General features: G+C 47.1%; 1 protein-coding gene across 1 annotated transcript; it reads left to right on the top strand.

The window, feature by feature from the left end:
• The first annotated feature begins 58,729 nt into the window (after positions 1–58,729).
• On the top strand, positions 58,730–65,939 carry LOC123055619 (uncharacterized). Its single transcript, XM_044479558.1, has 6 exons — positions 58,730–58,843; positions 58,959–59,267; positions 59,359–59,417; positions 65,256–65,343; positions 65,396–65,455; positions 65,913–65,939. Exons 1-6 carry the CDS (start codon positions 58,730–58,732, stop codon positions 65,937–65,939), a joined length of 657 nt encoding a protein of 218 aa, XP_044335493.1.
• The last annotated feature ends 6,150 nt before the right edge of the window (positions 65,940–72,089 follow it).

Here is a 72,089-nt window from a genome sequence, read left to right as displayed (position 1 = left end):
CTAGGATCGGTCGATCGTGAAGACGTACGACTACATCAATCGCGTTGTCATAACGCTTCCACTTACGGTCTACGAGGGTATGTAGACAACACTCTCCCCTCTCGTTGCTATGCATCACCATGATCTTGCGTGTGCGTAGGAAATTTTTGAAATTTCTACGTTTCCCGACAGGAGGGGGTTATAGCACGCGAGCAGCCTGGGAGAGGAAGGAAGAGGGTGCACGGGGCCATACCCGAGCGGGAGGGGGTCGGGGTCGATGGCCGGCGTCGGGGTCGGGGCCGAGGTCGAGTCCGGCATCGGCGGCGGCGTGGGTTGTGCGGCGTCGGCAGCGGCGTGGGTGGTGCGGCATCGGCGGTGGCGTCAGAGAAAAGGGGATCAACGAGCGCGCGACGAGAGTGAGACAGAGGAAAGAGATAGGAGCTAGCGGACCGGTGTTGTAGGCAACTTAGCTATAGCGCGTCGTGGCTATAGCGCTGCCCAAGCCAAAACGCGCTACCGCTAACTTTTTCTTTTTCTTTTTCTTTTTCTTTTGCTTAGCTATAGCGCGTCCTGGCAGAACGCGCTATAGCTAAGTTAGCTATAGCGCACACCAAGCCAAAACGCGCTACTGCTAACTTTTTATTTTTATTTTTTTATTTTTATTTTTGTTTTTGTTTTTATTTTTATTTTTATTTTTATTTTTATTTTTATTTTTCTTTATCTTTTTATTTTTATTTTTATTTTTCATATTCCACAAACTTCCTTCCTTTTTATTTTATTTTTATTTCTCTTTTTATTTTTCTTTTTCTTTTTCTTTTTCATATTCCACAAACTTCCTTTCTTTTTATTTTTATTTTTCTTTCATTTCATTTTCCACAACTTATTAGTTCCTTTTTCTTTTTCTTTCATTTCATTTTGCAAAACTTCCACGTTGGCGACTCCATCCATTTCGGCAATGCTCCTTTTGCTTCTCCTCACGACAACACGGCTGGGATTGATCGAATCAGTTATGAAGAAACATTGTGTCACGTGTTTAGTGTGTATCCATGGCTCATTTTTGGCAATGGCGTTGACGGTACCGCTATCGGAGTCGGGTATACACATGGTAGTGAAATGTCGGTTTTCTCTCTGTACATTCTTAGCCCATCTGACACGGAAGATCGTCGCACTATGCAATCCAGAGTAGTTAAGCTCCCATATCTCTTCGACGCTTCTGTAATATCTTCCAATTACATTCCCGGTCATGGCTTCCATCGTCACCCCTGAGTTTTGGTCATCACTGTTTATATCTTTCTCCTCCGTGTAGAACGTGTATCCGTTGATATTGTATGCTTGATAATTCACGAGGTTGGTCAACATGCCATGTGCTAAGGCGTATATGGGCGTTCTGTTCGGACAACCCTCTTCCGGGGGATTAGCCAGAACTCGCTCTTTGAACCAACGTAAGAAAGTGGAGTTGTGATCTCTAATAACTTCAGCGTCCATCCTGTGCACCCCACGGTCACGGTACTTCTTTGCGATGGTCTCTTTGTGCAGTGTCAAGAAATCTTCTAGCACATCTAGGTGTTGTAGCACTACTAAGTTTGCCCTGTCAAGGTCGTTTTGTCGGCCCGAGCATAACACATTCACATCCCTATGACCGTTTGTTTGACCTTCGCCTTCGAGCCTTCCACAGTGCTTATTGACGGGCAAACCAACAACAGGGTCTCCGGTGCCTACTAGATAACTCTCACAGAAAGAGATGCACTATTTGGTTAGATATCCCTGGGCTATGCTTCCATCTGGACGGGACATGTTACGGACGAATCCTTTGATGACCCCATTCATCCTCTCGAACGGCATCATGCTGTGCAGGAATGTCGGCCCTAGGTCGATGATGTCGTCCACGATGTGGACACATAGATGCACCATGACATCAAAGAACGCGGGCGGGAAGTACATCTCTAGCTCATTCAGTATGACAACGATCTCTTCCTGTAGCCTATGGAGTTGCTTCACACTGATCGACTTTCGAGAGATAGCATCAAAAAAGTGTCATGGGTCAGTAAGCGTCTCACGCACATGTGTGTCCATAATCCCTCTAAGTGCAACCGGGAGTAACTGCGTCATCATCACATGAAAGTCATGAGACTTCATCCCACTGAACCTTTTTTTCTTAGTGTCGAGATATCTTCTTATCTTCCCACAGTATCCGGAACTAACTTTGATTCCGGCAAGGCACTTGAACAATTGATCGACCTCCTTCGGATCTAAGGTGAAGCAAGAGGGGGGGGGCAATATTGTTCTTCCTTCTTGTTTACTTTTTTCCCCTATCTTCCGTCTTTGTCTCGGTCTCCTCTGACGAACTTTTACCGGGCATTTGGAGATCTTTCCTGATATAAAAAAAAATTCCAAGTCTTTTCTTGCCTTCGGCCCATCCTTGGTCCTCTCCGGCATGTTCATCAATGTTCCAAGAAAACTCTCAAGGATATTTTTTGTGATATGCATTTGATCAAGGCTATGAGGCGTGCCGAGTTTGGGCCAGTATTCCAAGTCCCAGAAAACAAATCTCGTCTTCCATACCTTTAGCAGGGGCTCCGGCGCCTTTTTCTTCGTCTTTCCCGGCGAGGGGCACTCTTCCCAGTTCTTCAATAACTCATATATGTCTGCACCGCTACGCTTACGTGGAGGACCTCGATGCTCAGCCTTACCATTGAATAGATCTCCACGCTTTCTCCACGGGTCATCCTTCTCAAGCCATCTTCGATGCCCCATGTACACGATTTTCGAAGACCCGCCATCTTTCGATAGCTGCAGAGAAGTTGTATCATCCATGCACCTCATGCATCCGCAATATCCGTGGCACACCTGGCCAGAGAGATAGCCGTAACCGAGATAGTCCTGCACCGTCGTGATCAGTGCATCTCTCATGTAGAAATACTCTCCTTTGCTTGCATCCCAAGTCTTGGCTGGCGTTGTCCATAAGGTCTGTAGCTCCTCTTTCAGTAACCCGAGATACAAATTTATATAATTTCCCGGTTGTCTCGGCCCTTGAATAAGCATAGCCATGTGTATGTATTTTTCCTTCATGCACAACCAGGGGGGAGGTTGTACATCCATACAAACACGGGCCATGTGCTATGATTGGTGTTCTGGTTGCCAAGCGGATTCATGCCATCACTACTAGCGCCAAGCACGATGTTCCTTGGATCATTTGCGAAAAAATCAAATTCAGCATTTAATGCTCTCCACTGGCTAGCATCTGCGAGGTGTCTCAACTTCGGATCATCTCCGTCATCTGGCTTCACCCTCTCCGCGTGCCAGCGCATAAGCTTTGCTTCCTTAGGATCTACGAAATACCACTGTAGACGCGGAGTGATCGGAAAGTACCATACAACTTTCTGTGGAGCTTTCTTTCCGGCCTTTTTATATCGTGAAGCATTGCACTTTGGAAAGATGGTTTTTGTCGCGTGCTCGTTCCGATATATGATGCAATCATTGATGCATGTGTGATATCTAATGTGTGGCAGATCAAGAGGGCACACGATTTTCTTTGCCTCCTCGACACTAGTAGGACACAGGCTTCCCACGGGAAGAACCTTCTTTAGATACTTCAGAAGCTCATCCAGGCTTGCATCTGTCCATTTGTTTTTTGCCTTCGTCTTTAGAAGTTCTAGTGTGAAACTCAAGCGGGTCACCTCGGGATTGCAACCATCATACAAAGGAGTCATCGAGTCTACCTCCAGTTGCGCCAGTTTGGCCTCCTCTCTAGAAGTAGCTCTGTCGCTAGTCGTCTTCTTGTGAAGCAGGTCTCGAACATGCGGGTCCCGCATGGCTGAACTTAGTAGCGATGAAGATGGCGGCGTGTCCGCATCTTCTCCGCCTTGAACTGTCTCTTCGCCATCGACATTTCCGAGGCGGTCTTCCTCTTCAGGCACATAATCGGTCATCTCTTTGTCTGGTGGCCCCATGTCGTTATGTCCTGCCCCGTCGACGTCCTCATCATCATAATCATCATCTTCACTTATCCACCGAGTATGGCCATCCATGAAACCATGCATGAGCAGGTGCACCTTGAATGTACCACCCTCAAATGGGTCGAGCCTGACTATTCCTTTGCATTTTCGACACGGACATACGACATCCTTCAATCTTTTTTTCATACATGTCGTGCACAGCGGATTGCCAGTATCTTTCCACCATCCTTCCATTAACCTTCATGATCACCTGCGCATGGAGCAAATATTATAACCATGTATATATGCATGCATGGATCAAATTCATACAAAAATTCGGCATGACCTTCCCTAAACATATGACATATTGAGTTTGCCCAAAATTCGCCGAAACGAAATTGAATCGACATTTCGGCAAAACATAGGCAACTCATGCCACTCACATGCCACACACAATTCGGTATATTCATATCGCACATAGTTTCGGTCCTAATCGCACACACACATATTTCCATTCTTGCACAACTCTTTTTTTGCTCACCTATTTGTCGAGAGGGATATCGAGCACCTTCTTATAATTAGCTAGTAGCTCTAGATAGTGAGGTACCTACATATATATAGCTCCAACTAGCTAGGGAGAGAGAGAGAGCTATGAGAGGGAGGAGGGAAGGCATTAATGGAGGGGGTGGTGGAGGGCCAAAGAAGAGAAGGGGAGGAGGGGCAAAAGAAAGAAAGAGGAAGGAGGGAGGGCATTAATGGAGGTGGTGGTGGAGGGGCAAAGAAGAGAAGGGGAGGAGGGGCAAAAGAAAGAAAGAGGAAGGAGGGAGGGCATTAATGGAGGGGGTGGAGGGGCACAGAAGAGGGGAAGCATTGAAGAACAAGCAAGTGCAAGAGGGAGGGGGGAGAGAAAGAAAGGGGGGAGGAAGAAGAGGGGGAAAAGGTGGCAGATATTTTGGCTGTCGACCATAGCAGTAGCGCGGGGCACCAAAGCGCGCTACTGCTATGAGTGCCAGCCAAAATATCTACTGGTAAGTAAAACTAGCTATAGCGCTTGTTCAGAACCCACGCTACTGGTAAAAGTTTACACATAGAAGAAATAGCAGTAGCGTGTCTAGGTGAACAGGCGCTACAGATGTTCTCTTAACAGTAGCACTGGTTTGACTACAAACGCTGCTAATATTTTTTGGTCGGGTGGTGTGGTGTGGCAATCTTACCAGTAGCGTGCCCTCTAGAGACCCACGCTGCTGCTAAGTTGTACCAGTAGCGCGTTTTATAATAGATGCTACTGGTAATTATCAGTAGACTGGGCACCAAAACACACGCTACTGGTAAACTTCTATGTATAAGCCTTTTCCTAGTAGTGCCTCGAGCACCGCCTTTTGCCCCAGGTGCGAGCTTCCTCCTTGATGTTATGGACCAGGAGGGAGGTGGACGGGACTGCACCATGGAGGATGAAGGCATTGCAATGTCTCCACATGGTCCAGGCAGTAAGTGCGATGAAGGAGGAAAAGCCCTTATGTTGGCTTACCGGGGAGCCGTTGAGGGTCATTGCCCACCAAGCGTAGAAGTCCATGGAGCCGTCCGGAGGCTCGATTGTAAGGCGGCACCAGGAGAACACGTCATGCCATGTGGCACGGGACACTACACATCCGACGAGCAAGCATATCACATGGTCCCCTCTGTGCGATGGCGGAAAGCGTCGTACCTCAACTCGAGGGGACGCCGTACGTGTTTATAGGCAGGGGCGCACCTCCTTGATAGCGCATACAGTTTAGATATGATTACATCTTGGAGAGGAAGCTAGGTAGAAATAAGATTACAATGAGAAGATAAACTCTAGCTAACAACCTACCAACTACCTAAGATGATATGGTGCGGCAGCCTCCTTGTCACGTACATATCAATATGTCATTTAACACCCTCCCTTAATCACAACATCATCAAGTTGAGATTATATCTGAAGTTCTCAAAGCTTCGTATAGGCAAGGCCTTTGTAAACCCATCTGCAATCTGGTCCTTGGAATGTATGAACCGAATGTCTAGGAGCTTATTAGCAACTCTCTCTCTGACAAAATGAAAATCTATCTCAATATGTTTTGTTCTTGCATGAAAAACTGGATTTGCTGAGAGATAAGTTGCACCCAAATTATCACACCACAGACATGGAGCTTGAGTAGTTTTCACACCAATCTCCTTAAGGATGGATTGAACCCATATAATTTCTGCTGTAGCATTAGCCAGTGCCTTGTACTCTGCCTCTGTACCGGACCTGGAAACAGTAGCTTGCTTTCTGGCACACCAAGAAATCAGGTTAGGTCCAAGAAATACTGCAAAGCCACCAGTAGACTGTCTATCATCCAAACATCCTGCCCAATCTGAGTCAGAGAAGGCACTAACAAGAGTAGAAGATGACTTGCTAAGATTAAGACCAATGCTCATAGTATCTTTCACATATCTGACTATACGTTTTGCAGCAGTCAAATGAACTGTGGTTGGTGCATGAAGGAATTGACACACTTTGTTGACAGCAAAAGAAATGTCAGGTCGTGTGAGTGTCAAGTATTGAAGTGCACCCACAAGACTTCTGTACCTTGTGCTGTCTTGTGAACTCAAAAGTGTTCCTTCTGTGAGAGACATTTTTTCTATACTAGACAAAGGAGTAGTGGTAGGTTTACAACCTTGCAGCCCAGCTTTTCTTACCAAATCATTTGCATATTTTTCTTGGGAGAGATGAAGTCCATCCTTGTGCTTCTTTACTTCAATCCCGAGGAAATAGTGCAAATCACCAAGGTCCTTTAGGGAAAACTCAGTGCTTAAGTCCTTCAATAGTCCTGTTATTGCCTCATCAGATGAACTTGTGACAATAATATCATCAACATATATAAGAACAAATATTGATGTATTGGACTTATTGTAAATAAACAGTGAGGTGTCAGATTTTGAAGGAACAAAGCCAAGCATCTGCATCTTTTTACTGAGACGAGAATACCATGCCCTAGGAGCCTGTTTCAATCCATATAGTGCTTTATCAAGCTTGCATACATGAGAGGGTGCATGTTTGTTTTCAAACCCAGGAGGTTGTTTCATGTAAATCTCCTCTTCCAGAACACCATGCAGAAATGCCTTCTGTACGTCTAATTGTCGAAGACTCCATCCCCTGGAAACAGCAATAGACAAAACAAGATGGATGGTGGCAGCTTTTACAACTGGACTAAAGGTGTCCTCATAGTCTATGCCATACTGTTGTTTAAAGCCTTTAGCAACTAGCATTGCCTTGTAACAATCAACTGTTCCATCAGACTTCCTTTTGATCCTAAAGACCCACTTGCAGTCAATAAGATTTTTACCTTGTTTTGGAGGAACCAAATGCCACGTTTTATTTTTCTGTAGTGCCCACATACTCCTCATGCATTGCCTTTCTCCACTTCTCATCACCAAGGGCCTCCTCAAGTGTGGTGGGCTCACCTGGTTCACCTGTAGAACAAATCATACCATATTTGGTTATGTGCTTGTAATTAATTGGCTTATTTACCCCTGATTGTAGTCGTGTACAGCGCTGTTGTGCAGCAGCATTGTTTTGCGCCACAGAGGATCCCGTGGTTGAATCAGGAGCTGGAATCTGCGCCTGATCCGAGGCAGATCCGCCTGCTCCAGCAGTTTCGGCGGGGTCTGCTGCTGGCTGATCTTCTGTGGCAGCTAGCTGCTGTGCGGGAGAGGAATCCGGCACAGAAGATCCCGTCCGACCAGCCGACACGGGCAGACAGGAATCTGCGCCTGCTGTATCTGGTCCCGGGCCAGCCGGTCGCACCGCATCGCATCGCTTGTAGACAGTCGGCTGGCTCCCGAAGCGCGAGCCGATCGGGCCAGCGGCAGCCTGGCGCGTGGCAGGTTCTGATTCACACGGGCTGGTGTAGCCGCCGCTGCCAACCACAGCGGGCCGTGTGGCGGACGCGGAGACGGGCGCCGCTGGCGCGCCTGGCGCAGCACCACGCGCTGTTGCTGCTGACGCACCAGATCCCGAGGCAGATCCTCCTGCCGCTGCTGACGCACCGGATCCCGAGGCTGATCTTCCTGCCGCTGCTGTCATGCCGGATCCCGAGGCGGATTTGCTCCCTCCGCCGTGACAGATATGATATGGGCAGACTGTTGCAACATTTTCTTCGCTGTTTTAACCACTTTCTTCGTTGTCTTCACCGCTATGGTCTCCTGTGTCATCACAAGGCTCATGCATATGGTTAGGAGGATTAGTCAATGAATGATCATCACAGTTATCGTGTCCCCCTTGATCATGATCAGAGTGGTCAGGTGGTAGAAGAAAGTATCTCTTTGCGAAGTAAGGCGCCGACATTAGGGTGAAGATCAGCGAAAGGGAATTTTGTTTCATCAAAAATAACATCTCTAGAGATGTAGACATGACCAGTAGAGATGTCAAGGCATTTTACACCTTTATGCTGAGCGCTATCACTACAAAAAAAAGACATCCGTGACATTTTGGGCCGAACGATTTTTTTTCCTGTCATACTTATGACACTTCTACGACGATAATTGTAACAAAACCCGGTATCATCATAGATGTGGTGGGCTCCTACTTCTATGACAAAAAATCATGACAGAAAATGGGCTTTTCATCCTGGGCGTGCCGGAGACGCAGCTGCATGACATTCTTTGGGCCGTCCATGATGGAAAAAACCGTGGTAGAAGCGAGGGCGAGGAAAATTTCGGGGAGTTCCCGGTTACGGTGGGTGGTCGGGGGCCGAGCGATGCGCGTTTCTCTCGTACACGTACGCGCGTGTGTGCGAGGCGTTGGCTCTAACTGAACCCGAGCGAGGCGTTGGGCTCTAACTGAACCCGAGCGATTGCACTGCAGGCTACGCGTTACTGAACCCAAGCGATCGATCGATGGCTGTTAACTGAACCGGATCGAGCGATTCCTTCGCTACTGCTGCTAACTGAAGCCGATCGATGCTGCCTCTGGATGAACAGTGAGCGTTGCCCGGGGGGAGGCTGGATGAACAGTGAGCGGTGGGGGTGGATGAACAGGACCCCGTGGCGTTGCCTCTGGATGAACAGTGAGCGGTGGGGGTGGATGAACAGGACCCCGTGGCGTTGCCTCTGGATGAACAGGACCCCAATCGATCGAGCCGGTTGGGGCTGGATGAACAGGACCCCATGGAGGGCTGGATGAACAGGGCGACCCCATGGAGGGCTGGATGAACAGTAGATGGTGGAGGGGTGGATGAACAGTAGCCCGTGGAGGGGTGGTTGAACAGGAGCCCGTGGAGAGGGGTGGTTGAACAGTAGCCGGTGGAGTAGCGCGCGGTGGAGGCTGGATGAACATGAGCCCGTGGATGAACAGTCGCAGGTGGAGGCTGGAGGAGGTCGACGGTGGATGAACAGTAGCCCGTGGAGGCTGGAGGAGGTCGACGGTGGAGATGAACAGTATCCCGTGGAGTCCCGTTTTGCGGTACGCCACACCCCTCCCGATGAACAGGACCCCCATTTCGACCGTAGCGCTCCAACACAAGTCCGTTTCGTCCGTTTTGCGGTACGCCACACCCCTCCCGATCAACAGGACCCCCATTTCGACCGTAGGAGGTCCGTTTCCTCCGTTTTGCGGTACGCCAGACCCCTCCCGATGAACAGGATCCCGTTTCGAATGTGGCCGGTCGAACACAAGGCCGTTTCCTCCGTTCTGCGGTACGCCAGGCCTCGTTTCCATCGCCTGTTCCGTGCAAGCCCTCCCGATGAACACGACGACGCATTCCGTTCCGACCCAGCCGGTTGGCTCCCCATGAACACCACGACGACGCTGTTTCTCCGTTCCGACCCAGCCATGTACATGAGCCCTGGCCGTACGTATATATGCGCGAGTAGGCGTTCGAGACCCCGCCCGTATGTACGTACGTGGCCGTATTTTCTTTCTTGCACACTGGCCGCTGTACGTACGTGTACATGCTACGCGCGCGCCTCTACTACGACACGTGCGCGCCTCTACATCCACCAGTATGTACGTACACGTTCACGACCAGAATGACAATGCTACGTACGCTTCGACCAGGTGGGTCCCGACTGTCAGGCACTTCCTTGCGTGCGAAGATGTAGCTGGTGGGTCCCAGCAGTCAGGGGGCGAATTGTTTTTGTTTGCCCGGACGCACTTCCTTGCGTGCGAAGATGTAGCTGGTGGGTCCAGCAGTCAGGGGGGAAACATTTTTTTTCGCGAAATACAGTGGCCCGTCCGGTGGGTCCCTGCTGTCAGGTGGAGGTATCATTATTTTCCGTCTAATAAGGAGGCACTTCCTTGCTGCGGCCGTGGACCCAGCTGTCAGCCTCTCCACGTACAGTCCACGTCCCATGGAAGTCGTTCCTTGACCACGTTGACCACGCCGCGCCGAGAGCACCAGGGCGGTGGACGACGGCGAGGCCTAGGAAGGGGACGACGCGGAGCCAGGGAAGACGCGGCAGTGGATGCCCACGCGTAGAGGAGTATGAGGGTTCGCTGGTTCGGATACGGTGTGAGGATGCCGTCGCCGCAGAATAACAGGGGGTGTGGGTGAGTAGAGGGATGGCCTGGCCAGCGGTGGGAGTAGTAGGGGGCGGTGAGGCCTCCACGGCATCACAGCTGGCCACGGGAGGCAGGAGCATGCGGCACGACCGGCGCTGGTTTGGGCAGCTGGAGCAAGAAGACCAGAGGTTGAAGAAGCACTACGACCGTTGGATGGACATCGTACGGTCACTGGAGCTAGAATCGTTCATATTGACTAAGTTGACAAAGCCCTCCGTCCCCGTCAACTTAGTAGGCCCACAAGTCAGCCTCCCACCAAGGTGGGTCCCAGCTAGCAGAGGGAGTATTCATTTTTTGTGCGTAATAAGGAGGCACTTCCGGTGGGTCCGAGCTGACAGCGGGGGGGACGTTTTTTTCACGAAATACGGTGGCCATGCCGGTGGGTCCCAACAGCCAGGGGAAACAATTTTTTCACGAAATACGGTGGCCCGTCCGGTGGGTCCCTGCTGTCAGGTGGAGGAATCATTATTTTGCGCGTAATAAGGAGGCACTTCCTTGCGGCTGCCGTGGACCCAGCTGTCAGCCTCTCCACGTAGAGTACTCTTCTGATGGAAATCGGTCGTTGACCACATTGACCACGCTGCGCGGAGAGCACCATGGCGGTGGACGACAGCGAGGCCTAGGAAGGGGAACACGCGGAGCCGGGGAAGACGCGGCAGTGGATGCCCACGCGGAGAGGAGTACGAGGGTTCACTGGTACGGCTGCGGTGTGAGGCTGCCGTCGCCGCAGAATAACTGGGGGAGTGGGTGAGTGGAGGGATGGCCTGGCCAGCGGTGGGAGTAGTATGGGGGCGGTGAGGCCTCCGCGGCAGCACAACCGGCCATGAGAATCAGGAGCATGCGGCACGACCGGTGCTGCTTTGGGCGGCTGGAGCAAGAAGACCAGAGGTTGAAGAAGCACTACGGCCGTTGGATGGACATCGTACGGTCACTGGAGCTAGAATCGTTCATATATTGACTAAGTTGACAAAGCCCTCCATCCCCGTCAACGTAGTAGGCCCACAAGTCAGCCGCCCACTATGGTGGGTCCCAGCTGGCAGGGGGGTATTCATTTTTTTGTGCGCAATAAGAAGGCACTTCCTTGCGTGCGAAGATATAGTTGGTGGGTCCGACCTGTCAGCGAAGGGAACTTTTTTTCACAAAATACAGAGGCCCTTCCGGCGGGTCCCAGATGTCAGGTGGACGAATCATTATTTTGCGCGTAATAAGGAGGCATTTCCTTGTGTGCTGCCGTGGACCCAGCTGTCAGCCTCTCCACGTATAGTCCACTTCCGATGGATGTCGTTCATTGACCCAGTTGACCACGCTGTGCCGAGAGCACCAGGGCGGTGGACGACGGCGAGGCCTACGAAGGGAACGACACGGAGCCGGGGAAGACATGGCAGTGGCTGCCCACGCGGTGGAGAGTACGAGGGTTGTCTGGTTCGGCTGCCGTCGCCGGAAAATAACAGGAGGTGTGGGTGAGTAGAGGGATAGACAGGCCAGGGATGCGAGTATGATGGGGCCGTGAGGCCTGCCCGGCAGCACAGCCGGCCACGGGGGGCAGGAGCAGGCGGTTCCGACGGCGCTAGTTTGGGCGGCTGGGGAAGGAAGATCAGAGACTGAAGAAGCACGATTGCCGTTAGATTGACATCTAACGGTATGACGCTGGTAGAGTCGATTGTTGACTAAGTTTCTTTTTTGAGAAACCTTGTGTACGCATGAACTTAGTAGGCCCACAAGTCAGCCTCCAAATCTGTGGCAGACAATATAAAGCCCATTTGCTATTTTTTATAATTTGCAGCCCATTTGCTAATTCTTAAGTAATTTATTACAGCCCATTTTCTGCCCAGGACCACGGTCAAAAAGTTCAACCTTATTTTGCATATTTCGGTGGAGTCCGAACTGTTGTAATCCCGAAATGATAAACAATTTTTAAGAAATTATTGATTTGCCAAAAAAATCATTTTGTTTTTGTAAGCAAATAAGACGTGGGACAATTGAGTTGGTTTAAGGGAAAACCAGTGGTAAAAAAATCAGCGCTGGGTGGGAAAAAACAACAAAAATAAGGATGTAAATATGAAAAGGGAATTTTATGTGTTTTCAATATAATGGTACGTGTATATGAACTAGTAAAACTATAGGTAGAGATTAGAAAACGGATGTAGGACATGCGTTTCAAGAGGAAAATAGAACTGGGCTGTATTTTTGATTCAGTAAAAAAACTGCCTACAGATGTTGTAAGACAAAATATAACTAACGCTGGCGGGCCAGAGGCCAGTAGATACCTGCTGGATCTTTGTGCCCCGTTGTCGTCATGGGCTGGGCCTGTTGAAAACAAAACCAAGCCTGGACAGTCTACAGCCCAGTTGAAACTTGCTCGACCTAAAAAAATATACGTGCTCAATAAACGAGAGAATTCTGCAAGTACAGACTGATAACTGGGATGCAGCAGGGATATTGTTTTTTCATCGTGATAATAAGTGCATGTACTTGTTTCGAAAAAATTGGAGAACTGGGAATTCGAACGGAAGGTGCTTATGCTACCCATCAAATAAAAATCAGGTGCCTGAAAATTCGTTTCGAAACAAATAATTCAGCTTTATATCCACGTCGACCCTCGGCATGATGGTTGGAAGCAAATGCAAGTTCATACCAAAAGATCTTTAACAACAATACCAACTTGCGGACGACAAGGTAGTACAACTACCAATACCAAACTAACTTATAATCTTTTTACTCCTGGCCCTAGTGTTCGTCTGGTACAAAATCTTGCAGAGGACCAGCTCCCGCTCCTTCTCTTGCTCCAGGTCCCCGAGGTGGTACTGGTGCATCACCCAGTTGGTCCTCTGCTGGTCGAAGTTCTTGTTGGTGTGGAGCACTAGAACCTTTGTGCTGCCCGTCTGCCGGCCGTTGACCATCACCGGCAAGGTATTGTTGGTCTTGTGCCACATCGCGTGCATGCCGCACTCCGACGGTATCTTGCGACGCGTCCACGTGCCCCTTTTGAACGCCCTGGAATTGCGCTGGAAGATCTGCTTCCTTAGGCCACTCTGTGTGATACCTGTAGTATTGTCGAATACAGGTTTTAGTGTACGTAGTTGGCATTTTCATAACATCTTTGGCATGTTGCAGTCACTTGTTTCACTTTTTATTAACTGTCAAATTGTAATTGCTTCACCAGGTCTGCGTCTAAAAAGAAAAATAGAGCTATAAACAAAGGAATATGTTTGTGCAAGTAGACGGCCGATCGGTGTCTTACCTGGAAGTTTCTCAGGTTGGGTGTAGCATATGCCGTGCTCGCTGTCGGTGGTTGGTATGAACAGATCGATGAGAGCGTGAGATCTCGCGCTGTCAGCACTCACTTTGGCCTCAAGGTGCTCGATCAGCTCCGGATCCGTGGGATCGAACTTGACGCCAGCCGGCAGCACCGGCCAATCCTTCTTCGACTTGCATCAGTAATTCCAGTTATATGGTACTCAATGTACTCCCTCCGTCCGGAAATACTTGTCATCAAAATGGATGAAAGGAGATGTATCTAGAACTAAAATACATCTAAATACATCCCCGTTTATCCATTTTGATGACAAGTATTTCCGGACAGAGGGAGTATGATCAATCGACTGTTTTAAGTGAATGATGAAAGATTTCGACAGATAAATGGTACTCCAAATCTGAAGTCCAGAATACCCGAACACGCCGCCGGGATTCTTGTGTCACCTCACGCGCAGCGTGTTGTCACGTCAATTCAATGTGTGGACATGATGAATTTTTTTTTTGAAACTGGACATGATGAATAATTTGACCGACGTATACTAGTACTGCTACTGTACTACTTACTAGTCGTATTTAGTGTCACAATTTATACATAGGTTTAACTAACAAGTACGCACTTGAAGCCTAATTGATATATATATATATATATATATATGGCTTCTGCACAGCATCTCCATCATCATTATCAGTACATCCTACGCAGGTGAGTTAGGATGCACTTGATCCCAGGAAGGTATATATCCTTCAAACCAGAGGAGTGCTTCAAACTAACAACAGTACATAATATCCAACAAAAGAGGGTCGTGCTACAGCAGCAGAATACATGGCTCAGTGTAGATATCAACACGAATCAAGTTGTGCATATTTGCTGTTGGCATGAACCACATCGCCGCATGTCGGGTTTGCAAAAGCCATCCATCACATGGAAGCTTGATGCCTTTCACACACTGAAGATTATCTGGCAACAAGCTGTGTCGACGAATCTCTGGATATGGTGATTCATGAAACCCATGGTTTGATGTGTAAACACAGTCCTCCCTGGCGAATGGAAGTTGCATAGCACGGTAATCATCGCCGGTGATATGATCGATGATTGGTTGGATGATCGGATAATTGAGCCCGAGGAACAAGGAGTGGTTGTCGAGGCTGTAAACCCGCCTCCAGTTGAATACGCCTGGCCTAACAGAGCTGGGATCTTTCTCGAACACGAAGCAGCCATAGCCATCAATGTCACGAACGCCCCACACATTGTACTGCATGTGGTTTGATGTAATGGTTTGGTCAATTTGGTACGTGCGAATGAGCATCAAATGACCGCCGTCAGCTGAACGAGCGATAAGCCACCACCCATCAGCTGGTATGATTCCAGGTCCTGGAATCATGAAGGCCAGCGCATTTGCGTCCGCTGCAACAATTCAAATTGGAGACCAAAAGGACAAAAATAAACAATCATGTTCAGAGTATGTGTAGAATTAAGATTATTATAACAGTGACACATACCATAGACAGAGAATTGCAATGCCGTGGTCATAATCATACCCCAAGTTAAAAAAATAAGCCAATGGTTCAAACATCATGTAACAATGAGAGGAAAACAGCTATGACAGAGCCTACTCATATTCTACCATAGCACTTGCTACTACTGTTCTCATATCAACTCTAAGCAATAACATGCGTTGTTATAAAAATCTTGGAAACGAGAGTAACATATAGCAATCATGATGTTATGCTCATAATATGTATTCTAACAATCATTAGATGCCAATTGTTCTCATATCAACTCTAACAATAACATGTGTGGTCATAAAAATCTAGGAAATGAGAGGAACATATACTCCCTCTGTCCCAAAATAACTGTCTTAAGCTTAGTACAACTTTGTACTAGAGCTAGTACAAATTTGAGACACTTATTTTGGGACGGAGGGAGTAGCAATGATGTGATTATAGACATACTATCTATTCTAAATTTGTAACAATGAACAGGCAGTCGTATTCATAAGGTAAAGATGAGATGAGATAGAAAATTACAGGACGATAGATTCCACCAGTATAGGCAGCCAATCTGTGCGTCGACCGCGTAAACGATGCCATCGTGCACTATAGCATCAGATAGAAATGTTGCCTCAACAGGATTGATGATGAGCCATAACCATGTATGGCGACCGGATTCCAGATAGACTAATCCCATGTTGAACAAGACAATGAGCTTATAATCCATGTAGTCTTCTGATGGTGTGGGAACTTCGCAGATTACAACTTTCAGCAAACAGAGGTCGAGCCAAAAGCTTGACGCGTCTCGTGCGTAGTAGGCAGGAGTGTCCGGCGGGCCAGGAGGCTCGATGGCGGCGGTATCCAATGATGGAAGGGTGATCTCTCGCTGGGTGTAGATATCCACGAGACGCCACTGACTACCGGATTGGTGGATGAGGACGATCCAGTTGGCCTTCATGCCCGCCCAGTAGTGGCCGCGCATGAAGGACCGGTGGATGGGTAGTGGTAGCATGTCGAGGGGCACCACGGCAACCTCCGTAGGATCGTCAAGTCGGTGTCTGGGCCACCTGCGAGGATCGGGCATCAGCAAGCAGGGTGTCTTGAAAAGAGCCGGCCGGTTGCAGACGAGTAGACGGTACAAATACACCGAGCATGCGGCCAGACGGGCGGTGCTGAGTAGGTCCATACGATTACAGATCTGCTCCAAGAGAACATCGGGGAGGGAATTCCAATCGCGGCTCTGCGTGTCAGTCGGTTCTGCCATTGGGGTTTTCGGTGCCTGCGAGCCAGCGGGGAAGTGGATTCGGGCGGGCGAGCGAAGAAGCTTCTCCTCGTGTGGCTGAGCAGTGAGCGGGGGGATATGGTACGCGCGAGCTACCAAGGAAGATGGCGCGGACGGGCGAGCAGTGAGCGGGGGTAAATGGTGTGCGACCGACGATGGGGAAGAGAGGAGGAAGAAGAGTGGAAGACGGGGAAAAAGTGCATTAAATCTCAATTCTACTAGTACTACTACCAGGATATACCATCCTTCGGAGTGTAAATAGTTACACCGATGACATGTGGGTCTACCACAAGAGGGCCCATATGTCAGTTAATGGAGGACAGAGGTGCGTAGGCGTATTTGCGGAAGCGTGCTCTACTGGCAAACATGATGGCAGTACTGGGTAAGGCTGATTTTGTAACACCAACACGCTGGTTCAGCTTATTAATTACGTGTCCCATCTGCTGCAGCGTGTATTGTCACTTCACTGCGAAGAGTAGTTGAATAGTTCTCTCTGACCGAGATGGGGAATAATGGATCGCGAAGACTTCCTTTCTACAGTATCCCTATGCCTCTACGCTCACTTCACTCATTTTGCTCCGTACCTAGTCACTTGTTGAAATATGTAGAAAGACAAATACTCCGTATTTGGGAACAGAGGGAGGCTTTTACTCCGTATTTGGGAACAGAGGGAGTATCACCATATGGAGGGAACAGAGGAAGCTTGAAATATGAACATGTCAATGGGAGGGAGTAAGCCCCATGCATGCATGCATGCAACATGCAACACTCACACGTACACATGGACGCACGCAACACTCACGCACCCATGCGGCACACAACACACGACACAAGACACACACTCACGCTCAAGTGCTCAACCTACTCCCTACGTCCGTGAAAGACTATGCATTTAGAGATTTACACATTGACCAGGCCATAATTAACGCTCAAAAGTAGCAGACTTATTTATGCATGCGATCATTGAGAGAAGAAGATTAAATGAAGGCCGTTGCATGCTGTAATTAAGGATAGACATGTAGCCTATACCTAGAGCACAAGTTGGTCCATTAATCAATCAATATCGATTTAGATTAAAGGCTAAATGCATTGGAAGTGTAGATGTACATCATGTAGTACACTTTTTGTTTTTTAGCCGATGTACACTCTTTGTTGGAAGACCGAGGGAGTACACGTGCATGCACTCACATACACAGCTAGAGTGGTTCGCGCGCAAGGGTTGGACTCCTGTCGCGCCTGCGTAAAGTTTTGTTTAACTGATTTCTTTGCTCTGACAACTGACAGGTGGGACCCAGAAACCAGGTGACAATTTAACCAGTCAAACAAAGTGCCACGTCGACTATGTGTCCGGTCAGTAGGGTGCAATACGGTGCTCTACGATGAGCTAGTGATCGTATAATCACCGCAAAACTATATATAGTGACTGTAAAGAGCGTATCTATACCTACTAATAAAGCAAGGTGCGTTTCTCCAATTTTTTCATCCGTTCACCGCCGATTTTTTTTTTCTATCCGAGGTGGTACTAAACTTTTGTACGCATCGCGAGAGATTCTCTCCAGCCACAGGTTCCCGAGTGGTACGTCCGGGGTCGGTTCAATCAGTGCGCTATCAGTCCAGTACCATTAGCTCTCCAAGGGTCGCAATCCATTCTTTCCGGGCAAGCCAGTTCAGTTCCTTCCGTTTGTTAGCAAAGAAAAACGATTGTGTAGAATTTTGTAGTGGGCCGCGCTCGCTATGGCCCAATAAAGTCAGCCCATGTTTTCCTGCCCAAGCAGCAATAAAACAAATCATATTTCCTGCACGGTGCGTCAAATAGTTTATGCTACGCACAGGGCGCCCAAGACATGACGGCCACTTTTTTCTGCGTTATCTTTCATTTATTTATTTTTCTATTTCTTTCTCTTTTTATTTTCTCTTTTTCCCCATACCAAGTATATTTTTTACATTTTTCTGAAATTCGAGATTTTTAAAAAGTTCTTAAATTCAATTTTTATTCAAATGCCGTAAAAAGTTATGAATTGTTTTTTCCTATTTTAAAGTTTTTTCGAATTTCATTTTATTTCTGTCGTGCCAAATTTGTTCAAATTTTAAAAATTATTCTCATGTTTTAAAACATCTTTGTATTTTTCAAAATTGTTCCAAATTTGGATAATATTCTGGTTTTAACGATTTGTTCAAAAATTGAAACTAATGTTTCCATACATTCACCGTCGAAATTTATTGTTCTATCCGTGGCTGTACTAATTTTTTGTGCATCCGTCTATTTTTTATTAGCAACCCAGATTTTCGTACTTCGGCTGCACACGCTGTGGCCCAGCCAAGCCAGCCAAGTTATTTGCCTCCTCACGAAGCTGCAAAAACTCTATTTGAGGCCTGGTGCGGCAGATAGTCAGAACTATGCCTGCCCGTTACGTTATTCCTTCCAATTTTATTTTTTTACATTATTTCTTAACTAAAACTTTTGAAAAAAAGTTAAGGATCTTATATTTTTCAAATTTTTGAAAAATGTTCAGACTTACAATATTGTGTTCCTGTTTTTATGAATGTTTGAAAAAAAATCTCGTTCTGAATTTTTTTTGAAATTCAGAACATATTCAATTTTTTTCCAAAAAACTGTTTGTGTTTTCCAAAATGGTTTGGATTTTGAAAAAAAATAATTTTAAAAAATATTCCAATTTGGAAAATATTCTTGTTTTAGTAAAATATTCACAAATCCAAATAATTTCCGCGTCTAAAAATACATTTTATAAAACTGTTCTGAATGTTCAAAACATGTTCCATTTTCAAAAGTCGGTCACAAATTAAAAAATGTTTGTGTTTTCATAAAAAGCTCATGTCTTCAGAAAATGATGTCGTTTAAAAAAATCATTTTTTCAAAATGGACGGAATATTAAAAACATTATTCCTAATTTCAAAACATATTCACTTTTCCAAGAATATTCGCAATTCATATTTTTTAAAAAATCTATTTTTTATAAATCTGACATTGCAGTATGTTCTTAAATATTCGCGCTGGCCATTGGTTAGCAGTAGGTATTTGTTGCCATGGCTAGCAGCACGTGGTCGAGTCTTTAAGGTCATGTATTCGATCGTTCAACCCATCATTTTTCTGAATTATTACTCATGCCTTGCAAACAAAGGTCATTTCGGTGCCTGCTAGTAGCTGGTCCAGACGCGATTGGTTGTGCGTTCCATGCAATATTTGACGCAACTAGCGTTAAATAGTAGCTCCATGCAGCTGCCCCAAGAAAAGCAAAAATATACATATAGATTTAGGTTCCTCCATTCCACACGTAGTTCCCCATTTTTTTGGCTTATCCCCAATTGGGCCTATCACGCATTTCTTTTCCTGCCACACTCACAAGCACAAAAAATTAAGGGCGTGAGGAGATTGAACTATGAACCTTCCCTATTGTGTTAGCGGACAAAGCCAACTCAGTTAGCTTGCAATTATAATAGGAATAGTCCCACTTTGGAATTTTATACTAAATCGCACCAGTTTTTATATGTCGCTAAGTTGTCTGGAAATAAGAAAGTTGTCTCGAGAATCATGTGCAGAACGCGGTACTCCACAAATTATTGCCGGAGATAACTTGCACGTGCCAATAAAAGAGAATATGCTGGTTGGCTATAGCCTATAATTGAAAAAAATTGTGGGCACATGCTAATAGAAGAAAATTTGCTGGTTTTGCTCTAATTAATAAAAAATTGTGGGCACGTGAGCGCAAAGATAGCCGAAGAGAATAAACCCTGATAATAAAGGGACATTCATGCTTGGTTATGTGCTAATTATGCCAATCAAACAAAATTTATGCACTGCAAGTAGTAATCCGTCCGGTTACATCGTTGTAGGAGAGAGTGGTCGAAGCAACCGTGCCTTGAAGGTCGCCGCGTAGCCACCAAATAAGGACGCAACCACAACTCTGAGATAGAGGCGGACCTGGAGGAAAAAAAGGCAACAGTTGGGTGGTCGCCACCACGCCGATCAACCCCACTATTATCTAGATCTCGCGGGCCGACGATGGTAGGAAGGAGGATAAGCGACAATATAGATCGTGTGTTGAGTTCACATAGAGGATGTTGAACAGTGTGTTCGGGGATGTGGGGAATGCTGACATATTACTTTTCTCCCCGTTGCAACGCACGGGCATATATATGTGCTATATGATTTGATTTATGTAGCTCTTTGAAGTCCGACCTTTATTTTTGAACGATTTATTTTTGGATAATTCCTCAAAAAACAAGTGGTCAGAAACATGTTATATGACTATTTTAGAATCATGCCTAGGTTTATAATTTTTGTAGCAGACTTACTTGCAAATTATATTTGCAACACCGACAACAGTTCGGTTGACGGAGGAGGTGACTATAGGCGACGCGCTAGCCGACGACACCTAACCGACGCGGCCGAGCACTAATGCCGACTATCTCCTCCCATTATTGACGGTCGCCGCCCACATCGTTCCACCGACAAAAGGATGAATTACCACCGCAGATGATGGCAGGAAGGAGAATAAGCGACAATATAGATCATGCGTTGTGTTCACATAGAGGAAGTGGAAGAGTGTGTGCGGGGATGTGGGGAATGCTTAGATATTATTTTTCTCCCATTGCAACGCACGGGCATATTTCCTAGTTGTTACATACGTTGACCGCCAGTGTATTTTTCTCGTTTCAAATTAAGCCATATTAATCGGAAAGGACGCAATATGGACTACTAGTACTAGTACTGCTTTGATGTGTCCCGTCAACTCGCCGAATGAGGAGAAACTTGCTTACTACGCCTCTCCCTCGCCCACGCGCGCGGTGGTTCGCAGGACAAGGAGAGGGTTTTGACTACAGCGCCCTCTCCCTCTCCCTCTCCCTCTCCCTCGCTCTCACCCTCGCGGTGGACGTGCAGCAGTTCAATCAGTGTCAGATTGCCAGAAGCATATTGTACTGTAGTATCATCATTGTTGGACCTTCCGAAGAGGCGAAGAGCCAAGTGCAAGGTTCACACGAGTACGAACTATTGAACCTCCCGAAGAGGCAAAGAGCCAAGCGCAAGGTTTTATAGGAGTTGTTGTCCTAGTAGGAGTGTACTACAACTATAGCGAACGATGCTACTGTATGATGCCGCCACGTCACGTATATCCAAAGCTGTGCCACCTTTTTTTCTCAAAGAGCGTGTTGGAGCCCGTGCAACAACCACACAAGTTGCACGTACACATAACACTTACTAGTAATAAATTCTAAAGGACAAATGCCAGTATGCCACACAAGTTCATCTCCAATTCATGTGATAAATTTGTGCATGACTAGTCTACATATATTCACAGCGCTACCGTTCACAATTACGGTACTTCACTTACACGTTATAGATGGGCTACATGTCCTCCTCCAGGTTCCAGTCCTAGGTGTTCTTCATGGATGGCACGATGCATAGCGGTGGGCAACGGGGATCATTGTCGCAGCTTTCTAGTCCGGATGCACACGATGGAGACTCATCCAAGCTGAAGCGGCATAAATCAGGGATAGTATGTCCCAGCATGTCGTTCATCTGGCAGTGCGCACTGAAGACACAACCATGCTTCATGAACGGCAGGCCTTCCGTGTCGTGCACGGAAGGTGGCATCCGCTTCACAATGGGGTAGCTGTCCCCGATGAAAAGCGAGTACTCTCCAAGAGTGTTCCTCGGCACCCACGTAACATCACGGGGGTCGAACTCGGCACCGTTCATCTGGTACACGCGGCATCTCAGATCTGGACACATGGTGACGTACATAGTCAAGGTCCGTGCATAATAATGTTGTGCTCAAATATGGCGGTCAGTAATACTGTGCAGCAAATAGTACTACTCCGGTATAGAGGAAGTAAAATAACTGGCTTATTATATATAGCCACTCTTGGCTACATGGATGAGATAGTAAGACATGGAAAAACAAAAATGATGGCAGCTAGTGGGTTCAAGTCTTCAAGGGCCTAGCTAGCTATACGCGTCCTCCAAGGTAAAAAGTACTCCTACTAGTACTACTAAGTATACTACTAGTACAACAATGAAAGAGAAGGCGAGAGGGTTAAAAAATGGAATACCTGGGTAGATGGTGACGGTCCGATCGTGGTAGATTGTGTGACCATGTTGCACATCAGTGGTACCATGGGTAACGACTGCTAAGATAGTTGATCCCAATATGCCAAAGTCAGCTACAAGGTTCCAGGTTAGACCGAATCGCGGATGCAAATGCACATCCAGGATCGGCGATCTTATTTTGATCGGGGGATGACTGGTCCCTGCAAAATAATGGAGTACCGTTAGGGATGCAAATGATGGTTTGTGCATTCCGTTTGTAATCTCCCGTACCGTAGGATGGCAACCAGATAAAACAAGTACCCTGGCTTGTCACCGCGAAGATGCGGCCTAGATGGCGCACGGCGTCTTCGAACGTGTAGGGGTACAAATCTGCCGCCGCCAACATGCGCCAGCCTCTGCCGTTACTGCCTCTTGCATTGATGGTAATCCTTATGTCGAACACCGCGATGAGATAGTAATCGTCATAGCCACGTCGCTTTGTCGGTGGGTCCGCAATTTCTATCTTCTTCAATCTCATGTAGGCATCATCATACATATTCAAGCCCAGCCAGTCCGGAAGGCCGATCCCAATGGTGGAGAAGGGGTCTACCGGAACGGCCGCACTGCTGTGGATGTTGTGCAAAATGATGGTGGTATCCGGCCGGAGGTATGCAAGCCAATCTTCGTTGGCACCGACCCAGACCTATATATAAGACGGTGGGCAGCGGAGAAATTACGGGATGGAAATGGAATAACTAAGTACTACATTATCCGACTACCTCATCGGACAAAATCCGACTACCTCTCAACGTCGGCAACTCTAGCGGAGTCAACGTGCAACCATGGCCAGGGAGCGGTGGACTGTTCAAAGGATCGTCCCATAGAAGAACCTTCTCCTCGTGGACGCATGGAAGACCAACAAGCATGGCCTTTTCCAAAGCCTTTTTAAGCACCGTCTTGAAAAAGTTGGTGCAGGAAGCACCGAGTCTTGCGGCGGTGAGGACGTTGGAGCGGCGTGCGATTTCTCCCAGAGGATCGTCGTCCAAGGTCTCCCAGCCCCGACGAGGAGGAGAACCGCCTGGCGAATCCATGGGAGCAACGACGAACTGCCTTCTCTTCGGGGGGAGGGGAACTGGCGAGGAGGAGATAAGAGCGTAGTAACCGCAGGGCCTCGTCCCTTCCAACTGTAGATCGTTCCTTAGCGAAGGGGTGATGCTACTATTTACTACTAGTACTAGCATTATGGAACGTTATGGGATTGCATTATACTGTAAATAATAGCACTAGTAAGAAATTTTTGGCACTAGGTAGTAGTTTTTGGCGTGGATTAAGAAATTTTGGGTATGTTTTTGCTATTTTTTGTACACGCCAACTAGTGTCAAAAAACGTCTTACATTATGTGACGGAGGAGTACGTACTCGTACTGTAGCAGTACTAGCACTACTTTTTCTCAACTAGTAGTGCGATGTACTGTACTTCTAGTCTAGTTTAGTATAGTGCACCAGTTTTGAACTCTTGAATCTCAGGGCCAAGGAGCTACAGTTGGTAGTGGAGGGTACTACTGTTCTCTAGAACCATCGCTGTACTATCAATGCAGGGAAAGTACACTTGCGTAGTGGCCTAGTGGGTACTCTCGGTGCTCTATTCAGCCGCTCCTCTCACGTAGCTGGCCTACTCAGCCGGTCCTCTCACGCACACACTAGCAGCCTATTTATCAGCGACGGTTACTGCAGGGGCAGAACATTTGAGTTATTTGATACAGCGAGACTAGGCTTTTCCCTTCCATTTGTGGAGGTGTAATGGATCTCGTTGAACTTTGTTAGTAGTTCCTTCTTTATGAATGAGATGAAGCAAAGCTTCTGCCTCCGTTTCAAAAAAAAACACGTCAAGAGGAATTTCTTTTATAGTAGAGCCGATAATGGAGTGAAGTCCATGCGTGCAACGCCACAAGCTACAGAGTAGTAGTAGAGCACTTTACGTACAGAGCCATATTGCACAGTTCCCAATGCCCCGCCAGGCTTTTCCGGCTCCTCGGGCTTAATTGGGAGGCGCTAGTTTAAATATGCTACTAGTTGATGAGGAAGCTGCGAGGTGCGGCTAGGGCGAGCACGCGAGCCACGGGATGCTGGGAAGGAAAACCCGTTCACGTGGCTAGGCTATCCAGTGCACCCAGATTGTGGTGCCGCACGTCCGTTTGACTTCAAAACTCAAACTACCAGTGTAAAATATTGGCTCGCAGCAAAGTTACTCTTTAAAAAAAGGCCGCCGTGCGTTCGGCCGGGATCGAACCCACAAAATGAGGTATACACTCCCGCGACCACTAGTAGTACTCGTTGGAGTACAACGCAACCTAGAATCGCCTTTTGTCTCTAGTAGTACGTACATTGTTCCTTACAAGAAACCCTTAATAATGCAAGAAACCACTAAAATGCCAAGAAACTACTACCACTTGCATACGTGGCAGACTTAAGATAAGACTACCTTATCAACCATTGTACATGCTCTTACCAACCAGCCCTACCAAGAAACGACTACTCTACAAAGTGCCGTTATAGGCACGTTTGAACCCATGGCCCTGTTTGGATGCATTTGTTGTCAATCTAACCCTGCCATCCAAACACCACTTTGGTTAGAGTTAGTTTAGGGTTAGAATCTAACTCTAACCTCTGACAGGGCCCATGTCGCCCATTAAGTCAACGCCTTCTATTCGACCAGGCGTTATGACTTGTGGGACCTACATGTCAATCTGCACAAAAATCCCCGAGTGACCTCCTACCTCCGGCCCGTCCACCTAGTCATCCTCGGCCGGTAGAAGGCGAGGTCAAAACCGCCGGCGGTGCGGAGCCCATGTTGCGGCAGCCCGGATGCCAGCTCCGTCCGGCGATCGCGGCCGCTAGCTAGCCAAGATAGCTCCGTCCAGCTGCTTGTGTGCAAGGTTTGCTAGCTAGATTGGCACGGCAGCGCGGCGGCTTGCTCGCGCGCGCCGCGCTAAGGCCAGCCATCTGGCTCGAGCGAAGGCCAGCGCGACGGCTTGCTCGCTCGCGAGTCACGCTCGGGCCAGCCTGCCAACCCGTGCGGAGGCCTGCGCGGCGTCCGGCCCGTCCGGCGGAGCGGCGGCCAACTCGCTCATCACCGGCGCCACCGACGAACACGCATCAGTACTGTTTGAAGTAATGTTCAGGAAAAATAATGATTTGATGGGGAATAACAGGATAGAAGGTCAGATATGGGTCCCTCGTGTCAACGGTCAAACAAAATGTGTTGGTTTAAGCTGCCTTGTCAGCACGGACCCGTGGGCCAACTCTGTCATAAATGGGTTTAAACGAACCTAATCGGTAGGAGTACTAGGTAGTAGTTTTTGGCGTGGATTAAGAAATTTTGGGTATGTTTTTGCTATTTTTTGTACAATAGATTCTTCCTAGGGCTGGTTGAAAGTGGTAGTTTTTTGTTAAATACTCTACATATTGTAAGTAGGAGTGAAAGTTAAGCTTTGGAAGCCAATAAGCAAGGCTAGTTACATAGTGCATATGTGTACATGATTGAAAGTAAATATCAACCATGAGTGACTAATATCTTGATGGAAAACTCGAAACTATGGAATACTAGGAAAAAATGCATGGTTGGAAATACTAGCAATGTTCATGTGCATTGCAACGAATCATAATTAGAATAATACTTATTCACAAACTTGATACAAAACACTCTAATTTTGATATACATATGTCACTAGAGATATATTATGTTTCAATTAGAATATATTCCTTGGGCTGTTTTGGTGAGGTCACGGAGGGATGTGGTTGGTTTTAAGATACTAATTATGGGTTTTTCTTCAAATTGGTAGACAAGTGGGATGTTGGTGAGAAAAGGCAACAACTTACCTCACAGTCGTTAGATGTAGATCTAATGGTCAGAAACGACGGATGGCAGACACACCATCATCACCAACTTAGTCTTCTGTAGGATTACTAGCAAGATCTGTGCATTGCACGGAACATCAAGATGCATTTTTTTATAAAACACTTGTTGTGATTGACCCTTGCGGGAGTAATCCCATGTGTAAAAACTAATGATATCTCGAGAAATATGAGAGAAGGTGAAGAGGAGTGGGGTGTGGTGGTGATTGGTGGTTGGACTGAGCGGAGGCATGGGGATTGACGACGCCGGCAGCGGCCACCATGCCAGTTTGTTCCAGAGGCTTCGTTTCTTAATTGCTCAACAATGAGGTTTTTGGAGATAAGGATGAACGAGGGAAGGCCTGGTCTACAAATGTGGAGGGGGGTGCGGGTATCTTTTAGTTTAATTTCCATCTGTCAGATATAGATCGGACGGTCTATATGGCAAGATGGCACACGTACCATCATCACCAACTCGGTTTTTTATAAGAGAAGAAATATAAGTATGGAGATACAAACGTATTATCGATACTTGCTTCCGTAAACTAGCATCTACATTCTATTCAACGCCTCGGCATGTGGGGCCTTAGCACAATGACTTCTCGACTGTGTAAAACAAAGATTTCCCCGTCGCCGATAAGGAGGGGGTGACGACGGCGCGCTTTTTGGCTTGCTCTAGTCCTAGTAGTCATACTAGGTGGTCTAAGCACGTGTATATTTATTCTTTTTCACGTCTCGTGTTCACCGTACTGCCACGACTGTTGATGAATAGACGGTAAGTTATTCACGGGGAAACCCTTGTTGAGCGTGTTTGCAAGAGAGAGAGACAGTGTGCGTGTGTGATATGTTAGAGACTGAGGCAATGATAATAGATTCTTTGTGTCTATGTGTGTGGAGGATAGAGAGAGACATGTACATGGGGCTTTGTGTTGTGTAACGTGGAGACACATATACATAATTAGAGAGTGAGTGTGTGAGATACACACGCGGACACGGGGAGAGATGAGGATCCAGATAAATGGGTGTTTGTGCGTGTCTGTGTGTGTTTGTGCAAGCGTTTGTGTGTGAGAGGGAGTGTGTGTATGTGGAGTAGAGAGACCACTAATGATGTAAACCTAGTATAAGGGAATGGGGAATGGTGTGACATGTGTAGTAGCTGGATAGCATGGGTGCAGGTGGGGGGAGCAGACTATTTGGAAGAGACATCGAGTGTGTGTGTGGGAGAGGGGTGTGAGAGCGAGAGAGAGAGAGCTAGCGACGGAGAGAGAGATAGAGAGGAAGAGAAGGGGCGAGAGGGGTCGTTTGTGTCCATAAATGGCGCATAGATAGGGAGACAATGTTGATGTTGTTCGAAATTGACCTATGTACGGAGACGCAAGGGAAGCGAGTCATCGTGTGTGTGATAGGGACTTCATGAGAGATCTAGAATAGATGGTGTAGAGAACAATGTGCGAAATCGAGAATGATGATACATTAGGGAGCTATGGAAAGAGTCACGACATATATGTATACAGGGAAGGAGCTGGGGCGGGTCCGCATGTGGGAGAGATAGAAAGAGGAGAGTGGTGCACAAGGAGACAAAGTGTGCTTGTTTGCAGTGGGGGTGGTGTGTGAGGTGAGTGCGCGAGAACCACATAACTAGGGAGATAGACGTTTGGGGGCGACGTTTTGTGTGTATGGGAAATATACACTCTACATAGTGCGTGTGCTTGGGAAAGAGAGATAGCGGGAGACCTAGAGAGTGAGGGAAGAGATGTGTGCATGCCCGAGAGACAAAGTGATAGAGACCTATATTGGGGTCCGGACTTTAGAAGAGAGAGGGGTGTTAATGTGCTCGTGTGTTGGTGTTTGGGGGAGAGAACGACTTCTCTATGTGTGTGTGTGTGGTGGGGGGGGGGGGGGTTGGCTTCAGATAAAGAGTGAGGTGTCTATATTTGAGGGACTTTAGCGTAATTGAGATATTGTGCACTCATGGTTGATCAATTTGTTTCACAGTTTGGACTATGATATAACGATACTTTTGAACATGCGTGATATACCTTGATGTACCAGAATTACAAACCTAAGATTGGAATTTTGGAATTCGACTCCATCATTAGCTTTTGTAATTCATTTAAACGGAGGTACATTTTTTAAGCCGGGATTTCGTGATTTCAAATTCATATATCAAACCTAGAGATATACACATACGGGCATGTTCAAACTTTATAATCATCCACTTTATTCATACACATACACATTTTTGCTTTTGTCATCATATTTAGGATAAACACATTTGGAATTTCATTTGAATTGGACCGTATGATGGTATTTGCTTGTAGTAGCTCAATGATCCATATTTGAATTGAATGGACAATCTAAGTTTCGAGTTGGAGACATTGATTTTCAAAACTTGCACTTTTTTTGCATGCAAAACAAACAAATTGTCGGCCATGATATCATAGTCGGCCGTACAAGAGCAGAACACTTATAATTTTAGGCGCCAAAAGCTTTCAAACTTCCCGCTCACATCGAAATATCACGTGCCCAAAAGTTTAGCCCTGTGATATTCCTGTTTTACCCCTGCCACATGAACGGAAAAGGGCTGCTTTGGTAACTCCATTGTTTTCCCCTCTTTGCCCCCAACATTCTTCCCTAGAGCCCCTCCCCTTCCCCTCCCCGACCCCCCAACCACGGCAAGCCGCCGAATCTAGTCCTCCGCCGCAGCGGTGGACTTCACACCCCGCCGGATCTACCTTCCGCACCTTGGAACCCCCAACTGCCAACTCACCACTTCACCGGAGCCGCTTCAACGACTGGCTTGTCCACCGCTCCAGATCCCCTTGACCGCCATCATGGTCCACTACACCGGATCTGCTTAACCAGCGCCCTCGTCCACCACAGTGTAGGCCCTTCACTGACTCCCTCGTCCGCCCCTTCGCTGGCCCTTCATACAAGCCCTCGTCCGCCGCAACAGATCCGCCTCACCGAAAGCACTGTACAACGCGCCCACCGAAGCCTTCGTCCACTGCACCGGACCCGCTCCATGGATGCCATATTCAACTCCACCGGCCCTGCTTTACCGCCGCCGCAGCCTCATCAGGTTATTTCGATTTGTACTCCTTCGGTTTTTTCTCTTTATCGTGCAACTGTTCACTTACCACAGATGAGCTTTCTTGTATGTCGACAGGCGCCGCAACCGTAGCACCGGAGCCGCTTCAGCGACGGCAACAGCCGACCCAAACTCAACCGCAACACGAGCACCATCGACGATCCTTAGCTATCAAGTATGGCAACGATACCCATACGCCGCCGAGAATCAGGTACTATTATCCAACGGCCGGCGCCTACGTTCACTTTCCTAGCATAAGCACCGCACCTTTGAATTTCTTCAGGGCATCATTCAGTTTTTCATGAGACGCGTTATTCTGCTTGCACCTGTAGGGCCATACTTCTGGCAGTGAACATGTTACATGTGCTAAATTACATACCAGTGCACATATAGTTAATATGCTTTAGTTTTGTCCTAAGTACTCCCTCCGTTCCAAAATAGATGACCCAACTTGTACTAACTTTGTACTGAAGTTAGTACAAAGTTGAGTCATCTATTTTGGAACGGAGGGAGTATTACTGTACTTCCTAGATATCACTGCCTACTATTTTACTTCTTGAATGCTATATTTATGATAATGGTGTTGTTCTGATGCCACCTGTTGGTTCCATCAGACTGCTTAATGTTCTCTATGCTTAATTACACATCAGCAAACTAGCATGTGGTTCCGCTGCTTTTTGTTCGTTTTACCCTACATTTTCTGATGCTAGCTATTACATCACTGCTCCGAGCCTCTGTTCATTACTTGTTTGTGTGTTCTTGATCTTCCCAAGTTGCATGACTAATTTGATGCTTCTATTAATTATGGAGCTGCCAACCCCATCAAGCAAAATATTTGTTCTTTTGGGGCTGGCACCTCGAACAAGCATAAAAATAGAGGGAAGCAGATATATTGTCGTGTATGCACACACCCTTCTTTCATTAGTTTAGATGAACCATTGATGATCAATTCGGACCAGTGCATGCGATTAAAATTAATTTTACCTAAATAGAGGGTGCAGAATAAACTACAACAACTAGATTTGCAACCACGGGATGCTGACGATATCTTCAAAGAACATTGCAACAGCAGCGAGGCTTCACAGCAACATATGGTAAGCCAGTGTGTTTTAGTACATGTGAAATGTAATGCGAGTGGGCTGCTTTCTTGGCTTGTGCCCTCAACCTGTAATCCTACCGAATTACAAATAGTTCAGTTGTCTGCTTTGCTGTATTGCTTGATTCGAATGCTTGTTTGTTGTTACGCTATACCTGAGTTGGCCAATATGTCAGCAGTGCCTGCTGTACTATCGTAAAGAAATGCATGCCTATTTCATTTGAGTCCTTAACTTTTCCTCTCAACTTCATCACAAGACTGTCTTCGTAGTTTATATGAGGCCACACTGTTAAGTGCTTTCTCAGATTATTTCAACTGCTTAGATGCCTTGGCAACTTAAATATAGCGGTGGTACACTCCCTTTCAACTAGGGATGTCAACTGGGTCCCGTTTAATCCCGATTAAAGTCCACTAGTGGTATGATAGTTCAAAAGAGTTTTTGTTTTTTGAGGAAAATGAACTAGGGAGCTAGCAAAAACTAACTAGATGGGACTGGCGGATGTCGTTTATTTGCCACTTACATCCCTAGTTTCATCTTACCATTTTAATTTCTTTTCGGCTGATGCTGCTTCGAACCATTTAAATATAGCTTGCCATGCTCGGCAATAATTCGTCTGTCGTTTACCATGTAAGCTTACTACCTGGATCATACGATAACTATCTCTTACTTATGTCCAGCGGAAACCTTTCAGGATGCCGTTCACACTAGGACACAATGTACAACCCCAGAATCTATTTGTGGAAGCAGTGCGCCATCCATGTTACCAGATGGTAGCAGTTCAGAGGCAACACCGCCGGAGAGCAGTCTGAGCACAGATATTATAGTGCTTGAGGCTCTACTAGAGGCAGAAAGAGATGGTGTGGCTGCCATGAATGAGGTAATCTTTATCTTGAGGCTGGAAATTACGGAATTAGCGGCACACATTATGCAAGCAACCCAAGAATTGGAGGAAGTAAGAATGTTGCATTTGAAGACGGAGGAGGTCCTGCTGTTTCTGCTATCTGAAGCCCAGGGTAATCCCGGTTCTTCTTTAGATACCAGTTGAAATTGTCATTAGATTATTGTACTTGCATGTTGTGTCATGTCTCTGAATGGATTATGTTGCAAGACCCCCTATGTTGTCCATGTGTTGTAATGATCCGAATTTTTTAGGCGAGGTAATCCTCAGTACTTGTATGATTGACATAAGGTGAACTGTTTTTCGTGTGAGCATATTGTATTGGATGAAATAACTGTTTGACTCAGAGTGTATCCAACCTACTGAATTCGAAGATCACGACATTTCTAAATCATAATCATATATAAAGGTGGAATAAATCTTTGTTGTGGTTTTGAAGAAATAAATAACAAAACATAGAATTATCTGTGGATATTCGTAATCGAATACAAATTGGATTTGAATTTAGTTTGCCAGGGCCCAGGGCAAACGTGAATGCTAATTCTCCCAAGTTTTGAACGAAGCGGCTAAACACCCACTATAATTTGTGGGCTGCCCGAAGCAAGTGTTTGCGAGATGGAAATTACTGTCTACCCCTGACACTTGACATCCTTATCGACCGGATTTACACTGCTGTCGATAGGGGTAGACTAGTAACTTCAATCAGACGTGACACGACGGCCTCTGAGCCCATTCAGACACGGTGGGCGCCAAACGTGGGCGGCAAAACACATTTGATTCAAGCTCGTCCGAAAGACATGTGTCTCTTCCTCCATTTCCCCATTCATACACGGTGGGCGGCAAAACAAACTCTCCTCGTCCGAAATCGATGTAGGCTAATATTTTAAATAGGGGCAGATGTGTAACTTCCCTCAGACGTGACACAACTGCCCTACCTGTCAGCCCCGTTCATACACCGTGGGCGCCAACCGTGGGCGGCAAAACACCCTCTCCTCGCCCGAAATAGTTACCGGCAAATATTTGGGAGATGCGAGATTACCGTCCTATCCCCAACCGACGCGATGTCCAAAATGTTAAACGGCGGATAAGTTCGTAACTTTCCCACATTTCAGAGAAGCGCGTCCCAAAGTTTGAGATCCCCCTCCCCTCCATTTCCCCATTCATACACCATCGGCGGCACGACAACCTCCGCACTGCGGCCAGCCTCCTCCGTCCGCCACCCCATCCTCCACCTTGCCGGAGCCGCTACCCCTACCCCGTCGTCCACTGCAAGAGATGGACGTCTCTCATCCACGGTGCTGGACCAGGATCCTTTCATCGCCTCCTCTCGCTTCATCGGCGCCGTTGTCCACCTTGCCGTTCCCGCTCCTACGACCGCCTCGTCCATGGCAATAGGATTTATCCCCCGACCGGGCCGTCTACCGTCTAAAGTCTTCTTCCCCGCCGCCGACAGCCATCGCACCCGCAGCACCCTCAACGTATCAGCATAGGCCTACACGGCATCGCAAGAGAGGTGGTACTCTTCCATATGTGCTTAAGTTATTGATCTCACCCGGAAAATAGATCGTAATTTGTTTACTGTACTTTTCTTGTCCGTACCAAATCGTAGTGGCTAGTTGAAAGCAAACATTGGTTGCGAAGTAGCTTTGTCTGGTTTGCACCTTCAGATCCGCCATGGCACGGGCACTATACTCGTAAAGCTTATGGTTTCCCCCCTTTATATTCACTACCATCATCGTAGGTGCTTCGTGTCGTGCTAGCACTGCTCCTCAAGACCTCAACCCAAAGCTTACGTGTTGAAATACGAATCTGATATGATGCTCATATCACTAAAACAGAGAACGTTTAATTGGTCACCTAATGTTCCTATATTCGTTTCGAAAAGCATGTGCGCCACCCACTGGTCCAGCTAGTTCCACTTTCCTGATTTTTCTCTTGATGCTTAGGGTTTTCCCCTTTTATCTACTCTACTATGATCTGCGTAGGTGCTTTCTGTCGTACTAGCATTACTCCACCCTTCAAGCTAAACAACACAACACTCAGAATTCGAAAGCTTAGTTGTTCAAATATGATTGTGATATGATACTGATATTAGTTAACCGACACATTTAATTGGTTAGCTAAAGGTCCCACTTGAGTTTCCAAATGCATGTCGCGACATATAGAGAGACAGCATAATTGCATTTCTTTGTCACTTGTTGACCGTACTTTCTTGTCCATACCAAATCTTAGTTGTTATTTCAAAGCAAACATCGGTTGCTAACTACCCTTTGCGCGGTTTGCAGCTTCAGATCTGCCATCCCACTGCCACGGTCAACACTGTACTCATCATGCTTATGGTTTCCCCATTTTATGATGACCACAATCAGCCTACGTGGTTCGTGTCGTAATAGCACTGCTCCACCCATCGAGCTAAACAAGCTTAGTTGTACAAATTCATATCTGATATTATTGCTGATATTAGTAAAACTGAGAGATGTTTAATTGGTTAGCTAAATGTTCCTACTTTAGTTTCGAAATGCATGTGAGCCACATATGGAGAGACCGGAAAGAATAGTATTTCTCTGTGCGCTCTGGTTCATCATGGGTGGCCAACCGACATTGTATTGAAAGACTTGTAATATCTTCAATCTGCTTGCTCTTCTGCTCTTCTTTAAGATGATCCTCTTCTCTTGCGGTCGACTGGTCAGGTCGAGTTGTTCTCCCTTAGTATATTTTGAATCTGTCAGGTCAGGTCGACTTGTTCTTCTTTACTATATGTTGAAGCTGTCATCTGCGAAGTGTCATCACTTCTGGAGCTCTCATATTTTGAGTAGTAGGCCACATTATATTAATGCACACACCAAATTACAGCATGCATGGCATCTCTTAAAAGAATTGCAGAGATAGCACAAAGGGGTTTACAGGGAGGCAGTATTGGATTAGAATCACTTCTGCATTACAAAGAAAATCTCACTTGTTTTTATGTTTTCATGCATGTCAGATATTGAACATTATCAAAATGAATATGAGAATGGGCGCACGAGAGGAATATTGCGGAACAATCCACTGGCTAACAAACTTGGCATGGTGGAGGATGGCCTATCTTATTCACCCATCAAGGTGCTTGCTCTAACTTTGCAAAGTTGTATTGGTCGCACATATTTTGCATCTGACCTCTTGCATTACTTCTACTTTGTTACACCATCTGCTTAGTTTAAGCATCATATATGAGTATATGCCATACCTATCCATTTTCTGTACCTATTCCATGTGTCGTCACACTATGTTTTTCCAGTCAAATGTTGTTCTTTCGTAATAGATGTCCAAAAGGAAGAGGGTGAGTGCAGATCCTCAAGGAGTACAAACTAGGTATTTGGAAAAGGTAGTGATACCTGTTAAATCAGATAGATCAGCAGCCACAGAAAACACAGGCCCAACTGTACCACACTTTACCCCTACTCCAGTGGCCAAACCCCTATTAGAACTGCTGAGAGCCCAGCGTCAGGTACTGTCTATGATATCAATTCAAAATTTGAACTCCTAAATTTCTGCATGTGCCTTACCTTCTCTCTTGTATGAAAACTAATTTCAGATGAATCTCCTTGCTCAAAGGATCATACGATCTCACAACAATACTGGGCTCTGCATTGCTCTTGTCAGTACCTCTCTCCCTTTTGCCTTGTAACGCTGTACTTAATTAATTGCTATTTGATTATGTATCATCAGTCTGCACCTGAGCTTCATTATCCTCTGTTTCTTCCAATATTATTTGATCTATATTTACTCTTTGCAAAATGTAGAATAATGGCAACGCTTATAAAGAATTTTCTTTGGGGAATTTATTGAATTATCCTTCCATCAACATGGAGAAGGGCTTTGTCCAGCCCGTGTTAACATGTAATGTAAGTTCATCCTTCTCAAGCCTTCAAACTTTGTTCTAGTATAGATTTGGATAGGCATCATTTCCTCCACTGCTGTTTGCTTTGCTGTTTACATCTGATTGGATGTTTGCAACAACTACCAGTTTCAAATTGTAGTTGTAAAAACATGTTCCTTATGCAGAACAGATCCATTTATTTGCTTATATAATTGTGAAACCTGTTACGTGTCTCCTTGTTTCTCTTTCAGAGTCGTATCTCTTACGCCAGGCAGAACTTTAGGGAAGATAGTGAGCCAAACCATCTTGAGGACAGCGAGATGACCCCAAGGTCCTGTCTTGATGAAGACAGTGAGTTGAAGCTACTCACCAGCAGGTGTGAGACAACCTCTGTGCAGTCGCTGCCTCAATCAGTTCGACTTCTTCAGTCTCAACTTAAAGCGGAAAGGCTTGCTTCAGCTCAGCTCCGACTTGAAGTCAAAGATGCAATGAAGATGTCAGAGGACTGCCGTGCGCACCATCATGCCATACATCTAGTGTTGATGCATCTATCGTTGACACAACTGAGGTCTACTCAGCTTCTTCGGCTGTTTGGGGGGCCCGACCTGGCCAGGCCTAGTGCCTTCTGAAGTGCTCTCAGTTTTGTATATTCTTTTGTCGGCGCGTTTATTTGCACTGGTGGCGAACTTTGATGCCCAGTGGATGTAATATGTGTGATAGCCGTGATAGCCTAGCGTAAGTTGCTTGCTTATTTATTTCCTTGTTGTCTTGTTTATTTGTTTGCTTGTAGTCATTGCAGTTCTTTTTCCGCGGTTTGCTAGTGGCTGCAATAACCTATTTTTTAAAACTAGGCCACAATAACCATGGGCTAATATTTACTGTAGTGACACTGGGCCTCCTACGGGCCGTAGAAACAGTGGGCCTTCTACGGGCCGTAGAAACAATGGGCCTTCTACGGGCCGTAGAAACAATGGGCCTTCTACGGGCCGTATCATCAATGGGCCTTATACGGGCCGTATGATCGATTGGCCAAACATGGGCCAATAACAGACCGCATTATGGCCGTAAACGGGCTAGAGTTGGAATCGTCCGTTCATGGGCCGACCATAACGGGCCATCGTTAATAGGCCGTATTTGATGACGCTATGAAAACGGCCCAACGTATTAACGGACCACAAACGGGCCGACTGTAACCACGGGCTGAATTTGGCCCACAAGCAGAAAATGACAGTAACGGGCCGTAAGTAAACGAATGCTGGAAATGAGCCCAAGAATAAATGGGCTCTGAGAAGGCCGAAAGATAACATGGGCTGGAAACGGCCCAACGGAATAACGGGCCGTTAATGGGTATAAAGTGATACACTGTTCATTACGGGCCAGTTTCACCACGGGCCGTTAATGGGTGTAAAGTGATACACTGTTCATTACGGGCCAGTTTCACCACGGGCCGTTAATGGGCCAAGAGTTACAAAGGGCCTCATATGGGCCGAAAGACGTCATGGGCCATACATGGGCCAGAAGTGAAAACGGGCTGGAATCATATTGGATGGCCCAGATGACGCTACTGGGCCTAATTCGGATAGGGCGTAACGGGCCTTGGGTTAGCGGGCTGTAAATGGGCTATATGCGAACAGGCCGTTAACAGGCTTTCCATGGGCCGGCCCGCCACCTTTTGACCAAGTCAAACGGGCCGGCCTTTTCACAGGAATGGGCCTCTGTTGGGCCGTGCCACGTGTCGACGTATCATAGGCGCCTTCTGTCCAATGAGTGGATGACATCTGTCCCAACGATGAGCCGACACGTGTTTCCTCCAGCCAATGATGATTTTACACGTGGAAAATCCCCATTGGTCGGGGCTGTTAACGGGTTATCGGATCCAAAACCCGACCCGATAGCTTAACGGCGTTCCGTTACGGTGGATGCCATGTGTCGGTCACCCTTGACGAAAGCACTTCTGTGACGCGCGATTTATCGTCATGGAAGTGGACACTTCCGTGATGATAATTTTGGTAATGTCATGGAACACTTCTACGACAGCACAGGTATGACTATCTTGATTCTGTCATAAAATCGTCATGGATGTACATGCATGACAAAAAACGTGACCTACTGTGACAAACACGTATCATCACGGAAGTGTATTTTTTTGTAGTGTATACCTAAGAAATGCACACTGTTTGGAGCGAAACATAAGCTTGCAGTTGTTGTAGGGGCGAAGATTTGGCCAACAAGCGCATCCAAAGACACGAAGAGATTTATAATCTGGTTTTGTGTGGAGAAGCCTTTCTATGGGAGTTTCATTGTTGATAACCCGACTAGGAAGCATGTTTATGATGTGTACGGCAGTGAGGAATGCTTCGTCCCAAGATTTTAAGGGCATAGAAGCTCCGGCCAAGAGAGCAAGACCAACCTCAACAATGTGCCTATGCTTACATAGTATGTGTGTCTACCAATGGAGGTTGGGGAAGGACCCCATACATCAGAAAAAAAATATTTGCAACGGTTGAGTAAAAACGCTAGTGGAAATAGGGTAAGGAAGTTGATGACTTTTTGCTCTCTAACAAGAATCACAAATGGTTTCAATATTGCGCTCATCAACAAACGGGAGCTTATTCTTTTTAAGTAAACGATCAACTAAGGAAAATGAGGCATGCCCTAAACGGTCGTGCCATCATGTGGCTGAAAGCTTGATAGCACCACAAGCTTGTTTTTGTATCTTCGAAGCTCCGGAATCAATGAGGCATGCCCTAAACGGTCGCCGCGGCGGCCCTGGTGTTGGTGGAGTTGGGCCGTCCGCTGCGGGAGTTGGACCCGCCCTTGCTGCCGCCACTCCCCTGCTTGCCCTTGGAGCGAGGAGGACCATGATGACGTGCGTAGCCGCCACGCCCGCGTGTCGCGGCGTTAGCCGACGACTTGAAGCCGCCCGATCCCTGGTACTGCACCACCCTCTAATCAAAGTTGCTAAGCATTGAAAAAAGCTCATCGAGGGATACCGGGGTGATGCGGGCGTCGAGGGCGGAGACGAGTGGCTGGTAGTCCATGTCGAGGTCGTGCATGATGTAGGAGATGAGTTCATCATCCTGGAGAGGTTTCCCGGCGGCGGCCAGCTCATCGGCGAAGCGGCGCATCTCGGCGAAGTAGGTGGCGACGGTCTTGTTACCCTTCTGGGCGTTCACCAGAGAGGTTCTGATGTTGTTGACGCGACTGAGCGACTGCGAGGAGAACATCCCCGACAGCGCCGTCCAGAGCTCGCGCGCCATGGTGATCACGGCCACCTACACGTGCACCTCCTTGGTGAGGTTGTTCAGCAGGTACCCGAGCACCTGCTGGTCCTCTCGCACCCAGATGGAGTGAAGAGGGTTCGGCTCAGTTGATTCCTTCCCATCTTTGTCCTTGGTGTGGATGATCCTGGCCGGCTCCGGTGTCGTGCCGTCGATGTAGCCGAAGACACCCGCGCCCCTCAGCTGCGGCATGATCTGCGCGCGCTAGAGGACGTAGTTGGTGCGGGAGAGCCTCTCCGTGACTTGGCCGTTGGGGCCAGCCTGGGAGGCACCGGAGGAAGATGACATAGTTGCACTGGATGGAGTTTTAGGGTTTAGACGTTGTGGAAGAGAAGGGCTCTGACACCATGTGCGATGGCAGAAAGCGTCGTACCTCAACTCGAGGGGATGCCGTACGTGTTTATAGGCAGGGGCACACCTCCCTGATAGCGCATACAGTTTAGATATGATTACATCTTGGAGAGGAAGCTAGGTATAAATAAGATTACAATGAGAAGATAAACTCTAGCTAACAACCTACCAACTACCTAAGATGATATGGTGCGGTAGCCTCCTTGTCACGTACATATCAATATGTGGTTTAACATCCTCCTCCTTGTCACCGAGTGCACAAGCGGACGTATGTGGGAGGCCATGGCGGCAAGCCGTGCTGAGGTCCAACAGCGGTCGAGGCCACCCAACCAGAGGAAGATCTTAATCCCGTCCGACGCCCAATGTTTCCAGGTAAGGCTCCACCAGGGTGAAGTTGTGTGTCCTTGAAAGAGTGCAAGGTAGCATGACTTGCGGAATAGGTGCCGCTCACGGTCCACCTCCAATGTATGTGTCCGATGTGGACTGTAGCGTTATGCCCTGTAAGCGTCGCCAAACGTCGATGTACTGGACGGTGGACTCCACCCCAAGGACCCCCTGGATGTCTGAATCCAGGCACGGCCTGGGATGACATCCGAGGCCAATCTTCAGTTGCCTCTTCGCTTAGGAACAAGAGCGACTAGAGCGGGAGCAATCTAAGCGATGGAGGAGCCATCCAGAAGTGGTAATTGGCGCCATCTCCATGTGACCAAGAGGTTCAAGCCCGTAAAATCTGCCGGAATCGCGAGCCGCCCAAGCTGCAATGGGCGGCAAACCCGTGGCCAACTGACAGGGTAATTGCCCGATCTCGCGTCCTTCCGTCCGTGACATATAGGAAGTCTTGTATTAGGCGGTTGGCAAGCTTGAGGATGGTAGGGCAGGGAGCCATGCCAAGCATGACGTGGACTGGCATTGCCGTGAGCACGTGGCGGACAAGGGCTGTCTCTCTCCACGGGTGACAAGCGAGGCGCGCCAAGAAGAAAGCTTCCTGGCAAGGTTGTCCACCAAGGCCACGTTAATGTAAGTGGAACATGTTTTGACTTAAAGCAGACCTAAACTTGGAATAGTAGAGCGGACGGAGCAATACTAAGTGCGAAACCACCGTAGTTAGTGCTTGCCATTAGTTTTGGGTAAACGTTTGCATCCGATCGACCGGCCGAGTTTGGGCCGGTCGCACCGCTCACTCCGCGTTTTGCTCGTTTGCACGTGGTCCACCGTCAAACGTCTGCCTCCCTTTCTTTACCTTATCTCTTCAGGGGCAAAACAAGATCCACTCATTCTTTTGCTCGTGCACATGTACATCTCCTCTGCACGGCAGGCTGCGCTCTCTCCACTTTTCCTCTCTGTAGATTCTCGCCTTCCCTCACCGGCGACAGGCTATGCCGGCCGGCCATGGCCGCTGCCCACTTCTGTTTCCTCCATCCCATGGTGGCCGTGGCTGTCCCCATCCCCCTTTTCCCCACTGCAAACAAGTGCTGCAAAATCAATGCTCAATGGTGCTGACGGCGGCGGCGACAAGTGCTGGAGACCCGTGGCGGCCGGTGTTTGGTATCCCGGCGACAAGTGATTGAGATTCGCCATTTCATATTTTTGCTGGAAGCAGCCCCAAATTTTGCTGCCATCGTCTTCTTCTTTTGCTGGAACCAACCAATTCGTTTTTGCTACCATGTTTGTTTATTTGTTGAAATCAGTGTATCAATTTTTTGCTTCCACCATCTTCGATTTTTGCTGGAACCAGTCCAAATTTTTGCTACCATGTTTCAGCAAGATTTTTGCTGGATCGGTGAGATGTTTCGTCGAGACCGTAGGCAGGAACGGCATGTATTCGAATCGATTTGCTGGCACCGTCTTTTTGGTTTGCTACAACCGACAAGTTTTTTTGCTGGATTGGTTAGATGTTTCGTTGTGACTGTCGACGATGACGGCATGTTTTTTTGCTGGAACCGGCAATGTTTTTTTGCTGGAACTATGTTTATTTTTGCTACCACATAATTTCTGATTTTGCTGGAATCGGCTTCAAATTGTTGCATTTTTGCTACCACCGGCGTTTTGATTTGCTGGAACCGGCTTCAATTTTTGCTACTACGGGCGTTTTTGTGTTGCTAGAACAATAACCATTTTTTCATTGTTTGCTACCAATTGTGTTTTGGTTTGCTGGAACCATCTCTATTTTTTGCTACCAATTGTGTTTCTATTTGCTGGAACCATCTCTATTTTCTGCTACCACTGCGACCCATGGCGTCCTCACCATTGATTCTGCTGGGAGGCGAGGTGGTGCAGCACTGGAAAGGGGAGGGGCAGGCGGCTACTGTCGATGGCGAGGGGACGGACATGTGCTGCACGATGCGGAGGGGCGAAAGCCGCCATGGTTCCCTGCGTTTTTTCTTCTCTGCTCAAAAAGACAACTGGCGATGGCGGCGAGCATCGGCGGCGAGGCAGGCGACGTGGAACGGCTGTGTGGGAGGTAGGCGGAGCTGCAAGGTGATTAGAGGAAGACGGCGGGGAGGAGGGACGCACGTGGGAGGGAATGAAGTGGTTCGTGGATAAGGATCTGACGGTCCATATGAAACAAATCGAACGGCTGGGGCGCGACCGGCCCAAATTTGGGCGGGCGCGCCGGCGCCTATCGTTGCCCTTAGTTTTGACCCCCGGATTGTTAGTGGAAACCCTCCCGTTCTAATCTTGTGTTCATTGAACAAGTCGATTGTATCTTAATTAAGGCATATACAATGATGCTATCTTATGAGCCACATAGGATAAATGATGAGGTGGAGCAGAGAGAACTCATAAGAAAAGGCTTGTCATCTCTTATTTAAGAGAAGACAAGAGATGATCTCTTAGCATAATATGTCTCACCATATTTTTAGGAATAGCTAACTATTGAAGAGAAGGTTAAGAGATGACTCATTGTAGACACTTTTTTGTCATATCTAAATTACACCCAAGATTTAAGATATAGCTATCTTATCTATCATTGTATATGCCCTTAATCATTACGCATGAGCTATTTTATTTTATTTTGCATGGACGCATGAGCTATATAATAAGCGAGCCGAGCACGACATGGCTAGGTACAATACCGAGCATGCGAGCCAAGCACGGCGGGGCTGGGTACAATGCCGAGTGTTAAACTGTATAGTTATCTATACGGTTAGTATCTAGGGTTGTAGTTATCTCTTATAACAACTTGTACTTATCCCTATGTAAACCCTAGCGGCAGCCCCTTGAGGCGCCCTATATATTGATCCTGAGACCACCGCATGAGGTGTGTCGATCCAATCTCCTTTCTCCTTGTTTCATATGGTATCAAACCATCCCGCATAACTGCTTGATAGGTTTTTCTTCCTCCGGCGCCATGACCTCCTCGACCCTTGCTTCTTTGCCCATGCCGTCTGGCCTCTCGGCGCCGCCGTCTTCCGCTGTCCCCCAACCCTCTGCTAGCCTCATTACCGTCAAGCTCACCTCCTCCAACTTCCTTCTCTGGAAAGCCCAGATCCTCCTTCCCCTTCGCATCGCCGGTGTCACCGGCTTTGTCGACGGCACCACCCCTACTCCTTCTTGCCTCCTCCCGCCTGATGACAAGGGGGAGCACGCTCCTAATCCGGAGTATCCTACCTGGTTCCGTCAGGATCAGATTATCCTGAGCTACCTGCTCGCCTCGCTCACCGACGATGTGCTTCAGCAGGTGCACCTCTTCGACACCTCCCGCGCCATCTGGGCGCACCTCGAGGAGATGTACGTCACGCACTGCCGCGCCAGCGTGATGCAGATCAAGATGGACATGATGAACTTCCGCAAGGGCAACCTCTCCATGGTCGACTACTTCGCCAAGATCCACTCCAACGCCGATCAGCTCGCTGCTGCGGGTCGTCCCATGCGAGAGGAGGACAACATCACCGCCTTCATCACCAGACTCGACAGCGACTACGAGCCCCTCATCACGGCTATCACAACCCGCATCGACATCATGACATTGGGAGAACTCTACTCCCATGCCATCTCCTTCGAGCGCCGCCGCGAGTATCACGCAGCTCGTTTTCAACTCCACATGGGCGGCTCCTCCGTCAACTATGTCGCTCGCGACAACAACGGCAACACCAACAACCGCGGCAAGGGAAACAACCGCGGCAAGGGCCGCGACAACTCCGGTGACCGCGGTGACTACAACAACAACAACCGCGGTGGGTATCGCGGTCACCGTGGCGGTGGTGGGAATCGCCAGAACGGCAACCGTGGTGGTGACCGCGGTGACCATGGTGGTAGCGGGGATGCACGTCTGCAGTGCCAACTCTGCCGGGGCCCTGGGCACTATGCCTGGGAGTGTGCTCAACGCTACAACCACGCCTTCCAACCTCAACACTCCAAGATGGCGGGTCTAGCCGCCGCGTCACCACCATCCATCCTCGGCGACCCTACCTGCTTCACCGACACGGGGGCCACCGACCACATCACGTTGGACCTGGACCGCCTCACCGTGAGGGAGAAGTATCCTGGAAGGGACCGCATCCACACTGCCGACGGATCATGTTTGCACATAGCTCATCGTGGTCATGCTCTCCTTCCTACTCCCTCTGCCAACCTCAAACTTCGCAACATACTACATGTTCCCAATGCCGATAAGAACCTCCTCTCTGTTAATCGCCTTGCCATTGACAATCATGCTTATCTAAAATATTATCCTACTCATTTTCTTATGAAGGATTTGACAACCAAGAGGGTTCTTCTTCAAGGCAGATGTGAAAATGGGCTCTATCCCATTCGGCCCTCATGTTCTCATGCCCTATCTTTAGTTAGGCTATCTGCTGAAGATTGGCATGCTAGGCTCGGCCACCCATCCACACAAGTTGTTCAGCATGTTCTAGCGTCCAATAAATTAGCATCGTCAAGTCGGGCTTTGACCCATGTGTGTAATGCTTGTCAACAAGGCAAAGCACATCAGCTACCTTTCCCTAGACCTTCGAGTGTTTCCTCGTTTCCTTTGGAACTTATTTTTTTCGGATGTGTGGGGACCTGCCAAAACCTCCTCTGGTGGATTCCAGTACTATGTTTCCTTTATTGATGATTATAGTAAATTTGTGTGGATTTATCTCCTCAAGAGAAAGTGTGATGTGTTTGACGTTTTTCGTGATTTTCTTGCCCATGTTGAACGCCTCTTATCTCGTAAAATCTTGTGTGTTCAATCCGACTGGGGTGGGGAATACGAAAAACTTAGCAACACCTTTTTCGGCAACTTGGCATTGCTCACCATGTCTCTTGCCCACACACACACCAACAGAATGGCTCGGCCGAAAGGAAGCATCGTCACATTGTTGACATGGGTCTCTCTCTATTATCGCATGCGTCTATGCCCTTCGCTTTTGGGACGAGGCATACTTGTCTGCATGCTACCTTATCAACCGACTACCTAGCCGTGTCATTGGCAATCTTAGTCCCATGGAAAAATTGTTTTCCACCAAACCTAACTACGTAGCTCTTCGCACGTTTGGGTGTGCATGTTGGCCCAACTTGCGCCCCTATAACGATCATAAACTTGCGTTTAGATCTCAATAGTGTGTGTTTCTCAGGTACAGTATCCGTCACAAAGGCTATAAATGTCTTCACGTACCTACGGCTCGTATATATATCATGTGATGTTGTCTTTGATGAACACATTTTTCCTTTTGCCAATGATCAAACCTCTCCGATTCCACCTTGTGTTGCTGAACATGCCATCCTCTTATTTCCACATGACCACATGATCTATGGCACATCTGTTTCGCGAACTAATCTGGATGCAGGAACAAATTCGGCGCAGAAAATCCCCTCTCCGGAAACCCAGGCGGATCCTGTCTCCCGATCCGATGCAGGATCAGCCTCGGATCACGCGCCGCCTGAGGCCAGCGATGTGGCGGCAGGCGACCGCGTCGCGACAGGCGACCGCACTGGGCCCGGGCCTTCGCCACCCGCCAACCGCGTGCCTCTTGCGGACGGGCTGCGGTCCACCTGGCGCCTATGGACCGGGCTGCTTCTGTGGGTCCGCCCGCTGTCGACATCAGCGGCGCTGGATCCCAGATGGATCTGGCGGCCGCATCTTCGCCCGCGCCCGACACGGGATCCCAGGGGGGTTCGCCCGCGCCCCCGCCTGCATGCGTGAGGGAGTCCTCGGGCGTCCGGCCTGTTAGCCATGGGCCGGACTGATGGGCCGTGAAGATGTGAAGATCGAAGACCGCACTCGTCTCCGGACGGGACTCTCCTTGGCGTGGAAGGCAAGCTTGGCGATCAATCATGTAGATTCCTTTCTATGTAACTGACTCCATGTAACCCTAGATCTCTCCGGTGTCTATATAAACCGGAGAGCATAGTCCGGATAGGCAGATACTCATTATCATAACCATAGGCTAGCGTATAGGGTTTAGCCTCTACGATCTCGTGGTAGATCAACTCTTGTAACACTCATATTCATCAAGATCAATCAAGCAGGAAGTACGGTATTACCTCTATAGAGAGGGCCCGAACCTGGGTAAACATCGTGTCCCCTGTCTCTTGTTACCATCGACCTTAAGACGCACAGTTCGGGACCCCCTACCCGAGATCCGCCGGTTTTGACACCGACATTGGTGCTTTCATTGAGAGTTCCACTGTGCCGTCGACGACAAGATCGATGACTCGCCTCGTCCTTAAAGACGATATCACCGCCGGAGGAGCTCTGGCCCCAGGCCAAACTCTCCGGCTGGGCAGTTTCACCATGACCGCCCACTCGGCCGTTAACCGACGACGACCTCTCGGGCCATCGAAAATCCCCTTCGTATCGACTTCGAACACTCCAAGCAGATGGATCCGGCAGAACCCTTATCCTTAAAGGAGCTCCTAGATCGCATCGCCGCCCTGGGAATCGCTACGGATTACGATCGGATCGGGCTTAAACCCGACCAAAGAGAAATCAGGTCTCCACCGATCACCCACCATGTGGCGATGGTCGAGGAACAAGACGGCGGTTTTTCTTCTATATTGAAGCCGAACTATGTTCGGGCCGCCAATCTTGAAGAGCCGGTCGATCACCTGCGAAAGGATGTGACCTGTCCTCCGAACATAGAGTTGGACGGCGGACCTAAACAATCGAAAGATACTCCGGCGCCCGGACTGTTGAGTCCGGAAGGCCTCCAGATTCCGGATGGTCGATTGGGTCAAGGGCCGGATTTTCCGCCGCCCACCCACCCAGACTTAAGCGATCTCACCAACATAAAACAACAGTCTCAGGAAACGGTCCATCACTTCTGGGCCAGTTTCCTCCTTGTCAAAAACAATATAAAAGATTGCCGCGATGAGGACGCAATACCAGCTTTCTACAACAACTGTGCGGACGAAGGAATTCTCAATGCTATCAATCGCCGCCGCATTCTACACTTCAATGACTTAGCAACTATCGTACAAAAGTACACCGCAATGGAAAGCGCCTGGAAAATTCAGGTAGCTCGCTGGGAGCCATCATCCCCGACGCAACCCCTCTGCCAGGAAAAAAGGGCGCACCCGCGTGGCACGCCCAACACAACAGCCAAAAAATGTAAACCCATTACGCGTCACGGAACCATTTTGGAAGGATGGCTCGATGGGCCATGCAAACTTCACACAACACCGGATACTATATCAACCCACAGCCTTAGAGCATGTTGGATACTCCGGTAAGTAGCCAAAAACGGTGAAGATATTCTTACCAAAATCATCACAGAACAACACCTTCCAGAAGACGACGACCCCAAAGTACTGACGGTCTTCGAGACATTCTCTTCAAACAATACGAGTAAAAGGGCACTACGCGACCTCACCGAAGTCTGCCAGATCGCTGCAATTGACCCTTGGAACGACACGGCCATAACCTTCAATGCCAGTGATGAACCTAAATACAGAACAGTCCGAGCGCCAGCCGCATTAGTCCTCAGTCCCATCGTGGACGACTTTCGGCTTACAAAAGTCCTGATGGACGGCGGAAGCGGACTAAACCTCATTTATGAGGACACGCTCCACAAGATGGAAGTAGACAGGAGCCGCATCGAGCAAAGCAGCACAACCTTTCGAGGTATCATTCCCAGTCGGGAAGCGCGGTGTTCGGGAAAATTACACTTGATGTGGTGTTCGGCACGCCGGAGAACTATCGGTCTGAAGAAATAACTTTCCAGGTGGCCCCTTTCAATAGTGGATATCACGCCCTGTTAGGGCGAGAGGCCTTCACGCGCTTCCAAGTTGTACCTCATTATGGGTATATGAAGCTAAAAATGCCCGGGCCCAATGGAATAATAACCTCGTCAGCGATCCGGATATAGTACTCCGCGCCGAGAACAAAACCGCATCCCTGGCCCTCGAGGCATTGTCTGAGGCCCTTGCAGCCGAAGAATTAACCGCACTATGCTCCACTGTGGATAGGGACGATGTGATCCTGGACAAGCGACCCAAATCCACTTCCTTCAAGCCAGCAGAAGAAATAGTCAAATTTCAGGTCCATCCAACAGACCTGAAGAAGACATCATCTATCGAAGCGCAACTCAGCCCCATAGTCGAAGCCGCACTACGAGACTTCCTGCGCGAAAATTGGGATATATTCGCCTGGCACCCCTCAGATATGCCAGGAATCCCGCGCAAGTTGGCCGAACACAGTCTCAACATACTGAAGGGGTACAAACCGGTCAAACAAACACTTCAGCGCTTTTCCGAACCTAAACGACAAGCTATGGGGGAAGAGCTGGCCAAACTCATTGAGGCCGGATTCATTAGAGACATTAAACATCCGGACTGGCTGGCAAACCTGGTAATGGTACCAAAGAAGGATAAATCCCGGCGCCTGTGCGTTGATTTCAAAGACCTTAACAAGGCTTGCCCGAAGGATCCCTTCCCCCCCGCACATTGATCAAATCATTGACACTACCGCAGGACACGACTCGCTGTGCTTCCTCGATGCATATTCCGGATACCATCAAATCAAAATGAAGGAGTCCGATCAAGCTGCAACAGTATTCATTACGCCATACGGGCCGTTTTGCTTAGATACCATGCCTTTCGGGGTCAAGAACGCCGGCGCCACCTACCAGCACATGATCCAAACATGCCTCAAGAAACAGATCGGCAAAACAGTGGAAGCCTACGTGGACGACGTTGTCATCAAAACTAGACACGTCGAAACACTAATAGATGATTTGCGCCTCACATTCAACAACCTTCGCACATATGACATCAAGCTTAACCCGAAAAAGTGCGTCTTCGACGTCCCCGCCGGAAAACTGCTGGGCTTCATCGTTTCTAACAGAGGAATTGAAGCAAATCCAGCCAAAATCCGAGCTCTGTCACAATTGGCTAGGCCAACTGAACTTAAACAGGTCCAGAAGCTCGCTGGGTGCGTGGCAGCTTTAAGACGCTTTATCTCCAGTTTGGGGGAAAAAGCGCTGCCACTTTATCGCCTTCTATGGCGCACCGACAATTTCGAGTGGACAGATGCGGCGACGGCCGGACTGGAAGAAATAAAGGCCCTTCTGGCAAGCAACCCAATCCTGGCCGCGCCAAACGTCGACGAACCAATGCTCCAATACATATCGGCAACACACCAGGTGGTGAGCGTCGTACTCGTCGTCGAGCGAGAACAGGACGGACACAAATTTCCGCTCCAAAAGCCTGTATACTACGTATCCACCATCCTCACACCATGCAAATCCCGGTACCCCCACTATCAAAAGATAGCATACCGCAGTCTTTATGGCATCTCGAAAGCTATGACACTACTTTCAGGAGTGTTCGATCACGGTGACTTCTGAAGTGCCCCTCAATGATATAATAAACAATCGGGACGCCACGGGCCAGATTGTCAAATGGGCCATTGAGCTCCTTCCATTCGACATCACGTACAAACCACGTCGAGCCATTAAATCCCAAGTACTGGCTGTCTTTTTTGCTAAATGGACAGAGGCTGAACTCCCTAAAGAGTACGACACGTATTCCAACTGGGTTATGCATTTTGATGGCTCCAAAATGTTGGCGTGGCTAGGAGCGGGTGTCGTATTAACGTCCCCCACGGGATATATCGTCCAGTACGTACTCCAAATATTATACAAAGACTCCAACAACGCAGCCAAATACGAGGCTTTGTTGCATGGCCTTCGGATGGCCGTATCAATGGGCATACAACGCCTGGAGGTGCGCGGGGACTCAAACCTCGCAATATCCCAAATTAACGGAGACTTTGATGCCAAAGATCCAAAGTTGGCAGCTTATCGCGACGCCGTCTTAAAGATGTCGGCTCGGTTCGAGGGGCTCGAATTTCATCACGTCGCCCGCGAAAGTAATCAGGCGGCGGACGTCCTTGCTCGCATCGGCGCTAAGCGCGACCCTATCCCACCTAACATCTTCCTGGAAAGGCTGTTTAAGCCATCCGTGGTGTGGCAAGGGGCAGACAGCAACGACAGTCCCGTTCCGAACACGAACATGGCGAACACACCGACATCATCGGGGGCTCGGCCACCGAAATGACACCATTGTCCCACCTCATCATGGCAGTTATTGCCCCGTGGACCGAACCATTCTTGGCCTACCTTAATAGGAAGGAGCTCCCAGAAGATCAGAACGAGGCTTGCGGCATTGTTCGGCGTTCGAAGGCCTATAAAGTTCACGACGGAGAGCTCTACAAGGAAAGTACTACCAGAGTCCTTCAAAGGTGTATCTCCGAGGAGGAGGGGCGACAACTTTTGGCAGAAATTCACGTTGGTCTTGGTGGGCACCACGCCGCAGCCCGGGCACTTGTCAGTAAGGCCTTCCGTACATGATTGTTTTGGCCTACGGCCCGAGCAGACACACGGGACCTCGTCCAGCGTTGCCTTGGATGCCAGCTCTTCGCCAACCAAAGCCATATGCCCCCAACCGCCCTACAAACAATCCCCATTACATGGCCCTTTGCCGTCTGGGGCTTGGACATGGTTGGACCACTTAAAGGGGGAAGCCATAAGAAAAATATCTGCTGGTCATGGTGGATAAATTCACCAAGTGGATAGAGGCTAGACCAGTTAAAACGGCTGAGTCCTGACCGGTGATTGCATTCATATCCGATGTGGTGCACAGTTATGGTGTCCCACACAACATCATCACCGACAACGGTTCCAATTTCACAGCCGATGAGGTGAAAACCTAGTGTGCTAATCTGGGCATTAAGCTCGATTATGCCTCTGTCTACCACCCGCAAACAAACGGTCAAGTTGAACGAGCCAATGGTCTTATCATGAGCGGCATTAAACCCAGACTAGTGCGGTCTTTGAAAGAATCAGACAAGCACTGGGTTGAGGAGCTCGACTCCGTACTCTGGGGGCTACGGACCACGCCTAACCGCACTACCGGATACACACCCTTTTTCATGGTGTACGGCGCAGAGGCTGTGTTACCTTGCGATATTATACATGACTCACCTAGAGTCCGTATGTACGAAGAGAGAGAAGCCGAGCTAGATCGGCAGGACAGCCTAGATGCCTTGGAGGAGGAGCGCGACGTCGCAAAAGCTCGTTCCGCATTCTATCAACAACAGGCTCGAAGATACCAAAGCAGAGAAGTACGGGCCAAGACTTACAACGTTGGCGAACTCGTTCTACGCCTACCAGAGAAGGAAAAGGACAAACTCAAGCCCAAATGGGAGGGTCCCTTCATAATTGATGAAGTTCTCACCGGAGGAGCGTACCGTCTTCGTGATGCATCCGACAATCGCCTCGAGCCAAACCCCTGGAACGCAGCCAGACTCCGACGATTCTACGCCTAGCGCCAAACTCTTTGTGTTTGTCCTCCTCCCTTTTAGTTTCCATTATTTGTTCTCTCTTTTCTGGTTATTTTTTCCTTTCTTGCCTTAAAGCTTTCAAACGGCTAGACCGTACACCACGGACGTATACATTTTTAAATATGTACGTCCATCATACCTGGGGGCTTCTTCGATAGAAGCTTGTTATGATTCTTCGAGCATTAAGCTCTTCACATATGCATTCTTTTCCATATGTACCTTTTCTTCGCCATTATATGCATAAATATGACTTAAGTTTTGGCCAAGCTGGGTTGCCTGGCTCCTGTGCTTATGCCCTACGTTCCCGTTAGTTCGGCTAGGGCATAAAGGGAGCACCTCTGCGATTGCTACTGCCGGATCATCCGGATGTGTACCTCAGACTGGGTGAAGCCGAAAGCTAGCGTTCTTAAGGGAATATTCGGTCGGTGAATTAAAGACGTTTCCACACTCATTGCGAGCCCCCAGAAGTTACATACACTGTGATCCTCTCATCACAATTCAGACATGGACACTAAATGCATGCACACCCAGGGAAAGGAACCCTTAACGGAACTATTTTCTCTGGAAGATGTTTCTTACAACTATAATATAACATAATTAGCTGGATACAACTTGTCTGTTCAAGCAACTATGACCCCTACGCCTAGTTTTCCACGCATACCCTGGTCTATTCGGCCATGACGGTATTCGGAAACACTCCGCACCTTAGGGTCCGGAGGGGGAGGCGAAAAGGTCTGCCATGACAAATGATATACAATTCGGCTAGACGGACAGTACATAGTCACTTGGACTCGAATACTTCCTCCTCTATACCGTCCAGTAGGCGGTCTAACTTACAATCCTGCTGGGAGTATTTAGCGGCCAATTCTACTTGGTCATATACTAAACTAACGGGAATTTCTTCCCCATCTGTCCCTACAGGTCTAACACGGGCCATGTGATTAGGATCCGACTTCGTGTATCGTGTTTTCACCATGGCCCAGGTTTTTCGGGCACCCTCCCGACAGGCCGATATTTTCCATAATCGGATGCGCCGCCGCGCTCCTTTGAACAACTCTACAAACTCCTCCATACTTCCTGGAGGGGAGGCGGACTGCCATAAAGCCTTGGCAACACTCCGCATGGCCAACCGAGCCTGCTCGTGCACTTGCGACAGCCTCTGCAGAAGATCACTTGATGATTCGGACACCTCCCCTTCAGGACGGCCCGTCAAAATACCTGCAATCATAACTGTATTAGTTCCATTCATCACCAACCTACTATAAAGGTAAGTTCGGACACATACCGAATATACCGCCTCGCAGTTCCTTATTCTCCTTCACGGAGTCGGCTAGCTGGCCCCGCACATCTTTTAGCTCAATACCCAAGCTGGTCTTGGCATCCTGAAGCTTGTTTTTCTCTATTATGGCTTGTGTCAGTATACGCTTGCCTGTGGCATGCATCGTTTTTGCTTTTTGCTCTCCTTCCAGAGCAGCGGCCAGGTTCTCATCATATTGGTCCGATGACCCTATTATGAGATCAGCAACAATATTAGCCCGACGGATATACGGTCATTGTTATCATTCCTCTATGGAGGGAAATATTACCAGCAGATGCCTTCTTGGAATTTTCCAGCTCGGCGGTGGCAGCATTTAGCTGTGCCCGACACTGCTCTAGCTCTTGAGTTAGCAGGTTGTTCTTCTCGGTAAGAACATGGTTACACAATGATCCTTAAATCAATTGTACCAACTGCTTTTAGTCTCGGGGGCTACTGACATATGGTCATCCTATTCAGACAAAGAAAATTTACCTGCACATCTTTTAAATACTGCTTTGTGGCTATGCTAAGCCCAGTTCGAGCAGCCCGGATATAAGCGTCAGCCGAACCAAAGGCTTTGAACGCCTCCTCCGAGAACTGGGGGTCTCGTAAAACAGCCCCGCAACGCCGATGATTCATGGCGCTCTCTACTTCCGAGTTGGTAACGGACATATCTTCCGAACCCTCAGTCGAAGGGTAGTCCGATGTTGTTCTCATATCAGCCCTCGATTCTCCGACGGGATCTAAATCCCGGTTGTTGGGAGTACGGCTGGCCGGACCCCCGAACATAGTCTGGCGAACCTTTTTCCTGCTACAAGACAAATGTACAAGTTACGGTTGGACGTGACCACTAAGGTACACCTTCAAATCCGTACCTCTTCGACGAGGGACTGGTCAGGTCTTCATTGACCTTCCTTTTAAAGCCCTTGCTTGGTGCTGGAGCCGCTCTCTTTGGAGTCGCCCCTGGAGTAGCATGACGAGCCGAACGCCTCCCCTTCGAAGCACGAGGTAGTGCGGCAGGTGAGGCAGTGCGAGGAAACTCTTTCGAGGAGGATATTTCTTGATGACTTACGTGGGAAGCAGGAAGAAGACCAGGATAATCGGTGATAATGGCCACTTCTGTGCCGTCGTAGCTCGCCTGGTGAAACACCCCTTCCGCAAGTACCACGAATATGTCTGGACCCTCTTCAAACCCGGGATCCAGTTCCCGGTCGTGGCTCTCTGGCTGTGGGGCGGGGCTGTAGAGCCCCTCGGTGATTTTTCGCCAATGCTGTTATAAACGGATTAGATATCTGTTAAAGGTGACCCGGGAAGCGGAATGGGTAAAGTGGAAGAATTGGGGCTTACCCAACTGGGAGGATTATACATGGAATACCCCTCTCTGCAATTGGTTCGGAGAAATTCCTCTTCTTCCCCTTTGAACAGCTCGGCCACTATCTTGGCTAGAGCGGCGGGGGTGTCCAGACCCTTTTGACCACAGCGGGAGGCGTCATCCTCCCCGTGTAGTGCCACATTGGGAGCCCTCTATATTGAAGCGGCTGAACCCCTCGCACTATGGAGGTCGCCATTACCTCAACTATTGTTAATCCGGACTGGGCAAGCGTCTTTATCTTGCCCAGGAGCTGACTAACGTCTGCACTGTCATCCTCTTCAAGACTCTGGGGACACCAACTGTGGCGTTTCTGTTGGAAATATGCCCTAGAGGCAATAATAAAATGGTTATTATTATATTTCCTTGTTCATGATAATTGTCTATTGTACCTGCTATAATTGTATTAACTGGACACCGTAATACATGTGTGAATACATAGACCATAACATGTCCCTAGTAAGCCTCTAGTTGACTAGCTCGTTGATCAATAGATGGTTATGGTTTCCTGACCATGGACATTGGATGTCATTGATAACGGGATCACATCATTAGGAGAATGATGTGATGGACAAGACCCAATCCTAAGCATAGCACAAGATAGTGTGGTTCGTTTTGCTAGAGCTTTTCTAATGTCAAGTATCATTTCCTTAGACCATGAGATTGTGCAACTCCCGGGTACCGTAGGAATGCTTTGGGTGTACCAAACGTCACAACGTAACTGGGTGACTATAAAGGTGCACTACAGGTATCTCCGAAAGTGTCTGTTGGGTTGGCACGAATCGAGACTGGGATTTGTCACTCCGTATGACGGAGAGGTATCTCTGGGCCCACTCGGTAATGCATCATCATAATGAGCTCAATGTGACTAAGGAGTTAGCCACAGGATCATGCATTACGGTACGAGTAAAGTGACTTGTCGGTAACGAGATTGAACGAGGTATTGGGATACCGACGATCGAATCTCGGGCAAGTAACATACCGATTGACAAAGGGAATTGTATACGGGATTGATTGAATCCTCGACATCGTGGTTCATCCGATGAGATCATCGAGGAGCATGTGGGAGCCAACATGGGTATCCAGATCCCGCTGTTGGTTATTGACTGGAGAGTCGTCTCGGTCATGTCTGCATGTCTCCGGAACCCGTAGGGTCTACACACTTAAGGTTCGGTGACGCTAGGGTTGTAGAGATATTAGTATGCGGTAACCCGAAAGTTGTTCGGAGTCCTTGATGAGATCCCGGACGTCACGAGGAGTTCCGGAATAGTCCGGAGGTAAAGATTTATATATGGGAAGTCTTATTTTGGTCGCCGGAAAAGTTTCGCGCATTATCGGTATTGTACCGGGAGTGCCGAAAGGGGTCCGTGGGTCCACCAAGGGGGTCCACCTGCCCCGGGGGGCCACATGGGCTGTGGGGGTGTGCGCCTTGGCCTATATGGGCCAAGGGCACCAGCCCCAAGAGGCCCATGCGCCAAGAGATAAGGGAAAGGGAGAGTCCAAAAGGGGGAAGGCACATCCTAGGTGCCTTGGGGAGGATGGACTCCTCCCTGGCCTCACCCTTCCTTGGAGGAAGGGCCAAGGCTGCGCCCCCCTCTCCCTTGGCCCTATATATAGTGGGGGGGAGGGGAGGGCAGCAAAACCCCAAGCCCTGGCGCCTCCCTCTCCCTCCCGTGACACATCTCCCACTCCCGCAGCGCTTGGCGAAGCCCTGTTGGAATCCCGCTACTTCCACCACCACGCCGTGGTGCTGCTGGATCTCCATCAACCTCTCCTCCCCCCTTGCTGGATCAAGAAGGAGGAGACGTCGCTGCTCCGTACGTGTGTTGAACGCGGAGGTGCCGTCCGTTCGGCGCTAGGATCATCGGTGATTTGGATCACGACGAGTACGACTCCATCAACCCCGTTCTCTTGAACGCTTCCGCTCGCGATCTACAAGGGTATGTAGATGCACTCCTCTCTCTCGTTGCTAGATGACTCCATAGATTGATCTTGGTGATGCGTAGAAAACTTTTGAATTACTGCTACGTTCCCCAACAGTTTCTTCAGCGGAACTCTGACGAACTCAGGAAGACCCTTTCGAATTGGGTCGGGAAGTGCGACGTCCTCGATGTAGAACCATTCGGAAGGCCATTTTGCGATGCCCTCCTCAGTGTGCCGGACGGATATTCGGTATTGGCAATGCACCATACTTCGGCTCCGCCCACCTAAAATATCAACCCCTCGTGGTTATGCGGGACAAGGCAAAACGATTTTCTCCACAGTTCAAAATGAGCCTCAACGCCCAGAAATAATTCGCATAAAGCAACGTAACCTGCGATATGCAGGATGGAAGCGGGAGTGAAGTTGTGTAGCTGGAGGCTGTAGTACTCCAGGAGCCCTCGGAGGAACGGGTGGATTGGAAATCCAACGCCTCTTAATAGAAAGGGAACGAAACACACTCGCTCCCCCCAGATGGGCTGGGGAAGTCCTCCGCTTGGGTCTTGCCATCGAAAGAGGCCAGCCCTGCTCGAACAGGGACCACATCCACGGGAGGAAGGAATCCCTGCGTTTGCAGCTCCGCCAGTTGACTGTGGGTCACATAACACTTCTCCCACTCGCCTTTCTCTGGGCCGGGACGTGAGGAGGAGCTGGGAACGCTAGCCATGTTGGAATGGTTTCTCCTGGTAGTCTTCGGGGATTTTCTCGGTCTAGTGTCGAATGGATCTAAGATCCAATCTCTTTAAATAGGCACTCTGCCTTGCATGGATAGGGTGTTATTTGCAAAAATGCCCTAACCTTCCGCATTCTCTCGACACGTGGGAGACGAAGCTATTAAACACGCGGAAGCCGAGGCGAGAAGCATTGAATCCGTGGCCGAATACATTATGTGGACGTCATCAGAGGAAGAACCCGCCTTGCAATGCCGAAGACAGTCCGGATGCCGAACACCTCTTCATTGAAGCCTGGTTCGGGGGCTATTGAGGGAGTCCTGGACTAAGGGGTCCTCGGGCATCCGGCCTGTTAGCCATGGGTCGGACTGATGGCCTTGAAGATGTGAAGACCGAAGACCGCACTCGTGTCCGGACGAGACTCTCCTTGGCGTGGAAGGCAAGCTTGGCGATCAATCATGTAGATTCCTTTCTATGTAACCGACTCCATGTAACCCTAGATCTATCCGGTGTCTATATAAACCGGAGAGCATAGTCCGGATAGGCAGATACTCATTATCATAACCATAGGCTAGCTTTTAGGGTTTAGCCTCTACGATCTCGTGGTAGATCAACTCTTGTAACACTCATATTCATCAAGATCAATCAAGCAGGAAGTAGGATATTACCTCCATAGAGAGGGCCCGAACCTGGGTAAACATCGTGTCCCCTGTCTCCTGTTACCATCGACCTTAAGACGCACAGTTCGGGACCCCCTACCCGAGATCCACCGGTTTTGACACCGACATTGCGCCCAGTCCGGATCTTATGAAGGATTTGATAGTGGGTGTTTAAGATCAAGCACAGACCTGATGGGACTGTTGATCGGTACAAGGCACGCCTGGTCGCAAAGGGGTTCAAACAACGCTATGGCTTGGACTATGATGATACGTTCAGCCCAGCCGTTAAACCTGTCACAGTGCGGCTCGTTCTCTCCATTGCAGTCTTTCATGGCTGGTGTTTGCGACAGTTGGACGTTCAAAATGCCTTCCTTCATGGCATTCTCCAAGAAGAGGTATACATGCGCCAACCTCCTGGTTTTGTGGACCCTTCGGGTCCTCATCATTTGTGCAAACTTTGCAAGGCTCTCTACGGTCTCAAACAGGCTCCTCGAGCGTGGTATTCTCGGCTGAGTTCTAGGCTCCAACAACTTGGTTTTCTAGCATCCAAAGCTGACACGTCCCTTTTTGTCTACAACCGGAGTGGTGTCACCATTTTCATGCTTGTGTATGTGGACGACATTATTGTGGCCAGCTCCTCTCCTACTGCTACCACCAAGTTACTTGCCGATCTCCAGGCCTCCTTTGCTCTCAAGGATCTCGGCCCCTTGCATTATTTTCTTGGAGTACATGTGGAGTCATCGCCAGGGGGAATCGTCCTGTCTCAGCAGAAGTACATCAGCGATATTCTCCATCGTGCTAACATGGATAATTGTAAAATCTCTACCACGCCCATGTCCTCCAGTGAGAAAATCAGCAAGGACAGTGGATCATCGGTCTCTCAGGATGACAGCACCAAGTATCGCAGCTTGGTTGGAGCTCTCCAGTATCTGACACTCACGAGACCGAACATCTCCTTTGCAGTTAACCGTGTCTGTCAGTTCCTTCATGCACCTACGACTGCACATTTTTCAGCAGCCAAGAGGATTTTGAGATACTTGAAATATACTCACAGTATGGGTCTTTCTATTCGAAAGTCATCCTCAATGCTACTAAGCTGTTTTTCAGATGCAGACTGGGCTGGATGCAGTGGTGACCGCCGATCCACAGGTGGCTTTGTAGTGTTTCTTAGACCTAACCTTGTCTCTTGGAGTTCAAGAAAGCAAGCTACGGTGTCTAGGTCAAGCACGGAATCTGAATATAAGGCACATGCAAATGGAACAGCTGAGGTAATCTAGATACAGTCAGTCCTTGGTGAACTTGGGGTCTTTCTCTCTCGACCCCTTGTTTTGTGGTGTGACAATCTAAGAGCCACTTATCTATCTGCAAATCCGGTATTCCATGCCAGGACCAAGCACATAGAAGTGGACTTCCATTTTGTTCGTGAACGAGTTGCAGCCAAGGCACTTGATGTTCGATTTATATCTTCCAAGGAGCAAGTTGCGGATATATTCACAAACCCTCTAGCCGAGGCGCCGTTTGTTTCAAATAGGCACAATCTGAACCTTTGCATAGGAAGTTCAGTTTGAGGAGGAACGTTAAACTGTATAGTTATCTGATACGGTTAGTATCTAGGGTTGTAGTTATCTCTTGTAACAACCTGTACTTATCCCTCTGTAAACCCTAGCGGCAGCCCCTTGAGGCGCCCTATATATTGATCCTGAGACCACCACATTAGGTGTGTCGATCCAATCTCCTTTCTCCTTGTTTCACACCGAGCACGGCATGGCTGGGTACAATACCGAGCATGCGAGCCGAGCACGGCAGGGCTGGGTACAATACCGAGCAATTGTCTTACAACTTGCAAGTAACCGAGCCTAGTGGATCGGAAGAAACTTTAATTAGCTGCGAAATGAGGAGCCGCCTTTTGCACTGTTCCTCCCTCCTCATGCTGTGCTTCCTCTCCCGCAGGGCGGCGGCTATGGCGGCTGCTCCTCGTCTCCCCGTCCGAGCGGTGAACCTCGGCGGGTGGCTGGTGACGGAGGGCTGGATCCTGCCGTCTCTCTTCGACGGCATCCCCAACCACGATCTCCTGGTAATCAACGTAGCTTTGCATATGCATACACTACACCAAACACACGTGGGACGTTCCGCCGCCACGGCTCTCTGTTTTTAGTTCTTAACCGATCTGCACGCGGACGTACGTACAGGACGGCACGCAGCTGCAGTTCAAGTCGGTAACGCAGAACGCCTACGTGGCCGCGGAGAATGGCGGCGGTGCGGGGCTGGTGGAGAACCGGCCTCAGGCGTCTGGTTGGGAGACCTTCAAGCTGTGGCGGATCAACGAGGTGACATTCAATTTCAAAGTGTTTGGCAACCAGTTCGTGGGCGTCCAGAGCGACGGCTCGCTGGTCGCGACGGCGGCTGTGCCGAGGCGGCCAGAGAGGTTCCGGCTAGTTCGCAGCCCCAGCGACCAGTACAGGATGCGGATCATGGCGCCGAACGGACTCTTCTTGGAGGTAAAGATAATACGAAATACTACTGCATATCGGAAATTCATTTTGCCTCATATGCATCCATTGTCTAAACACATCCGTACATGTTGATCAGCTCTGCACTACTCGTACTATATTTGCCAACTGGGCAACAAGTGGCTGCTCGCAAGCAAGGTGCATGTGCGTGGCAAACCCTATTTATGACTTATGAGCGCCACCGGGAGAGCTCCTAGTTTTTTTTTTGTTTTTTGAGAATTGGGAGAGCTCCTAGCTGAGGCGATAAGCCTTCTTTACCAGTTGAGCCATCAAGTACTTGTGATTAGTATGGTGCGAGTATGTTTAAGAACTAAGCACAGTGGCAGATAATAACTCAAAAAAATCGACCATTGAACATCATTTTAATATATGATAAATTTTTTTGAAATAAACATTGAACATTTTTTTGACATATACTGATTTTCTTAAATACACATTGAACATTTTGTGATATATGCTGAACATTTTTCAAGTACATAATGAACATTTTTTTAAATACGATGAACATTTTCTAAATATATGGTGAATATTTTGTTAAATGTACGATGAACATTTTTGTAATACACGCTGAACATTTTTCAAGTACATAATGAACATTTTCTAAATATATGGTGAACATTATGTTAAATGTACGATCTACATTTTTGTAATGCAGGCTGAACATTTTCATAATGATAGTGAACTTTTTCATAATGTACGGTGAAACACTTTCTTAACATACAATGAACATTTTTGTAATAGGAGATGAAGTTTTTGTATAACACGCAAAAAAGAGAAGAAGAAATAAAAAAAGTAGAGAAAAGAAACGAAAAATAAAAAAAAAACGAAAGGAAGAAGGAACCAAAACCAAAAAGTTAGAACAAAAACCACGGAAAACCGGAAGCAAACAAACACAGAAGAAAATCGAAAAAGCTCGTAGGAAATAGCGAAGGAAGCTGTAGCGAACGAAAAACGCGAACCCCATATATGGGCCGGCCCAACCGGCAGCTCGCCTCAGCGAAAGCAGAACCTTTTGAGGGAGTTGTAAGTGAGAGAAACTAGTTAACGAGCGCTCCTTCGGAGCGCTTGTAACAAGCGGTTCGGGAGCACTCCGCGCGTGACAAGTGTCGCGCGCGGAGCGCTCCCGCCAGGAAAACCAGGTGGCGCGGTTGGTTCCCGGTTTTCCCTTTCCGGTTTGTGGTTTCGTGCGTTTTGCAGTTTGACCCTCGAACTACCAGAATTTTCTGTTTTCCCTTTCCGCGCGATCACAAAGAAAATACCACTTCGCGCGCTTGGTTCCCTGTTTCCCTTTCTCGTTTCCCTTTTTGTTCCCATTATATTTCCAGATAATGGAGATTTATGGGGTAGTTACGGGCGGGGACTACCAACACTATCAAATGTGACCTTTCAAGTAAGGAAAAAACAACAACTTTTTAATGCACAGGTGTAAGCACAGGTGTAGACTAGCAGAGGCACGGCTGTATAACTTAATAAATTGAAGAACAGAGCCTCTTCGGCGCATGGGAACCTCCTGCTCGCCTTCGGCTCGTTTAATTTTCATAAACATCTTGAAGGGGGGCATAGGTCGAAGTGTGTTTTGGTCGTGCGACGTGCTGGTTCGTGCGGCGCGTTGTCCGTCATGGGGTGACACGGCGCCTCCGGCGCATGGGAACCTCCTGCTCGCCTTCGGCTCGTTTAATTTTCATAAACATCTTGAAGAGGGGTATAGGTCGAAGTGTGTTTTGGTCGTGCGGCGTGCTGGTTCGTGCGGCGCGTTGACCGTCGTGGTGTGACACGGCGCCTCCGGCGCATGGGAACATCCTGCACGCCTCTGGCTCGTTTAATTTTCATAAACATCTTGAAGGGGGGGGGGGCATAGGTCGAAGTGTGTTTTGGTCGTGCGGCGTGCTGGTTCATGCAGCGCGTTGTCCGTCGTGGTGTGACACGGCGCCTCCGGCGCATGGGAACCTCCTGCTCGCCTTCGGCTCGTTTAATTTTTATACAGCAAGTCGTGCAAAAGGAAAGCTCCTTTGTTTCAAAAGGCACAGGTTTGAAGTATGTGCAGTCACGTCTGCTTAAGAGCTAGGCATGGTTGATGCTCTATAGGTATGTGCGTGCATGCACATGTGTGCATCCTACGAAGGCATTGGTATGTTGCCTTCGGAGGCACGGGTTTGAAAAATGTGCAGTCACGTGTGCATAGGAGCTAGCCATGCTTAAGTCTCTAGAGGAATGTGCGTGCATGCACATGTGTGTATTATCCGAAGGCATTGGTATGTTGCCTCCGGAGGCACGGGTGTGAATCATCTGCAGTCACATGTGCGTAGGAGCTAGCCACGTTTGAGGCGCTCTTGGTATGTGTGTGTGTGGATATTGCCCGGAGGCATGGTGACCCAGGCTTTGGTGGCACAGGGCCATGTCGCCTCTGGAGGCACGGGAGGGTGGTCTCCAGAGTCACGCGTAAGGGTTCGTTTTGGGATACACTGCTGTCGTACAGATAAGAAGAGGCATTGTTGTTTATAGTGTACTGGCACTCTCTGATGATGTAAGAGGCATTGTTGCCGAAATAGTTCTTTTTTCAACATGAACACGCAATTTCTAACTACATTACATTACAAATGTGAGTTACTGATAAACTGTTTTGTCACGTCTAGATAGAATTAGCCTCGCTGGCTAAATCAAAAGTTTTAGTCTTCATTCTTGTTGAAGATCTTGCTTATCTCGTTACCCATTTCACTAGATTTGACTTGATTCATCTCGCTACTTAAGAGAATGTACATTGCCTCTGCCCTCCAGTCTTCGACCTCGTCCTCTGAAATGTTGCCAAGAAAGAGAAGTATATTATTAGAGTTGGTTCATAAAAGTTGTTTATAAGTAAATTTATATAGACTTACTGTCAAATCTTCCAGGTCTTCGACGAACTTTTCACCATTGTAGAGGAATGCAAGCTTTAAAACAACAAATGGTGATTCACCCTTTTCTACCACTGGAACATCTTGCACGGTATGAATCTGCCATCTTGTGTTTTGGATTCATTGTTTGTTCAAGTATGGTGTTGAAGACTTCTTTAATCCTAGGTACATGGGAATTGCATTTTGTAATTGTTTTAATACTGCAACTTGTAAAACTGAAAAAATTGTTATGTATAAATGCTTACGATTGCCAACTTATGAGCGTGATATTCCTGAAACTGTCTTTCTCTTTCTTTTTGAGCGTCTTCATGTTCCTGAAGAACTCGACATGCTTCATTTGGATTTAATTTACCCACGTCTATCTTTTCTTTCTCAAATTCCTCTGGAGTCGCTTCTCGAGGATCAATAATGTGAACTTTGTGTTTGTATTTGTCCAGCACATATACTACGTAGCGGTCATGCTTCTCCATTGGAATGAATATCTGCGTACGAAATACTTGTTGGTTTCCTGACAGTTTAATATAAAGTAATTTGATAGAACGCATATTTTGTGATTTTGTCCCGGAGGAAAGGGATGTTACCATGTTTGCTGTTGAGAGCTTTTTCCGTTGATTTTCTTTGAGATACATGGGAACGAGCTGATTCTTTGTTTTTTGCAGTTCACTTTTAAATTTTGCAACAATAGTTTTGTCTTTATTTAATTTCAGTATATGCTGCAAACAATAATATCGATGAAAAAAGCTGTTAGAAAAAAGAGCTGTGTAACAATATAAAAAGAGTAGGTGTTGCAATATACACAAGATTTTGCTTTTTAAAAGTTTACCTCTGCAAAGTTTGGGCCTAATATTACTCTGTCACTCTCTATTGAATCTTGTCTGCTTTCCCAGATTTTTGCTATGTCATCGAGCACCCTCTTTTCCATGTGATGTGGTATGTTCGTTTGTGCTGGTCTTGGACCAAATACTGCCTTCAGTTGGGCTCCAGTAAGTTGCGTGCTTTCATTGTCCCTACGGATGCGCCTAAATATAGTTTTACTGCGACAGGGAGATCAAATAATTTTGGAGGTCCCGGTCAGTGAGAAATAGATTTTTAAATTATTTTTTGCCTCTGTCCAACTATTTTGAGGTGTAATAGAAAACAACTCACTTTTTGTATTCCTCCTGCCAGCTGTCGCTCATGACTAGCTGGAAGAGGTCAGACGCCTCCTTTGTGTGTTGGAAGCAATGAGAATGTTTTGGGTATGGATTGGTGCTTCGTCTTTTTTTCCTTTTTGTTTCATCTGTTTCTGTCAGAGGAAGCAGATATGTAATATGTAAGCTCTCGTGATACGAAAGACATTGGTCAACCGTGGGATGGGTAGGTCATTACAAAAAAAGATAACCAGAAATGATTTTCTTACCTTTGTTGGTGGAAAAGAAGTTTGAAGTTTCTGGTTTGAATTCTTTGATTCTTCCAGGTAGTTGCTCGCACTTTACTTGGTTTGTTTCACCAAATATGGCTGTAAAATGGAACTCTAGTTTCTACTCGGCATCTACGTTGCTTTGCTGCAGGTAGGTCATCGGATATTCTTTTATTTTTCTTTCATGAGATAATTCAAGTATTCAACTAGTGCTGCTTCTAAAAATTAAAATTGTTGCTCTCGTACTATTCACTTACACGAAATCCTCCTCATCCTTTATGAGATCAATGCCATTCCAGTATTCTGCAAATTGGACCATGAAGTGTCCGCATTGGGTATCCTGCTGTTTTGGCATGCAAACTCTGTTAGGTGTTTCTGCTATCCTCGACCAGTTCGGTTCGCTGTTGGCTCGTAGTTCCGCTTCGCCGTAATGCTTCTTCATGAGTGCGTGCATCCTTTTAAACTGTTATTATGGTTTGGTTTTATTGTTGGATTTTGCCATTAATAAAGGGAATGCAGGAATTGGAAAACCAATTAGAAAACCAAGAGGTTGAATTGACGTACCAGTTCTCGGTGATCCTTATGGTGCGTTTTCCATGTATTTTTTCCTCCTCCGTGTCTGTAATTCAGTGAGTCAAGTATGTCGATGGAGCTCGTGTACTTGTTGAGCACGTACAGTGTGAAGTGTTTAGCTGTGTTGTGAGGTATCATAATCTGCGGTGTTTGGAGACAGAGCGAGTTAAAGTTCATTCTTGTCAGGAGAATTAAATGAATTATGTTTGTATATTTCTATTAACTTACCAGCTTCTTCTTTAAAAGTTCCTTCCCTGTTACAAGGGGTGCAAACTGTTTCAATGCTTCGTCCTCATTGAATTCTGCTAGTCCTTCTTCTTCTCCAGTTTTAACACCGAGCACGATCTGCGACCAATTTTTTTCTACTTTTTAGTTCAATCTTTGTAATCACTGAAATGATGGAAGTGTTTTTGTCAAATTGGACTTCATACGTTTGCAAATTCTTCGGGAAGTATGGCTTTATCGGTTGTGTTGTATTGTTGCTGCACTGTCCATTCTTCGAAAATGCGTTTGCGATGGAGCCCTCCATCTGTCCATGATCTCCTTTCTGTAGTTGTTCCAATATTTGTTTACCTGTAATACAATCGGGTCGCTTCGAGCTAATATATACGTTTAGACTGCAAGCAGAAAAGTTTATACATTAGTTAGGTTGGTTTAAAAAGGGGCAACATTTCTTTGTCTTTTTGTTTATGCAAGAGAAAGTACTTACTCTCTGCATTCGTCCTGTCCTTCTTTGCTGAATAGGTATTCATGGAGTGCTCTGGCTTTGTTCATAAATTTGAAATCTCCTGGGACAAAAGTACGAATCATGATTTCTCCAAGGAGCCTTCTTGAAGGCTTTACCGGCCTCTTCTTGACCGAGATTTTCTTGTCAGAGCTGTTCTCAGATGATTGAGGCATTGAATGTTATCCTGATTCTTGCTGCAAGATTCCAAGATACGGCTTGTCATCTTTGTTGAATTCATAGCTTTCATAGTCATTTAGCCATGTTTTGATTACATCGAACTCAAAGCCCATCTTTAAATATTCGTTGTATTCGTCTAGTTGGAGCGAGTTAAGGCTTGAAAGAAATTCATCAACTTCTTCATGCTTTTCCATTGTTTTTGGTTTTAGGAAGTCTAAAGAGATGGTGTTGGAGGTGCCTTGCGGATTGCTTGTCGAGCCTGTTTCTTCTGCTCGGAAACCTGTTGTTGTGTATTTGGTACGTCATTGCTTCTGTCATCCTCTTTTAAATCAGTGCCTGTTTGTTCCAGTTGCTCTGTGCTTGGGATATTGCTATTGATATTTTGCTCGTCCGTTTCCTCTTCAGCATGGTGTGGTATCTTTTCGTCTGGTGGTGGTTGATCTGGTTCTATTGGTGGATCATTTTCTTCGTGGTCTGTGCAAGATAAATGGGCGACGGCATGGCTGCTGACATCCATAATCTCTTTGCATTTACTGGATATACGAATAACTTCATGCTCTTGTGTGGTTGTCGCACGCATAATATGTTCTTTTGGCTCGGGAGTTGGCGGAAACTCTTCTAGTACGCAACATTCTGCCTGTTGCATTTCTTTGTCTTCCATATCGACTTCATACTTCAGCATATCTGTAAAACAATAATTAAAAAAAATTACTTCTTCTAGTGTGACGAAATTGTAAGGTTTAGTTTCTGAAGAGACTATCCTGTTGTACACTTGATTAGTGACAGTTTGGTATTCCCTCTGTGTTGACTGATTAGTTGATATAGAATTTTTTTTCCTCAACTCTGGTACTTGTTCTGGCTTTAAGGTTGCTGTTGTTCCATCATTGGAGTAGTGCTTCAGGTTCATGTACATATAGAATGCGCAGTCCATTCTGCATGTAGAGGAATGGTACTAGTAAGATTATTGCATTCAAGAAACGGAAAGAAGAGAAATGTTGGAGCAATGGTAGTGGTAATTGTTGTATTGAAAAGAAGAAAGAACAGAATTATTTCAGTAATTGTAGTAGTGAATCTTGCATTGAAAAGAAAGAAATAAGTGAAATGTTGGAAGTGCTTACGTGTCTTCTCCTTGAAGTGGCACATGTAGTTTGACCTTTTTGAAATGGTCGATGTTTTTTTCTGAAAACTGTAGCTCTGTGCTTATGTGCTTCCAGATTTTCATTAATTTGTTGGTTACATTGTTGAAGAATTCTATTGTGCCTGGATATGCAGTTGAAGAGTCAAGGAGTTCAAAGCGCTGTTTTTGCATGTTAACTGTGATGGTGAAGTAATGACTTATAGTTTCGTCTTGCTCAAACCAGCACAACGAACATGGTAGAAGGAACTGCAAAACACAAAATAAAAATAAAACATTTGGAAATCTTCTTATATTTAGAAACATAAAATAAAAAAGAACTTTGCATAACATATACGCAATTTGTGTTTTGTTTTTGAAACAGTTGATCTGCTTACCATGTTATAATCTTGCAGTTTTTCTTCTTCTTGCATGTTGAAAAATGATCTAAGCCTTCCAGGTAGTAATTTTTTTTCTAACGTGTTGTTGATCATTATTTTTGTAGCACATTGGATCTTCGTCGTCGGCTTCCTTTATTGAGTGCTGCTTGTTTCGTCACAGACTCACAAAGGGAATTTGTCAGTTCAGTTATAGGGGAAGTTTATCTATTTATAAAGTCATATATATTGTTTTAAACGTGATTCTTTTGGCGTGATATTTACTTACAGTGTTGCTTAACGACAGAATCTTTCTCCGCGTGCCATTGAGTTCGTTGTAATGAAAAGCTCATCCCTGCAAAGTATATTTAGAAAAATTACAAGATTTTTAGCATGGGCTCGATTGCTTCGGTGCGTACTGATTTACCGACCTTGAAGCTTTCGGCGACATGGCCTAGATTGACATCAAAATTGTCCGTTGTAATGAAAAGCTCATCCCTGCAAAGTATATTTAGAAAAATGTTTTAGTTTACACATGATACAGTCAAAATGATCGTGTGTAAGAATGTTTTCTGTGTTAGTTGCATGAACTTACATTTCTCTCTTTGTCCATGTCTTGCATACAGCGTTGTACAGGTCTTCGATGGCTTTGTTGACGGAATCACTATCTTTGCCCCCTTTCTCCATTGTGCCTGCGATGATTTTGAATTTAATGTAAATAATTCCAAGTCACAAGATCACAAGATAGCAATTAAGTTTCTATTGTCTTGCCTGCTTCGATGCTCGAAGATATGTCCTGTCCAGTGTTGTTCCTTTCTTGTTCTCCTTCTGCTTCTTGCGGCATGTTTTGTTCTTCTTTTTGCGTTGTACCCCTTTGTTCAGTTTCTGCTCCATCCTTATTTGAGTCGTCTGTGCTTTTCTTAGCATCATGTTTTTCCTTTTCATCCGTCATGTCTTGCTGGTGGTCTTTTCCGTCTTGTTTTTCAGTCTCGATCTGGTTGGCACTGACCTCTCTGCCAGGGGAATTGGCATCGTACGACGGTGTAGGGTTTTCTTCGATAGTCTCTGGTTCTTTCTCTGGAACAATTTGTGTGTTTGCTTCATTGGTTGTATCTCCGTGGTTGCCTTCTTCGTGTTTCCGCGTTATCATTGAAAAAGCATTGAAATAATTTAACTTGCTACTTTATTTTGATTATAGCAGCTGTTATGGGAAAATAGCGAAGCGTTCGGTGCGTGCTTTGAGCTATTTTGATTGTGATTAAGTTGTCATTTTGTGGAAACATTTTGTGCAACTTCACCTGTTGAGTTGTCGTTGGTGATGCTGACTGTTCCACCCGTTCTTCGTTGAGTGTGGTTTCTTGGGTATCCTCTTGTTCTTTCTTTTGGTGTTCATCGTCACTGTCATGGTTTTTGTCTTGCAACTATTAAATCATAAAGGTGGTAAGTTGGAGTGCATTTGAGTTCTCATAAAACTACTTTATATTTTCGTAGAATCAGCTTATGTAACTTTACCTCCTCAGTCGTTGCTGCTTCTGTTGTCTCTGCTTCTGTTCTCGTTGCTGCTGCTGACTGTTGTGCTTGTTCTTTGTTGAGTGGAGGTTTTTGGGCATCTTCTTGTTCTTTCTTTTGGAGTTCATCGCCACTGTGCTCGTTTTTGTCTTGTAGCTTTTCAAACATAGAGGTGGCTAAGTGGGAGTGCATTTGAGGTTCCACGGAGCTATTTCATACTTTTAGAGGATCATCTTATGTAACTTTACCTTTTCAGTCGTTGTCGCTGCTGCCGTCTCTGCTGTGTGTTTTTCGGTGAGTGAATATTTTGGGGCTTGATCTTCTATGACGTTGATGTCTGCCGTTTGAAGAACATGTTGCCCATCTTCAGTGGCCTCCTTTTGCTCATTTGTCTCCTCTCTCTGGGATGGAGGAAAGTAGTGAAATGTGAAATGCGTATTTTTGAACTATAAGATCGTTCTGAGGTATTCCGTGTTTTCACCTCTGTACTTGTTATTTCTGATTGTTCTACGTGTTCTTCGTTGAGTGGTGGTTTTGGGTCCTTCTCTTGCTCTTTATTTTGCTATTCATCGTCACTGACCTTGTTTTTTCTTGCAGCTGTTCAAACATAGAGGTGGCAAAGTGAGAGTGCATTGTAGTGAATACATATGTGGTAGGTTGGAGTTTATTTGATTGTGCACGCAACAATTTTATAATTTCATAGTTGCAGGTTTCGTAACTTTACATTTTCAATCATTGACGCTGCCGCTGTCTCTGGTACCTGTTGTTTGGTGAACATGTCCGGATTTTTTGTGGCTTGGTCTTCCGTGGCATTATTGTCTACCGTTTGAAGAACATGTTCGGGTTGTTCATTGGGCTCCTCTGGTTGTGTTTGATGGTCTTGATTGTTGGTGCTCTCTTGAGCTTCTTGTGCCTGCACCAACACAAAAAATATTTAAGAAATGGGTGCATCTCTGACTGTTCAGTTACAATTTTTTTATAAGACCTCTTTCTCTGGATTTGCAGGACTGTCTACTGCTGGAACTATGGCTTCTCCTTGTCTCGTGTTGTCCTCTTGTTTTTCTTGTTCAATGTCTATGCCAATGCTTTCGCTTGCTTCCTCTTCCTGTTTAATAAAAATTGAAATTATAGATTGAAATTCATTTGTGTCTGAGCTTTGTAACCTCACCTCTTCAGATGTTGTTGTTTGAAGTTCTGTGTGTTTTCCAGTTTCCTTTGGTTGTGCTGCTTCTTGATCTTCGAGATCAACGTACTTGTTTGTTTCCTGCATCTGTTCAAAGAAAAGGGTGAGACATCCCTTATAATCCTTGTATTACGGTGGCAGGGTGTATTAGGTAGTCCAGACATCATAAATGGTTTGAAAAGGGTTTGTTGTTGAATTTTTACCTCTGCGTTGATGACTGGGTTATTCGTGCCTGCATCGATTGTTTCTTTGTCAGGTATTAACAGTCTCTAGTTTCTCATCGGCTGGGATGTCTTGGGTTTTCTCCTTTGTACTCGTGATGGTGATCTGCAATGTTGTGGCACTGGAAATCTCTTGTGCACAAACTTCCTATTCTGTGACTCCTTTGTCTGGTTGAGGTTCACTATGGGGTTCAATTTCAACATGGGTTGTCTCTTGGTCTTGCAGTGATTGTGATACCTGGAGATCAAACAATATGAGTTTGCGGTTCACTTTCTTTCCTGCCATTACGAGTTTCCGGTGTGGGGTGTAGTGGGCTGTGGAAGTTTACCTCCTCTTCATTGTTTTCTTCTTCTTTGTCATTTGTTATGCTAACGGTTGATTGTGGGTCAGCCTCTTGCATTTGGTTGACGAGACTGCTGACTTGATTGTTCTCCAGCTGAACCTATATTTTGTTGGAGGTTTGTCAGTTAACTTATAACTCTATCCAGTTTTGAAAGGAAAAATGGATGTTCATACTAACCTCTTCACTGGTTCTGACGTCGATCGTATCTTGTGCTTGTGTTGGGGTAGTTGTTGTTGTAGCACTGTCTGTTGTGAGGTTGCTTTATTTGTTGCTTTCATTCTTGTTTTTGGGGTTGTTGACACCATCCTGCTGTTGGAGTTCATCTTGGCCTGGCGTGCTATTGGTACGTTCCTGAAAGCATTGAGACAGTTCTTTTCAGTTGAGGTATGAAAACAGGGGTTTGCTTTAGGGTGCGGATGGCACCATGCATTACTATTTATTTACCTGTTTTTGCCGCTTTATCTTCTTCTTGTCAATGCCCACGTCCCTTGATTTTGTTCTTCTCTTCGTCTTCTTCTTCTTTCTTTCTTTTTCTCCTTTCTCTTTGTTCTGTTGTGGCTACGATTTCATTCGTGCGGTTGGCATCGACTAGTCTACTTGATGCTGCTGGATCGGCTTGCTCTAGTGTCTGCAGGGTCGCGTTATCTGCCAGGTACCTTGTGCAAATTATGTCCTGAAAGTGTCTGAGTTGTTCTAGAGAATCCATCAGGGCCATTGTTTGTTGCACGACTGAGTCCTTGTTTTTTATCCAATCTCTCTTCTTTTTCGTTGCATTGGTGTTTAGCCCTGGTGGTTACAGCGGGTAACTGTTCTGCTTCATGGAGCACTTTTTCCAACAATTTGTTTATCCTTTGGAATCTTCCTTCTGGTCCCGTGCGGATGCTTTTGTTTGGTTCCGTGCTTCCACTGGTGCCGATATGTGGTTCGCGCTGGTGTTTGGGTGGAGGTGGTAGCAGTTTGGTCGTGTGCTGGTGTTGCTGTTCTTTACGATGTTCTCCTGCTATTTGGTGAATTGAAGACGAAGTTGATGCTGTGCTGGTATAGAAGATCCTCTCTGCTGTTCCTTTCCATGTCTGCATCGTTTCAGTGGAATGGAGTTGATTAGAATGGAAACTGTTTTCAAAAAGGGAAGGACTGATTTATGTACAACAGAGCTATACCTGTATCTTGCCAAATTCATAGTCATCTGGTCGTGCTTTTCCGTCCCTTTTCATGTCTGCTCTAGCTATTTTCGCTAGGTCACTCTCTTTGAGATGGTTTGCTCGTGGTAATGAGGTCTTGTCCATTGTCTTTGCAATCTTCCGCATTTCACTTGTGTCGGTTGGCAGCAGCAGGGAGTCGAGGTACATGATTACTGGTCCCTGTGCCAAACCATTGACATGCTTTTTGTTCTTTTCTTCCTGAGGCAACATCCTGTGCTTCTGCCATGTCTTGGCTCCTTCCTTAATACTTTCGACGATTACCTTGCAGAAATCCATCTTTGCCATTTCTGGATAGTCCATGTCCTTGACCATTATAGCTTGTCGGGCGAAGATAGCGGCGCTTGACCCGCAGACAACATTGTGGAAAAAATAAGGAAAAATATTTTAACTGATTTCCTGTTTGACTGTTCGTCATCTAGTTCCACCAATATTTCTAGCTTCTTGAACAGTTCTTTTGGCGCGAAATTTGTATGTTTGAAGCCAAGGTCTGACATCAGTTCTTTCATTGAAGTTGGGCTAGTCGCTGGCCTTGGTGCTGACCTTTGCGTGCCGTTTGTGTATCCAAACACCTTGCGGATAGCTTCCTTGGTAATCTTTATTTTTTGTCTTTGGTACCATCACCGAACGTTATTGTCATGCTTTCTGTGTCGAGGTTGTCGTAGATGTGTGCTGTAAGCGGTCTGCAGATGGAGCCCGTTATTTTGCAGTTCTCTATGCTGCCAAATCCTACCGTCCTAATATCTTTCTTGTGACGGTCTTTAAGTAAATTCCATGCTTTCTTGACATGAGCGAATGCTGCCCCTGCCTTGATTTGGCATTTCTCTTCGTTTGTTTCTTGCTGTTCTTTGTCAACTGTTGGTGCTGCCAATTCTTTTCCGCTTGTCTTTCTCCTGTTTCTGTCCTTCTTGCCTGATTTGGGCTGTTTCAGAGAAAACAAGAAAGGGTTTTGTTAGAAAGGAACGTTAGATCCCGAGTGCTGAATAGTGGTATTCAAAATTAGTGCATAAGTGTGTTTTTACATCATCGTCATGTTCCGCGTCGCTGTCGTGCTCTTCAGCATCATCGCCGTCTGTAGGAATGAAATCTGCATCAT

Source organism: Triticum aestivum, chromosome 2D, assembly GCF_018294505.1.
Source record: "Triticum aestivum cultivar Chinese Spring chromosome 2D, IWGSC CS RefSeq v2.1, whole genome shotgun sequence".
In the NCBI taxonomy this organism is placed as follows: domain Eukaryota; kingdom Viridiplantae; phylum Streptophyta; class Magnoliopsida; order Poales; family Poaceae; genus Triticum; species Triticum aestivum.
The sequence above is the reverse complement of the archived record's forward strand: the minus strand, read 5'-3'. Positions and strand labels throughout refer to the sequence as shown.

Bases quoted from the DNA above. Each gene is read 5' to 3' on its own strand.
- LOC123055619 (XM_044479558.1), top strand. From the start codon at position 58,730: ATGGCGGCTGCTCCTCGTCTCCCCGTCCGAGCGGTGAACCTCGGCGGG. The intron at 58,844-58,958 runs GTAATCAACGTA...ACGTACGTACAG, and splicing joins TCCCCAACCACGATCTCCTG to GACGGCACGCAGCTGCAGTT. The intron at 65,344-65,395 runs GTACGTCATTGC...TGTTTGTTCCAG, and splicing joins AACCTGTTGTTGTGTATTTG to TTGCTCTGTGCTTGGGATAT.